Here is a 68,025-nt window from a genome sequence, read left to right as displayed (position 1 = left end):
GAGAGAGAGAGAGAGAGAGAGAGACGCAGACTATTACACACCCCACAGAGCCCTCCCCGCCTTGGGGATTTGGGACCCTTCCCACAAGGACAAAGGCCCTGCCTAGAAGATGGAGATCTCTGTTCCCAACTGGATTAACCCACTCCTGCCGTGAGGGTTAAAGGAGAACCCCCTTCCCCACGCCCCTACCACTCCCAAGGACCTAGGTGTCCAGTCTGCCTAGAACCAAACAACTTTTCCCTTCTTTTGGTGCCACCAGATCTTTGCCAAATCCTGACAACATTTGCCCTTTTATATTTTTAAATTTTATTTTCATTCCATTTACCCTCCTCCCCCCCATTGTCTTTCCCCTCATCCCATCTCTTATTATTCGGTGGGTAGTTCCTGGAGGGCTGGGTCCAGGTTTGACTCATCTTTGTGTCCCCAGGATGTTCAGGGCTGGGCTCATGGGAGGCATCAAGAGATGTTAATTGAATGAGTGAATGTCTTTCTCCATATCCTTCTTTTCCTGTTAAGCTCTTACTCATCCTTCAAGACCCGACCAAAATGTCTCCTCCTCCAGGAAGCCTTCTCTGATTTCTCCAGGCAAAGTCAATCTCTTCCTCCCCTGGACACTCACAGCCCCTTACACCTTCCTTTGCTACAGCCCTGATTATCAAGCTGGGTCTGAGTGCACCTTGAATGGTCTCTCACTACGGTATGGTAGTTTGGAGCACAGATTCTGGAATTGGACCATCTGGGTCCAAATCTCAACATTGGCAATTATTAGATATATGACCTTGGGCAAGCCACTGGACTTCTCTCAGTTACTTCATCTGTTAAGTGGCAATAATAACCAGAATTTTTAGGGGTTTAGTGAGTTAACACACATGAAGCACATTCAGCAGTGCCCAGCATATAGAAAGTACTCAATAAATGAGGAGGGAGAAATTGAAGTAGCTAGAGTGTTCAAGTAATTCACCCGAGGTCACACAGTAAGTAATAAAAATGCATTTCTTTCTCTACTTGGTTGAACTCCTACTTATCCTTTAAAACCCCATGAAAATGCCCCCTTCAGGCAAAGTCCTTGCCCCATTCTTTTTTTTTTTTATTAAATTCAGTTTTATTGAAATACATTCACACACCATACAATCATCCATGGTATACAATCCACTGTCCACAGTATGATAACATAGTTATGTGTTCATCACCACAATCTATCTCTGAACATTTTCCTTACATCAGAAAGAACCAGAACAAGAATAAAAAATCAAAGTGAAAAAAGAACACCACCCCATTTGTCCTTTAGTTTTTATCCCCATTTTTCTACTCATCCATACACTAGATAAAGGGGGTGTGATCCACAAGGTCTTCACAATCACACTGTCACCCCTTGTAATCTACATTATTATATAATTGTCTTCAGGAGTCCAGACTGCTGGATTAGAGTTTGGTAGTTTCAGGTATTTACTTCAAGCTATTCCAATACATTAAAGCCTAAGAGGTGTTATCTATATAGTGCATAAGAATGTCCACCAGAGTGACCTCTCGACTCCATTTGAAATCTCTCAGCCACTGAAACTATTTCGTCTCATTTTGCATCCCCCTTTAGGTCAAGAAGATACTCTCAGTCCCACGATGCCGGGTCCACATTCATCCCCGGGAGTCATATTCTGCATTGCCGGGGAGATTTACACCCCTGGGAGTCGGGTCCCACGTAGAGGGGAGGGCAGCGAGTTCACCTGTCGAGATGGCTCAGTTAGAGAGAGAGAGGGCCACATCTGAGCAGCAAAGAGGTACTCAGGGGGAGACTCTTAGGCACCATTACATACAACTTTAGACTCTCCTTTGTGGTAATGAGCTTCATAAGGGCAAGTCCCATGCTCAAGCCTTGCCCCATTCTTGATGCACCCTGTACCTCCTTCTATCACAGCACTGATCAATTTGTATTATTCATTAATTCATCAATGTGTTGAGAGACTTTTGTTTGTCAGACACTTTACCGTGTGCTTAGAAAATTGCAGCAATCAAACGAAAGCACTCACGGACTGGGAGATGGAGGTAGAAAGGTCATCATCAAATAAACAAATAAATGAGATAATCTCAGGTATAACAAGTCCTGCAAAAAAAAAAAAAAATGAACAGAGCAGTAGAATTAGTGAGAGAGGAGATCTCTTCCGCCAGGGCAATCTGGGAAGGCCTCCTTGAGGAGCTGACCTTTGAGTGGAGACCTGAATGACAAGAATGCGAGGCTTCCTGCTCTCCTTGACCCGACTTGCAGCTCCTTGAGGGTAGGGCCTGATCTGATTCATCTCCAGGGCCTGACATAGGACAGGGCTCAATAAACATTAGTGGAGTGACTAAACAAATGATGAACTGCCTTTAAAACTGAATCACATTTTTGGGTTCCTACCCACTGCTTTTCTAACCCTTGGATGACAAACTCAACTGATATGGCTGATTGACATTTCCTGGGTGTGCAGACGGCAGAACAGGAAAAGAGTCAGTGGAAGGGAGTTGATAGTCGTGAATCGAGCACCTCTTGTGTATTAGACTCTGTACTCAGACATTGTCTACCAGTCTTCTGTAGGCTTTGCAAGGGCTTGTTGGGGTCACCAATATGTCCCCAGCACCTGCCGCTAGGTTTGGCAAATGAGAAATGCTCAATAAATTGGTGTTTGAAAGAAGAAACAAAAAACAACCTGTACTTTATGGAGAATTTCTGTTGTTCATGTGTTCAGCTTATTTTACCTGCTCCAAAGTCCATGCTAAGCCAAGACCCCCAAACATCTTTCAGCTTTGGATGGATTCTCAGCACAGAAATATTTACATAGGGACAGTATTAGGGAGAGGAAAACAATCCACCCCCCTCTCTGCAAATTTTCAGGACATAACCTCAAAAGCCCATTAATAAAGACTAAACAATCCCCACCTCACTAAATTTTGGAGGGTTTATGAACTTGGCTATTGGAGTGGGGAGATTCCCCAGCCTTCACTCTCTTGCTCAGCCCTCTGGTCTTGGAGGCTGAAATGGATGAAGGGTGAGGTCCTTGAGTTCCAGTGACCCCACAAAGGTAGAGAAGATACCAAGTGACTTAAAGCCAACCCAGCTCCTGCTGAGACAAGAGGAACTGGTGTTGGGTGGATCCAGAAGTAGAAAAAGGTGGGAGGGAAGAAGGAATTGGTTGAGAGCTGCTTCAAGAGAACTTGGGAGGAGAGTGGGAATATGATTCTCCCATCAGCCCTGGAGCTTAGGTGGTGGGGAATAGGCTCCCTTGTCCACTTCTACCCAGAACACAGAGTCACACATGCTCTCACTAGGACTTGTTCATGTCATGTAAATAGGTAACCTTTATTCAGGGCTCATCACCCACTGTGTTAAATTCTTTATGTAATTACCATAACAATTTACATGTACACTCTATCATGGGTTCCTCAACACGTCTATGAGATAGGCACTTCATTGTCCTCATTTTCCAGGTGAGAAAACCAAGGATCAGAGAGGGCTCTTGGCTTGCCCAACATCACACAGCAGGGAGTGGTACAGGAAGCCAGGTCAGGTGCCTCCACATAACTGTGATACTCTGGTAACTTCTGTTAGAGATTGGTCGACCTGCTTGCTTGCCTTTCTTGAATAAAACTTCCTCATCACTTTCTGCACTTCTGCTTTGATGCAGGCAGAGAATGGGGGAAGGCAGGGTCATGAGGGGAGAGGAGAGATGTGAGTAGGTGTGGATGGGTGGCAGAGGTTTGAGCAGGGGAGGAAGAGAGTTCAGTCACTGGGGGTGGAGGGGAGTGGGAGGAAGTGCAGGGATCCGAGGAAGTGAACAGATGGTGAAGAGTGTGCTGGTGGCATCCTCATCAGTTGGTGCGAATGGTTTTCTCTATCCAGTTGATGTATTTGCAGATCTGGGTGTAGACAGCTGGATGCTGGGAAGAGCCACAGGGGTAGACACCCCAGGAAAGGATACCCTGCAGGGTCTCATCACAGAGCAGGGGACCACCTGAGTCACTCTGGTGGAGCGAGGAAGGAGAGATCAATGAATACGCCCATGTGACAGCTGCCACTTTGGTGGCTGGGGTTAGTGATGGGAAGGGGTGCAGGTGGGGGCAGGATTGGAGTTGGGTTGGGATCAAGTTGAGGTTGGAATTCGTTATGAGGTTGGGGTGGAACTTGGGGAGTGGATTTCAACTTTGAGCTATGGAGGTTGGTTTGGGAGGTGAGAATGGAAATGTGGTGGAGTTGGGTAGATTAGGGGATGGAGATGGGTCTGGAGACAGGGATGGACTTGGAGATGGGGTTAAGGTGGGAGGTGGGGTTGGGGTTGAGGATGGAGTTGGGGGCAGGGTTGGAGATAAGGAAATGGAACACAAGGAGGTGGAGCTGGGGATGGGGTTGGGGTTGGAGTAGGGAATGGGGTAGCATTGGGATGGGGTTGAGATTGGGGCTGGGGTTGGCAATGGGGTTGGGGGCATCTTGTTTTCCCATAACCTTCCTTTCCTCCCTCCCTTGAGTCAGAGAACCTCCCTGGCCAGCCACTACCTGGCAAGGGTCCCGGCCCTGGTCCAGTCCAGCACACAGCATGTTGTTGGTGACCACACCAGGGTAGAAGACTTCACACTGCTTAGGGCTCAGGATAGTAACCCGGGAGCAGCTCAGACCCCTGTTGTACTTCACTGATGGGAGAGGAAGTCAGGTCATCCCTGGGACCAGCCCCTATCCTCCAGGACTTGGGAGTCCACACAGCTAGACTCTTTCTATCCAAGGACTCAGAAGTCCAGGCCCTCAGCCCCCTCCTCCCTCAGACCCTGGAATCCAGGCTTCCAGCCCCCTCCTCCCTCAGACCCAGGAATCCGGGCCCCTAGCCCTCTCCTCCCTCAGACCCTGGAGTCCAGGCCCCCAGCCTCCTCCTCCCTTGGACCCAGAAGCCCAAGCCCCCTGCCCCACCTCTTCCCTCTGGCCCCTTTTCCCTGAGATACAGTCTCAAGGCCAGCTCCTACCCCGTCGGGTGGCTGTGGTGCCCCAGCCAGCGATTTGACACTGGTCTCCAGGCTGCGCACATCTGTAGGGCAGGCGCACAACCTGCACACGAGTCCCCAGCATGGCAGGCCTGGCCAGTTTCAGCAGCATGAGGTCATGCTCATCAGTGCGTCTTGGCAGGAGTGGGCCTGATCCCAGCCGGTACTTGGGGTGGGGGACAGGGTGAATGGTCCGACGGAGCTGCTCGCCCTGGAGGAGCAGCAGATGGTCGTCCCCAACTCGAGCCCACAGTGGCCTGGGGGAGAGAAGAGCCCCATGGAGCCGACCTTGGTAGGGACTGGGACCCTGGCACCCTGGCACCCTGGGAAGGAGGGTCTGGTGGTAGGGTGGGGGCAGACATCTGGGTGGAAGGGAGGAAGGAGTTGGGGGAGAAGGGAATTGGGGGTCTGGACTCCTAGGTAAACCCAGCCCTTTCTCCGTAATATCATGCAATCTTTCCTGCGTCAGTGGCCCCAGGCATAGGGTGGACATTTCTGAACTCCTAACCACAGTAGACCTTGTCTTCTCTTTGTTGCTTACAACCACGGACACCTCAAGGGAACCCAAGGAGCATCAGTTGGACAGGGGCAATGGATGGGCCCACAAATGCAGAGAAGGACCACACTCACCCCTGTTGGCTGCAGCACGACCCAACTCCTCTCTTGCAGGAAGCCCTCCCTGATTGACCCCACATCTTGCCCGGAGAGTTCCACACCCTCAAGTGTCCCAGCCCTTCCCGACCCGTCCTCATGGCTTGCCTCCACAGCCCCGCCTAAGCGTTCACCAGTGGTCCCCCTACTTGTTGTTCCAGCAGTGCGCGGCCGTGAGCACCCAACTCTTGTCCACCAGGACGCCCGCGCAGTGGAAGGAGAGACCATTGAAGAGGGAGACCTGCCAGGGCTGCGAGCCGCGCGCGCACTGGGCGCCGGAGAGCGCAGTGTCCAAGTCGGTGTCATTTCCGGGGAGCAGCGCCGCCACTGAGGCTGGAGAACGAAGTGGGGGGGGGAGGTCAGCGCAGGCAGGGCAAGGCAAGGGCTGGGTTTGGGGTAGAGGCAGGGCCATGGGGAAGTGCTGCGAGAGGGGCGGCCCGAATGGGGCGAGGCATTAGGAAGAGGCGGAAATTGGGGGTCGCGGCTATTAAGAGCGGGAATGGGGGTTCACGCAGAATCCAAATGAAGTGGGAGGAGAAGAACTGTGTGAAAGAGGAAGGGGTTGGGGACCATGGCGGAGCGGAGTGAGAGGGGCAGGAACAGTACGCGGCGGGACACTAAGGGGGCGGAGACAGAACGCGGCGGGACACTAAGGGGGCGGGGACAGAACGCGGCGGGACACTAAGGGGGCGGGGACAGAACGCGGCGGGACACTAAGGGGGCAGAGACAGAACGCGGCGGGACACTAAGGGGGCGGAGACAGAACGCGGCGGGACACTAAGGGGGCGGGGACAGAACGCGGCGGGACTAAGGGGGCGGAGACAGAACGCGGCGGGACACTAAGGGGGCGGAGACAGAACGCGGCGGGACACTTAGGGGGCGGGGACAGAACGCGGCGGGACACTAAGGGGGCGGAGACAGAACGCGGCGGGACACAAGGGGGCGGGGACAGAACGCGGCGGGACACTAAGGGGGCGGGGACAGAACGCGGCGGGACACTAAGGGGGGAGACAACGCGGCGGGACACTAAGGGGGCGGGGACAGAACGCGGCGGGACACTAAGGGGGCGGGGACAGAACGCGGCGAGCAGAAAAGAGGGTTAAAAATCCTGGCGGAGCAAAAGGGGCGGGGCGGAGGCGGGGCCGGAGTGGGGGTTGGGGCACCCAGGGGCGGAGCCAGACGAGGCAGCCCTGAAGGCTTGGGGGTGGGACCCGCTCCGGGTCGCTGGGTGGGCGCTGGGGTCCCAAGCGAGGGTTGTTAGTGATGAGGACACATCCTCCATCCCTCCTCCCCCGCCCCCAGCGCCTCCCGCTGCCCTCTGCCCTTCGTCTCACCCCAGAGTTGCGCCATCAGCAGCGGTAGCAGCAGCTTCTTCGGGATCCAGGGGCCAGAGGCGGCGGAGAGGCGGAGGTACGGGGGTCTCATGTCCGGGCCTGGGCGGTGGAGGAGGGTGGGTTAAGACAGGCGCCTTGTCAGAGTCTCCCACCCCGCCCATCCGGACTTGCCCTGCCCAGGGGGCCCGTTTAACCAGCGGTCACGGGTCCCGTAGGGGCAGTTGGACGGGCGATTAGGGCTGGAACAGCCTAATGGGTGCAATTGCCCTTTAGACGCTGCTCGTGGCGTCCTCCCGCCCTCTCTGCGCCCGAGGGGAGCGCTTCCCCGGCCCGGTAACCCAGGCTGGCGGCCACGCAGCGCGCGGGGGTTCATCCTCCTTGGCAGGTGGAGCGGAGTCGGAGGCTCCGAGAGGTTGGGTTCGCTTCCTAAGCCTCCCGGCTCGGGGGACTTCCCCGCGGCCGCAGATGGTGAAACTAGGCTCCAACAGGGCCCTGGCCGTGGCCACAGGGCCCCCACCCATCCTTTCGCTATCCACCCGGATTGGGGTGGGGCGCATCCCGCCTTACCTGGGATTCGCTGCTGGGAAGGAGGGAGGAGACTCGGAAAGCACCCTTGCCTTACCTGTGGTCGCCAGCTCCTCTGCCCGGGGACCCCTGGCCAGGCCTTCCCTTTTAACCTCCAAGAGCCCAGAAAAGCCCCGCCCATTCCCCAGGGATTCACCCCCTCCTTTTTTCTCTCCCTAATTATACCTAGGTGGGGCTGGCACCCAGCCTGGGCCCAGATTCCTGCTCTGGGAGGGGCCCAGGAATACAGGCTTCTCCAGTGCCCCAAACACCCTGCTTGGAGCCCGATCCCATGGGGATTCCCCCAGTCCCCTGTTCCAAGAAGTTTTCCCAGGCAGGGGAGAGAGAGTAGGAGGTCCCCAGGGGGTCTGGGGGTGGCAGGGATGGTGTTGGAGATGGTGATGGAGAGAGAGAGGAAGGCAGATAAACAGAGAGCTGCATGCCTGAAATGCCAAAGTGAGAAAAGCCAGAAGGCTGAGGCGTAGAGGGGGAGGCAGAGAGATGAAAATAGATGGAAGGAAAGAGGAGGGACAGAGACCAGCTCCCGGGACAGGGATACAGGACAGAGGGAGATTGTGGCAGACAGAGGCCAAAATGGCATGTCTAAGACACACACAGAAACAGGAAAAGAGAAAAACGGTGGCAGAGGCCAAGACCCTGCTTGGAGGGATGCTTTCTGTGGCACGAGCCCACCCCCACAGCTGGAACGCGTCCATTCCTCCCTGCCACCTGCGTGTCTCCAGGTGCCACGCAGGCCCGTGAGTCACAGGAGGTCACGGCTGGAAGGGGCCTCCACGGCGCTTCGGTCAACACCCTCATTTCAGGTGAGCCACAAGAGGCCCAGAGAGGGCAGCACTTCACAGGAGATCACACAGCAAGTTGACCTAACCCCTGGGGAGGTCTTACGCCTCATGTCAGCTACCTCTCCTGCAAAGTGAGCAGAGCCTTGGAAAAGATCCCGAGTGCTGGACTATATAGCTGGGGCACATTCCCCAAGAAGAGTAACTCTGGACGTTGTCTAGCTCAGAGCTGTCTGATAAAACTTTCTGCAAGGATGGAAATGTTTGATGTGTTTCCCTGAATAGTTACCAGAGGCTGCGAAGCCCTTAAAATGTGGCAAGTGCAATAGAGGAATTGCATTTCTGATTTTATTTAATTTTAATTTTAATCTAAACAGCCATATGTGGCTAGTGGCTGCTGTCTTGGTCTAGATTAGTTAAACTACCTGTCATGGAGGTTAATTTAAAAATGATAGCCCCCTTTCATTAGGTCTTAGTATGTGCAGGCCTTGTGCTATCATACTTTTGCATTACCTTAAACCCTCACAGTTTTATAGATAAGGAAAGCAAAGTTAGTCGAGGCCATATCACTTGTAATTAAGAGGCTCTTTAGCTTCAGATCCTTGCATTTTCTTATTGCCTCTGTGATCATGAGCAAGTGACTGTCACTCCGGGACTCAGATTCCTTATCTGTAAAATGGGTATAACCACATCACCAGCCTCATGAGGCTTTGTCTGAATTAAATTAGCTGATACATTTAAAAGCCCTCAAACCAGGGTCTGGCATAGGAAATTTTATTGAGTCCTTGGTGTGGGCCAGGAACTGTTTTGGGGTCCAAGGACACAACAGCCATGGAACAAAACAGTTATTATCAGTCCCCGAGTCACAAATTAGGAAGAGCCAAGGTTTGAACCCAGGTCTTGCTGCTTCCAAACCCCCAGTCCTTGTCAAGTGATAGCATCTCCTGCAGTCAAGGAGGCCCAAAGAAAGTACCTTAAGGGTCCTGATCATAGTTTATTTATTTCAGAATGAACAGGGCCAAATCACCCATAGGATTGGGCCGTTGGGTGTTGGTGAGCTGGTCCTTCTAACTGTTCTTCCTCATAGTCTCCTTGACCCAGTCCACATATTTGCAGACTTTCGTGTAGACACCGGGCTTTTTGGTGACTGCGCATGGGTCCTGGCCCCAGGAGATGATGCCTTGCAGAGTTCTGTTACAGACCAGAGGGCCCCCAGAGTCACCCTGAGATGTGGAGAGAGGGGACTGGTCAGAGAAGAGAGGAGGCCAGGGAGGAGGGGAAGGGCTTGGGCTTGGTGTTAGGGAGGAGACAGGGATGGTGTTGGGGTTGGGATTTAGATTGAAGCTGGGGTTGGTATTGGGGTTTTTGTGATAGGATTGGGGATGTGGTTGGGATAAGGGTTAGAGATGGGCACAGGGGTGGGGTTACAGCTGAAAATGGATTTGGGGTGATTGGGTTGGAAATGGAGGTGGGAACAGGGATAGAACCATGGAAGGGGATAAAGATTGTGTTGAGGTTGGAAATGGGAGCTGGGGGTGGAGTTGGATGTGGGGCTGCAGGAAGAGGCGGGGTTGGGGTTAGGATGAGATTGCGGATGCAGGTGAAGACTTAGTTCAGGGAGGAGGTGGCGATAGGGATGTGGTTGGAGACCCAGGCCCTGCCCTCTGACCTGGCAGGAGTCCTTGCCTGCTTCCCGAACGCTGGCACAGACCATGGTGTCTGTGATGTTGCCAGGGTAGGCGTCCGCACATTCTTCGTAGCCAATGATGGTGATGGCGGCACATCGCAAAGTATGGGGCAGATGCACTGTGGAAACAGCATGAGGGGTTGTGGGAAGTGGGACCCCCACCCTACCAAAGCGGTTACTCTGAACAGAGTATCTGGGGAGAGTCCCCTTCCTTCTTGCTTGCAGCTGGTGCATCTCTCTGCTTATAGCAATAGCAATGATAATGCTATTGAGTAAATTCTTTATGCCAGTTGCTCTATAAACATTATCTGTAATCCAGCCTTGGGAGGTGGGTATGATTAGTCTCACTTGACAGAGAAGAAAATTGAGTTTCAACATGGTGAAGCCACTTGCCTGAGGTCCTACAGCTAGAAATTGTGGAACTGGGATGGCACATCAGGTCTGGAGAGCTGCCCCAGCCCTTGCTTTCCCACTCTTCCCTGCAACTTATCCTACCAATGACACCCCCAGGTTGCCTCCTCATTGTTGACGTTTCCTCTGCATCCTCCCACTAACACCACCTCCCTCACGTTCCCCTCTGGAGCCCCTACACTTGGGGCTGGTTGTGGTGCCCCAGCCGGAAATGAGGCAGCGGGTGCCGGCGGTGACACACTGCGATGGCAGGGAGAGGGGCTGCACGGCCCGGGTGATGACAGCTGGCACCCCCATCTTCACCAGCATGATGTCGTTGCGGTGGTCTTTGTTGGGGAGGCTGTTGTTGAACCCTGGGTGGGGGAAGGACTCAGTGGCTGTCCGGGTCTGCTCACAGCCGTCCTGCTGCTGGAGGCTGTGCTCCCCCAGGTGCACTATGTAGTGGCTGAGGTGCGAGAGATGGCGGTCAGAGATGGAAGGGTGGGGAGAGACAGGAGGCGGGGGAGAGACGGTGCGGGGGAAACACATGAGTGACACCTGCGAGCAAGTAGGAACGTAGCTCCACTGCCAACGTTAACGCCCGTCTCCCGCCCAAGCCCACCCCCAAGACGCAACCCCAACTCCAACGCCATCCAACCCTCCATCTTCAATCTCAGCGTGATCCCCGTCATCAAGGCGAGCGCTCGCCCACCCCACCGCCCCCAAACACCTCTCCCCAAGCCCAACGCCATCTCCATCCATCTCTCCACGCCCAGCCCCCCTCCCAGCCCCGCCCCGGCCCCCGCACCCACGGCTTGCGGCAGTGCGCTGCTGTGAGGAGCCATCCCGGCGCGATGAGGGTTGCCCCGCAGAGCAGACGCGTCTTCTGGAACAGCGCCACCTGCCAGGGCTGGGAATGAGGGGGGCACTCATACCCCTTGATGATCCTGGTCTCACCCCCTACATGCCCTGGAGGGGGTGGGGGCAAAAGAGGGGCTCAGGCATGAGAGAAGGCAGGCTGGGAGGATGTCCCCAGCTGGAACGCAGAGTCCAGACCGGTCAGGTGTAAACCCCTGGACGTGGTCAGTCGCTGTCACTGTCCTGAGTGCCCCTCACTCCGCGCCAGCGGCCGCGGCCCTTCCCCTGGGACCCTGCCCCACCTCTCCTCATTCTAGCATTGGAAAGGATCAGTCCTGGCTCAGTAGGGGGCACTGGGGACACCTGTGTGGCTGTCTCATTCAGATGCTCTATGGGCTGTTCTGGAATTTGAATACCAAGCCTGTCGGTGGCCAGGCCAGGGGGGCTGGGGGAGCCTAGAGAGTCGAGAGGGGGGCCCTGCCCTTCCCCACCCCCCACCGTACCTGTCACCAGAGCAAGCATGATTAATGACAGACTCGTCATGGCCTGGAGCGGGGAAGGCAGGCCCCAGGTTCTCCTGGGAACAAGGAGGGACACAGGCAAAATCACTTTACAGGGAGACGGGGGCTATCCCTGTTCCCCACATCTCCCTCACCTGTCCCACCCCCCCTTCTTTCCACCCTGGCCGCTTCCCTTGGGGAGAAACAACTGGGTTTGGGACACCCCCCTGGTTCTCACTGCACTCCAGCCTCCAAACCCTTAAAATAAAGCTTCGGTACTCGGGGTGGCCCTGGAGGGGGCTAGAAGCTCCCCGTATGCCGAGGAGGATGTGGAATTTTCGGGGAGTAGCTTTGTCTGGGGCCGATGATGGGCTGTCCTCGTTTAAATCAGCTGTGGGACGTCCCAGCTACATCTGGGAGAAGGATTTCTTTCTGGTCCACCCGAGACCCGGTCGGGGCCCAGCAGCTTGTGACGGGAGGAGAGGAGAGGGGTCTGGGCCCCACTTGGGGCTGGGGATGGAAGAGGGGCTCAGGCTGGGGCCAGGTTCTGGCCCTCGTCCTGCTGAACCCCCGGCCCTTTGAGGGACGGCCAGACAGAGCCGGGGGGGGGCGGCCAGGGGAGGGCCGGTGGCCTCAGCTGCCCTGGTCAGTGGGAGCAGGGGAGGAGGGCTGAGCTCAGCCCCAGAAGCGGGGTGGGGATCAGAGGTCGTTGAAGTTGGGGGCAGCCAGATGAGGATGAAAGGTGCAGAGAGAGACGCGGAGAGCCCCCACCCCAGCTGAGAAGGAGACACGGTGAGGAGGGGGCAGAGGCCAGGCAGACGCGCAGAGGGAGGCCATCGCCCCCCTCCTGACTCACGGGCTCTGGGGGCCTGGCAGCGGTGGCAGCAGTGGCAGGCTGGGTCGGAGCACCAGGCACCGGGCGGGCGGGCAGGCCTGGGGTGGCCCTGGGCGGGCCCAGGATGACTGGCCCTCCTGGCCCTGCCTTATCGCCCTGGAGGCGGGGTGTGGGTGGGGGGCCTCCTCGGTCGTCTGCCTGCCTCTGCCACTCTCCTCGCCCCCTGGCTCTCTACTTCTCTCGGAGTCCGTCTGCCCGTCTGCCCTCACCCTCCTCTTTCCTTCCCTGTCTCTGAGCCTGCACGAATCTGAGTCTCTTTAGCTCTGCCATTCTCAGCCTCTGTCTCCATGGACATCTGTCATTTCCCTCTGTCTGGTTCCGTCTCTGAGTCCCTGGGCCTTTCTGTCTGTCCCTTTCTTACCTCTGTTCTCTCTGCATGCCTCTTTCTCTAATTCTTTGCAGCTCCCTTGCTTGGTCTGTTTCTTGGTGTCTTTCTACGCTACCCCTGCCCCCATCTCTATGCCTCCCACCCCCTCCACCTCTGTCTCCAGTCTCTCTCTTGTCCTCTCCCTGCCCCTCCCTCCCCACAACTGGAGCCCAAATGCCCCCCCTGGGCCCCTCCCCTTCTCCATTCCAAGGAGGGGGAAACCTGGGGCATCACAGAAGTGGGGCAGCTGCCAGGAGAAGGGGCAGGACAGAAGGCTGGGGAGGCAGGTTGGGGCCTGTGCATGTTGTCGCCGAGGCCCAGGAAAGGGAACTTAATCCTCTGCAGGTGCTCCGAACTCCAGGGCCTGCAACCGTTCCCTCCACTCCCCTCCCCCAGCTTCCCCAGGGTCTCTGGATTTGAATCCAGCTGTTGCACTTACTCGCTGTGTGACCTCAACCAGGTGACTTCCCGTCTCTGAGCCAACTCAATTTCCTCAACTGCAAACCTTGAGCGTGCGTGCTGACCCCTACTTCTCCCAGCAGGTTTGCTATCACACCTCCTCCCTCTGGCTTCCTCTCCTGTCTCTCCCACCAGATGTGGAGGAAGGCGGGGTAGACCTAGCTTCTGATCACAGACGGCCCCGGCTTCAAATCCCGGCTCTGCCTCTTCCTACCACTGACGTGGGGCAAGGGACTCCACCCCTGGGAGGCTCAGTTTCTTTATCGGAGGGCGGGAAATGGGTTTGACAACGCTGTCTCCCTGGTTGGGGATGTGGACACCAGAAAAGCTGGGTGGAAAAAAATGAACACACAAAGTGCTCAGAAAATGTTCCTATGGCCACCATTCTCATCCTTTGCTCTCTCCCGTCTCTAATTCCATTCTGACGGAGTTGGGGAGAAGCTTTTCTCTTTGCACTCCCCCCCCCCCCCCCCCCCCCCCCCGCCAATAGCCCTTGTCCCTGGGGACCACTTTAAGAACTTCCAGGCTGGGGCCTCTTGCTTTCCAAGGCCACACACTACCTTCCCTCATCGTAGACATATTAAAACAAACCTGCATCCCATATTAAACATAATGCATGTTCAACTACAGAAGAGTCAAACTGGAATTGGCTCATTGAAAGAATGTTATGTTTTATAGACATTTAATTAAATGGCCATGAATTTTGATTGTGCAGTTCTCATTTTGTATTTTGGAGCCAAATTTTTTTTCTTCCTTCCTTTTCAGGTCCTTTATGGGCCCCCGGAAAGCTTATAAACTCTGGGCACTATTTGTATTGTGCCAGATGGAGAAAAAAATGGCTCATATTTTCATTGTTACAAGAAACTTTTTCTATTCTGTTTCTGTGTGATCCTGAGAGAAAACCTTTCCCTCTCTGAGATCTGTTTCTATACCTGTAGGTAGGAGAAACTTTAGGCCCTCCCTGCAGTCTCCATTAGCATGGAGGCATCGGATAGATAGTCAAAACCCCTCTTCCAGTTTTATTATATTTATTCCAGATAGACACCCCCCAACTATGGGTCAAAGAAGGGCTGGTTGGAGTTAGAGTTCCAGGGAGGAAGTCATCAGACCAAGAGCAGTGGGAGTGGGAGCTGGGGGTGATGATGGACAACATGTTCCTGCTTGGAGGGTCTGAGTGGCCCCCAAGCTGAGGGCTGGACGTGAAGGGTGCAGGTCAGTTGTTTCTCATGGTCGTCCGGATCCAGTCCACATATTTGCAAATCTTGGTGTAGACTCCGGGGATGCCTTTTTGCCCACAAGGCCCCACTGACCCCCAGGACACCAGGCCCTGAAGGACTCCCCCACACACCAGGGGGCCCCCAGAGTCGCCCTGGAGGGGAGAAGGAGAAGGTACACTGCCTGAATCAGAGAGAAAGAACTGTTCCTGTTTTCCACCCCCTAATCCCCAATTCAGGCCTTGCCCTTGAGGACAGGGGCTCCAAGAAAACCCGGAACTGGTCCTGACCAATGGAGAAGAACCCAGGTCCCTAGGGACCAATCCCAGGGAAGGAGGGCGGGATTCAGAGGCCATGGCCAATGAGGGAGGAGAACACCGTGTCCAATGACCAATCCCCGGGAAGGAGGGCGGGACTCCATAAAGGGTGGAGGACTTCTTAAGGACCATGGTCAGGGGCAAGCGCCCCTGGAGGATCCCCGGAGTAAGGGTGCAGAGTTAGAGGACGAGAGGGTCCATCGGCCCCTTTGCTGCCTCCATCATCGAATCTCTCCCCCTCACCTGGAACTGCACCCCGGAGGTTGGTATGTGGGGGACACAGAGCCAGAGAGACAGGGGTTGCAGCCCGAGCTCCAAGTCTGTCTAGCTCTTCGCAGCCCTTCTTCTCTGTCTCTTCTTCTCTCTTTGTGCACCCCCATCTTTCCTTCTCTGCCCCTCCCTCCTCCGTTCCCTGGCTCTTCCCCCCTTACTCTGTGCCCCCCCTTCTCTCCGACCCCCTCTCCTGACTCACCCCCACCCCCGTGGTCGTGGGCTCACCTGACAGGCGTCCCGCCCCGCGATGCCGCCGGCACACACCATGTTGTCTGTGATTCTCCCCGGGAACGCGGCGCGGCAGTCCGCGTCTGAGATGACGGAGATGTTGAGGCACTGGAGCCGGTCCGGAAATTGGCCTGGGGGTGGGAGAAGGGTGCTGTAGGGCCCTCCAAAGCCCCCCCCCCCCACTTTGGGATCACATCCTTCCTCTCAAGGACAGGTGCCCGAAGCCCAACTCCTGACCTCCTGACCTCCGACCCCACGCCTATGGTCCCCCCCCCTCCTCGGTGACCTCGAGTCCATGAACCTGAAACCTCTAAACCTCAGATGTGTGACCATGTCCTGACAACTCTGATCCCAGCTCATTGGCCTATCCCCTTGACTGTTGACTCAAGTGTCAAAACTCAAGACCCTCCTTGTCCAACTCCAGACCTGACCTTCTCCTCCAAGCCCAGATGCTATGACCTTTGACCTTCAGTCTTGTTGCCCTCTGCTGACCAATTTGACCTTATGTCCTTTCTCTGTCTCCTGCCTCCATATTTCTTGCCTTGACCTTATCCTCTAATCTCAACTTCATCCTCTAAACCTTTCCTTCATTGGCCCCCAACTTCATGGTAGCCTCTGATCTTTGTTTATTTGATCCAGACTCCATGAGCCCTAACCTCTGACTCTGCACCCCAAACCCCATTACTTTCAACCCCGGACATGTGATTCCCTGATCGAATCCCAGTTTCCATCCTCAGACTAACTGCATCGCGTGACCTTAATTCTACAGTGACCTCTAACAACAGAACCCATGACCCCTCCTTTTTGACCTCCCAGATCCTATTTCACTTTGACCTCTAACCACATCCCTCACCCCTGACTTCTGACTCCACACCTGATCCCTTAATCTCTTGCACTCTCTAGACTCCTGATCCACCATCATCTCTGATGTTTGACCCCACATGCTGACCCTTTGCTTATCCTTCCTCTAAGATGTCATGACTCCTGACCTCTCACCCTGCTCCCCAATGTTTACCCATCCTGACCTCTGGCCCCGGACCCCCTTACTCCATGATCCGTTGGTGGTGCCCCAGCCTGAGATGAGGCACTCGGTGCCAGCGGCCACACAGGCCCTGGGCAGGGGCAGGGGTTGGACGCTGCGGGTGAAGACGACGGGCAAGTCCAGCCGCAGAAGCCGGAGGTCATGGTCATGGTTCCGCAGGGCTCTCCGGTAGCCAGGGTGGGTCACAGAGAAGCGGCTGTGTCGGATCTGTTCTGTCCAGTCCAGTTGACTGAGGCTGTGCTCCCCCAGGCGCACCCAGTAGCTGCTGGGGGGGGGATGTCATGGGGGCTCAGCAGGTAGCAGGTGGGTAGCCCCCCAGCCCCTGGGCACCCTCACTGCTGGCCGCACTCCCAGGGCCCCCACCTCCCTCTGCTGCTCTGCACCTCCACTGTGCTCTCTTACGTGCCCTCAGTCTACATCTTTCTCTTTCAGTCTCCCAGTCCCTAGCTCCATCGCTGTCTTTCCTTTTCAGTGTTCACCTATTTCTGCCTCACCTTGCTGTATCTGGATCCCCCAGCCATGCACCTGTATGTCTTCCTGGTTTTGTTAACTGTAGACCTACGAGGGCAGGGGCATCCATCTTCCCTGCTCCCTGCTGTATCCCCAGCACCAGAACACTGCCGGGCACTGAGAAGCACTCAATACATGAACCAGTGCACAATGAATGGATGCTCTTTTGTCCTGCCCGTGGCTCTCTCCATCCCTGAGTCTCTCTGGCTCTGTGTCTGAGCTTCCCTTCCACAAGAAATCCTGAGCATCATCTGGAAAGCTCCACCCCCTCCGAGGCCCAGGGAGGTTGCACAAAGGGTTTGGGTCAGATGTGGATCCTGGGCCCAGCCTGGGTCAGGAAACATCAGGGACTGGTCACAAATGCCATGCAGGAAAGAAGTTGGGCACACAGGAATGGGAGGGGGTGGGTGGGCAGGGTCTGAGACCCTCCCCTCAGCCCACCCCACCTCAGGCCACGAATGAGGAAGTTCTACTTGTTGTCTAACCTTACACTCCTCTGTTGCAGGGCCAGCTCCTTAGCCCTGGGCACCACCCTCCCCTGAGACCCTACCCCGAAACCTCCCCTCCCCATTACCTCCCTTTCACCCACCCCAGAAAGGGACCCAGACCGGGGCTTACCTGCCGCTGCAGTGAGCTGCTGTGAGGACCCACCTGCGGTCAATGAGGACACCCCCACAGTGCAGGTTGATGCCCTTGAACAGCCCCACCTGCCATGGCTGTGAGTTGGGGAGACACTCTGTGCCATTGTAGATCTTCTCTGTGGCCACCTGGCTGAGCCCTGGGGCCAGAGACATGAAGATTGTAGATCCAAGAAGCGAAAGAGCGATTCAGAGGCGAAAGATGCAGGGACAGATGTAGGCAAGAGAAAGACACTGAGCGACGCACGGAGACCCAGGGACACCAAGAAAGAGACACAAAAAGGAAGAGAAAGAAACAGAGAGGAATACTTGAAAATGGGAGAGAAACAGGCTCAGAGACAGAGGTTTGGAGGGAGAGGACAGAGGTACAGGGACAGAGGGGCAGAAAGTGATGGGGAGGCAGATACCCCTCCCTGAGGGCTGGAGGAGAATGGAGGCACAGAGTGAGCCCCTCCCCTCCTCAGTGCCAGGCTGGGATGGGCAGAGGTCCCCAGCCCCACCTTGCCCTCTCCCTGCCCCAGGAACTCACCAATAAGACACAAGAGCAAAAAGATGCTGGAGCCCATGGTGGGCCACCTCCGTGGTCTGGGAGAAAAGGTGGGGGACCTCAGAGACAGCCCCTTCCCCCTCCACCCGGCCCACATCCTTCCCTGCCCCGACCACCTCTGCCCTTTCTTTTTCCCTTGGGGTCTGCTCACCCCTCTCCCTGCCTCTCCTTCCCTGCTCTCGGCCCCTTCTCACCTGGCCTCTTTGTCTGTGGGACTCTCTACGTGTCTCAGTGTCTGCCTGTCCTCCTGTCTGCCTGTCTGCTACCTCTCCATCCACGTACTTTTCTGCCCTTTCATCTCCCGGCCCCCCTGCCTGTCACCTCCCCCAGCGTCACCTGCCTCCTGCCTCCTCAGCTGCACCTGTCCCCTTCCTTCTGTCTGTCTGTCTGTTTCAGGCGGAACACTGACAAAGCTTTTAACTCTCTTTGTCCCAGCCCTTCCAATATCCGGGTGGAGGGAAGGGGAAAAGGAAGACAAGGGAGGGGCCTCTTCTAATCCTGCAGAAGAGGGTAATGACATTTAATTGGGCTTTATGCCTAAATGGGGGGGGGAGGGGGAAGGAGCTCGGGAGACTGCCGGAACCCCCTTTCCCTTCCTCTCTCTCTCACTTCCTCTCCAAACAAGTCAGCACCCCAGGACGGATGACTCAAGGTCTCAGGTTATGGTGGAGCCAGGTTCTAATCCTGACTCCAGTGACGAAGGCTCAGGGGAGGTGGGGAGCGTGGACGCCTGGGGCCTGCCCCACAGAGTGCTCAGAGGTTTAGGAGGCCTCGGAAAGCAAGAGATGGCAACGGGGGGTGGGCAGTGAGAGGTAGAAAGTACTGGAAGGCTGGAGAGAGGCTGCTGGGAAACAGAAGAAGAGGGGGGTGGAAGAGACTTCCAAACAGGACATCCTGGGATAGACAGGAGAGGGTTGTGAATGGTTCTGGGAAGTCTGATGCTAACTGAGTTTTTAGGATGCACAGTTAACCCCTGATCACCTTGGAGGATCTCCTGTCTTTCAAGGAGCACAGGCCTTCTATGGTTGAGCTTGATTCACCAAATTCCATAAAGATTCCTCTTTGCAGAATGGAGTTCTGATACGGCTACAACGTGATGAACCTTGAAAACAAGAGGCTGAGTTCAGGAAGCCGGTCACAAAATGCCACATGCTATATAACTCCGTCAATATGAAAAGTCCAGAAGAAGCAAATACATGGAGACAAGAAGCACATCAGTGGTTTCCGGAGCTGTGGGGAGCGGAGCATGGGGGTAACTGCTTAGTGATTCTTCTTGAATCCACAGATGGCTAGTGTGTGCCTTCTGGACAAAGCCAGCCCCCCCCCCCCTTTTTTTTCTTTTTTCTTTTTTTTTTCATTAAATTCAGTTTTATTGAAATACATTCACACACCATACAATCATCCATGGTATACAATCCACTGTCCACAGTATGATAACATAGTTATGCATACATCACCACAATCTATCTCTGAACATTTTCCTTACATCAGAAAGAACCAGAACAAGAATAAAAAATAAAAGTGAAAAAAGAACACCCCAATCATCTCCCCATCCCACCCCATTTGTCCTTTAGTTTTTATCCCCATTTTTCTACTCATCCATACACTAGATAAAGGGGGTGTGATCCACAAGTTCTTCACAATCACACCGTCATCCCTTGTAATCTACATTATTATATAATTGTCTTCAAGAGTCCAGACTGCTGGGTTGGAATTTGGTAGTTTCAGGTATTTACTTCTAGCTATTCCAATACATTAAAGCCTAAGAAGTGTTATCTATATAGTGCATAAGAATGTCCACCAGAGTGACCTGTCGACTCCATTTGAAATCTCTCAGCCACTGAAACTATTTCGTCTTATTTTGCATCCCCCTTTAGGTCAAGAAGATACCCTCAGTCCCACGATGCCGGGTCCACATTCATCCCCGGGAGTCATGTTCTTCATTGCCAGGGAGGTTTACACCCCTGGGAGTCGGGTCCCACATAGGGGGGAGGGCAGTGAGTTCACCTGTTGAGGTGGCTCAGTTGGGGGGGGGGCACATCTGAGCAACAAAGAGGTACTCAGGGGGAGACTCTTAAGCACAGTTATATGCAAGTTTAGCCTCTCCTTTGTAGTAACAAGCTTCATAAGCAGCCCCTTCTTTTGCAGCTGGAGCGAGGCCCAAAGAGGACAAGGCCCAGCTTGCAGCCACACAGCTCCTGCACTCAGAGAGGTCCTGGGGCTCTGGGCACCCCTTGCCACCTCCCCCAGACAGCCCTCCAGAACTCCCCAGTCCCCCTGCCCCAAGTCTTTACACTTGGGTATCCTTATAAATTCAACCTGAAGCCCATTCCCGAGAGAGCTCAGCCTCCCCAACACATGGAAGACAGCACAGGGCATGGAGGCCTTGAAGAGGGGGAACTGAGGCACAGTGAGATGAAGCGGCTTGCCCAAGCCACACAGCTTGAAAGTGGGAGAACCGGGGTTGGAACCCAGGCAGGCTGGCTCCAGAGCCAGGTGCACGAATGAATAGATGAGTGACTAAATGAATTAATGATGCATAAGTACTTATTAGTTGATTAATTAATACAAACGTGCTTATTGGTATGTACTAAGTGTCGAGCAGAGAGACGAACACAGGAGTGTCCCTGCAGGTTTTGGAGGAAGAGACAGCCTTGGGGACCCTGACTCTCAGGGGGCGGCATCTGGCCCGACTCTTTTTCCGACTAGTTTGCTCATCTGAAGAACGTGGTCGGGAGGCTCGAGCCCGCGCACTGGTCCCTCTGGGAACCTCGAGCAAAGCAACAGGAATGGGAGGGAATATCGGAGGTGTCAAGTATAGACACTGTCAAAATTGCCCTCATCAGTGTACTCCTTTATAAAAAAGGAATTTTCAGAGCTGACTGAGATGGCAAAATCTTTTTTCTTAGATGTGAAGAAATATCAGCTGCAACTTGTGGTTGTTCCTTGTCCTCTTTCTCTTTCATTTTTCTCCCTCCCTCCCTCTCTCCCTCTCTCTCCTTCCTTCTCTCTTCCCCCTTTCTCTTCTCTTTCCTTCCTCCTCCCTCTCTCCTCTTTCTCTCCCTCCTCCTTCCTCTCCTTTCTTCCTCCTTCCTTCTCTCCCTCTCCCTCCCTCCCTCTCCTCCCCTCTCTCCTCTCTTTCTCCCTTTCTCCCTTTCTGTCCGCCCCCCCACTCCCCGTCTCCCTTCTAGCTCCCACTGTTTCCCCTCTCTCTCCCTACCCGGTTTCCCCACTGTCTTTTCCAGTGAAATTTCTGCTCGCCTCCTCCGCTCCCTCTGCTCCTTTCTCTCTCCAGCCCACTGGCCTTGGGTTTCCCCTGCACCCCACGGCCAGGGCCTTGACTGGGTCTCTGGAGGCTTCCATGTCGCCCAGCCCAGGGGTCACCTCTGCCTCCACCTGGCTCCACCCCTTGGCCAGCCGCTCCCTGCTCCTCGAACGCGCCCCTTTCCTGGCCCGGCCCCTGCTTTTCGGGTTTGCCTGCTGCTCCTCTGGCCTTCCTCCTGAATAGGCGCTCTTTCTTCCTCCAGGCTCTTGAAAACAAGGGAGTTCCCAGGGCCTGTCCTACACCTTGGCTTCCTCACGCCATGAGTTTTCCACGAGTGACTTCCTGCACCTTGCTGCCCCACCTGTCCTCGCTGACAGGAGGCTCTTGGGTCCCTGTCTCCAGCTCCCCACACGTGCCTCTCCCAGGCTTCGGGGCTCTGCCTCCCACAGCCTCCCGGAGGACCCGAAACGGGCTCACCCCTTTCCCCCGACCCCATGTTCTCCAGCTTTGTGGCAGCGTGAGGTGCCAAACAGGGCCAAACTGGGCAGCAGGGGACATCACCCATACTCTAAATTATAATGGTTTTCAATCCTTGAAAGCCCTCTTTTGATTTCTATTGAGCCACATTAACTATTTTAACTGGAGAGGGAGTCCACGGGGACCTCATTTGTCAGGCCAAAGACTTAGTTTAATTTAATTTGTTGCTCATTGCATCAGAGCTCCCAGCCCACATGGGTTATTTGAGGGCAATGGACAATATGACTTTGGGGAATTTAGACAATAGTTCTTATGGGTAAGGTGAGACAAACCTGCTGATCCTCTATTTTACATTCTGTAACTCCCCCACGATTGTAAGGGACCCCTCGTCTATGTTTTGTGAGAGCCCTAGGTATAATTGTAATTTGAGCCTCAGTATCGATAAAGGCCACGATGGTGTGACAAATAGTGCAGGCCAGCAGATGTTACTGTTAAATCAGAACCTGTGTCGAGATGCATCTGCCAGTAAGGGCCTCTTCGTCTTTTTGTTGTAGAGATTCTTTGTGTGAGTTTTCAGTCTCTCCAATTAGGTCTAATTGTGGACCTCTGGTTCGGTTTTTGTTTCCTGCTCCATAACTAGGTGTGTGTGTCTGGGGGTCAGTGGATGTGCTTTGGGTGTGTGTGTGTGAGGTCCTCTCCACCTCTGCTCATATTTATAGGTTTCTCCCCCCAGAGACCCTCAAACCAGTGTCATCATGGTTGAAGACCGCCATAGCAACATTGGCTTTATTGGCCCCTGGGCTTTGGCCAAATTTAAATGAACCCCTTGGCTGTGCCACCTGGTGCCATGGGTGTTTTCCCCCATAGCGCTGAAGATGGAGAGCTTTGTTATGATAGAGATATAAGTGGTGGCAGCAGCAAAGGCTTCTTGTAGGGTCCCGGTGCTTTTGGGGAGTGTGACTTCAGCAGGCCACACCGTAAATATCCTTCCTCCGTGTGAGCAAACACCCACTGGGTCTGTATTCCATGGGGTAGGGGCTATCCCCTGGCATTATCTGTGTATCTGAGATATGCCCAGGCCAAGACACCCCAATCCTGTGCTCCCGTCCCTAAATGCCAATTATCGAAACTTTCACCTTAGGTCAGTTAAACCTGTAACAGTGGCTTGGAAGGACTCAGCAAAATGAAGCACAAGAACACGCAGCTCCAAGGGCGTGTCCGCCAGGCTGGTAAGCCAAAGCGAGAGAAGAACGGCCCTAGAATCTGGCTCACGTGACCAGTAGTTATGGTCTCCTTGCTGGAGCTGGATGGATGCCTTGTTACATCATCGGTCTTGATGTCAGAACCAGATTTTGGATGAGGAGTCAATCCTGTTCCTGAGGGATGATTACAGCATCTTCTGTCAAGCTCCAGTTCAAATCTCCACTCCTTTGAAAAGCTTGATCTGGATTTTCAGCCTCTTCAACCCTCCTGCAACCTGTCTGCTTCTCTCACCTTAACACTTAGCCTCTTCCCATGGAAACCTTGGCTCGTGTGCCTGTCGCCTGCTGAGTCCCGTGGGGCAGTGGTTGAGCTTGGCCTGCACCCTCCAGGCTAGAGGGATGAAGTCCAGGGGATGGGGGTGGGGAGTGCAGGGATGTGTCTCCATCAGCCTGGATGGGTCCAAATTATGGCTGAATTTCCCTTAGTCTAGGTCTATACTTCTGTGGCATGGAGAAGCTGGTCTTTCTGCAACCTGGCCTTGAGAGAATGAGATGCCCAAAGAATGCATTGTTATCCCTTACACAAGGGTCCTTCTTGACCCCTGACTCCTTTTCTCTCTCTTTCCCTGTCTCCGCCATCTCCTTCCTCCACCAGCTCTCCAGATTCTGTTCCTGGACAGACTTCCATTGTTAATTAAGGTTCCCCTGGGTGAAAACAGGAAGAGGAGGGCAGGTAGCCGTGTAATTCCTGGAGAGGGTGGAGGAAGGGCTGTGGTCTCACCACCTGGCTGGCTTTCCTGAATTAAGATGTTGTTGGTTGTCAGACTCCCGCTCAGGTGTGTCATTATTTTGTGCTCCGTGCGGAGGATTTGGGCAGCTGCCTCCCACTCTCGCAGAAGCCCAGCTGTCGCTCACAGCAGCTTGCTCTGGAGCTGAGACCTTGGGGATGTGGTATCATAGCAACTAAATTAAAAATAACAGTGGTAATAATAATGACAGCTACCACTTCTGACGCACTCACTCCGTGCCAGGCGTTGTCCTGAGAGTCTTCCACGGATTAGCTCAGTTAATCCTCTCCAAAGCCCTTTGAAGTGGGTGCTATTTTTTTTTTATTTTAAAAAGATTATTAATTTATTTAGTTGTTTCTTGATGGCACATATCATTAGTGATCTGTACAAGGTCCCTCTCTTTTGTTTTCATATTTTCTTTTATCCCCATTTGCATCTGCTCTTGTCTTAATTATTGTGTATCTTTTATGTTAGTCACTTTCTTACTGTGTATCTTTTATTAACTCACTGTTATCTTTATTACTGTTTATCCTTTGTTATTATCCTTCTTATTGTGTATCTTCCACTATTTTCTTTACTATTGTGTATCTTTTGTGTTATTTGCTTTCCAATTGTATATTTTTTACTATTGTATTTACTATTGTGTATCCCTTGCTATTCTTTCTTATTGTGTATCTTTTATTATCTCACTGTTATCTTTTTATTGTGTATCCTTTGCTATTATCTTTCTTATTGTGTATCTTTCACTATTTTCTTTACTATTGTGTATCTTTTGTGTTATTTGCTTTCCTATTGCATATCTTTTACTGTTATATTTACTATTGTGTATCCTTTGCTATTGCCTGTTTTATTGTGTATCTTCCACTGTTAACTTAAATATTCTGTATCTTTTTCTATTGAATTTATTATTATTTTATATCTTTTTTCAGGTGAAATTCACATAAGATAAAACTAACCATTTTAAAGTATACAATTCAGTGGCCTTTAATATATTCATAATGCTGAATCTCTTTTTATTCATTTATGCTTTTGCAAATTGTTTACTGTTTTGTGTGTATGTATTTTTAATTTATATCAATGGCATTGTGGTACATAGCTTACTCTATTCCTATTTTTTCACTCAGAACTATGGTTTTTCTTTTTTTTAAATAAAATATTATTTACATACAATAGGATTCACCCATTTTAAATATTCAGTTCAACGACCTTTGGAAATTGGATACAATCATGTAGCTACCACCATAATCAAGACATAAAACAGTCCACCCTTCCACCACGTTAAGTTGCCTTAAGCCTCTTTTGCCAAGATCCCCACCCTACTCAGCCCAAGGCAACCATCGGTCCACATTCTGCCACTATAGTTTTGCCTCTTTCAGGATGTCATATAAATGTTTGGCTTCTTTCACTGACATAATGCTTTTCAGATTCATTCAAGTTCTGGCATGTATCTATTAATAGTCCATTCCTTTTCGTTGCTAAGTAACATTTCATGGTGCGGGCATATACAACGACCATTCACTGGTTGTTGTATATTTGGGTTGCTTCCTGTTTCTGGCACATAATGCTGCTGTGAACTTTGATGTGCAAGTCTTTGTGTGGACATATGTTTTCATCCCTCTTGGGTAGATGATGCATGGAAGGAGAATGGCTGGATCACAAGATAAGTGTATGTTTAACTTTTATGAGAAATTGCCAAACTGTTTCTCAAAGTGGTTTCACCATTTTGCATTGCCATCAGCAGTGTATAAGAGCTCTGATTGCCCCACTTTGTTGTCAACGCTTAGTATTGTCAGGCTTTTAAACTTTCACCATTCTAGTGGGTAGCACTATGCCTTTTGGTTCCAGCCACGTTGCTCTGTGTACATCTGGGCTGATGCTTTCAGCTGCTGCACAGCCCTCATCAGTGGGCGGGTATAGCCCCGACATCCTTCCACCTGCTTTCCCACCAGTGGGCACCCAGCTGACCTGTCACTCCCGCCACAGGGAACAGGGAACAACATAGTGATGCACATCCTTGTATTGCCCCGTGGTGACCGGTATACTCACTGCCTTGGGATAAACAATACAGAAGTGGAACTGCTGGGTCCCAGGGTGTGCGTATACTTAATTCCACCAAATAGTGCTCAATTCCTTTCCAAAACCACCACACCAATCTACATTCACACCAGCTGTTTCTGAGTTCCTGCGTCCCTGACAATAGTGGGGGCTATTTGATTTTCAAAGTCGTTCTATCACATTTATATTTGCATTTCTTAGATAACTAATGAGCCTGAGCATCTTTTAATAAGTTTTGGGTTTCCTCCTCTACAAATCTCCCTTTCATGTTCTTTATTCATTTTCTTCATTTATTTGCGGGATTTCCTTGCATATTCTAGCTTGCAATCCTGGGTCAGCAGGAGAGACTGTAAGTATCTTTTCCCAGTCTATAGGCTGTGTCCACGGTGTCCTTTGTTGAACAAAAGATCCTTACCTTGGACAAAATCCAATGAAACAATTTTTGCCTTTAGATGAGTCCTTTTGATTACTTTCAGAAGCCCTTCCTCATCCATAGGTCACGAAAATTTTCTCCACTGTTGTCTGTTAACTTCACCTTTTGTTTTTAGGCCATCAATCAGTGGGATCTTACCTCTCCTTTTAGGTAGAGGAGTGAGTAATTCTGAAGTCATGTGGTCTATAAGTGGCAGAGCCAAGACTGGGGTCCGAGTCTGTGCACAGAGTAGCTGCTTTCCCCTGGATGAGGGTCCTTATTTTAAATAGTTGTGCAGAGGCTTTGCATGCCAACCCTCCTCTCAGTCCTATATTACCAGATGGGGAAACCTTTCGGAGGCAAGCATCTGCACTTTGAACCATCACCCTGTGGTCTCCCCTGTGGGAACCACGGAGGACAGAGTCACCCTTAACTCCCCTCACCTCCCCCAACATCCCTGGGCTCTTGGATGTTACTGCATAACTACCCCTGCAGCCATCATCATCTCCCATCTCTGCCATCACGCTGCCATCCCTCGCCCGGGCCCCCCCAGTCTCTGCGGTAGGCTCCGCTTGGACTCGCTGCTCCCACTCCCCTTTACCCTCAACCCAGCGGCCAGAGTGATGATGTGAAATAAAATGTCACCCTTCTAATAATCACTCCTCAAGAGCTCCCCATTGCACTGGAGCAAAGACCAAAACCCTAACCTGGAAAAGATCCTGCATGTCTGGCCCCAGCTGACACCTCCAATCTCATTCCTTGCTCAATTCCTACTCTCTGGTCACACTGGCCTTTCCTCAGGAATAGGCTAAATCCAGGGACTTTACCTTGGGCTCCCTCTCTCAAGGCCATTTCCTCCATTCTTTGCAGAACTCAGAGAGGCAAACGCTGCCTTCTCCAAGAAGTCCTCCCTGATCACCCTACTGAAAATAGCTTCCTCCCTTCCCAATTCTCTAACAGAAAACCCTGTTTATATCCTTCTTAGAAATGATCGGAATCTGTGATTTATTTCCTTTATTTGTTTATGTTTTGTAACTTCCCCGAGGACAGGGTTTATTGCCACTTGGCTGTCTAACCGGCAGTTCAAAGCAGGAACTCCTGATTGTTCTCTGCATACCTGTTCCTCCCACAGCTCTCCCTGTTTTAGTAAATGGCAGCTCTGTCCTTCTGGCTGCTCAGACCCAAGCCTTGGAGTCACGGGACTCTTCCCTTTTGCTCTCCCCCTCCGATGTCAGCAGTTACTGCCAGGCAATGACTTCAAACGTGGTCCAGGATTTGATCTCTTCTCAGTCTCTCCACAGCTGTCCCGTTGGTCCAGGCACCAGCTCGTGCCTGGGGCACTGCGGCTGCATCTCACTGGGCTCCCAGCTTCCCCTTTGCCTCAGTCTGTTATCCCCCTGGCAGCTGAGGGAGGCTATTGGAACCCAGGGCCCTCACTGACCTCACTCCTGCCCTCTCCTCGCTCACTCAGCTCCAGCCGCACCGAACTTTCATGTCACTGATCCTCAAGCACACCAGGCTGGACCTGTGCACGTGCTGTCCTCTCTGCTTGGGACGCTGTCCCCCAGAAATGCCCCTGGTTCTCTCCCTCCATCCTTTAGGCATTCATCAGACACCACCACCTCAGTCAGGCCTTCTTCCTTGACCACCCCAGTCAAAACAGCAAACCCCCATCATCTGAACATTCCCTGGACTCGCCCCTGCTCCTTGGTTTCCCACACCCACATCAATGTTTTCCAGGCTGTTTCTTTATTCATCTTTCTTAGATGATGTGTCTCCCCACAAAGAACATGAGCTCCTCAAGGGCAGAGGTTTTGTCTATTTAATTCCACTGTTTACCACCAGTGTCTACAACAGTGCCTGGCTTATGATAGGAATTTATAGTTGTGGAATAAATAAATAAAGTTGTATTTACCAACACCCAGGAGAGTGCCTGCACATGGTCAGCACTTAATGATTGTCTACTGGAGAAAAATAAATGAAGACAAAGCTTTTGGACACTCTGAAAATTTGAGGGGTTGTTAATAACATTCTGAGGTTATGTTTTATAGGGAATTAAGCAAAAAAAAATAATAGTGGTAAGCACTTGACTTCTATTTTCATAACGATGCCCTGAGGAAAAATTGTGAGCCCCACTTGACAGATGAGAAAACAGAGGGCATGAGTTTTATGACCAGTTGAAGGTCACAGAGCTGGCGGGCGCAGAGTAGGGACTCTGGTTGCTGAGTACTTAACCACAACATTTTGGGGCCACAGGCAAGGATGTAGCAGCCAGGGACATTGAACAAGGATGTTGGTGGAGAAGATCCAGGGACAGAAAACTTCGTGGACCAAAGGGTCTAGTCACAGAGCTCCTTTGGGAGGTTGATCATGAATTCAGAGTACAGGGTGACGGGCTCGTTAGTGGGGATGGGAATTCAGAGACAGGGAATGTTGGCAGAGGTGGGATGTAGGTAGGGAGGGGATATCTGGGAGTAAGGACGAGCCATTATGAGTGTTGGCTGTGATACATAATTCAGTGGGCATAGAATGCTTTTGCCATAGAAGATTCTGAGCACAAGAGAACATTTTGGGGATGAAATGTTCTGGGGATCTAGAACCTTCTTGAGTAAAGAACATAGAGGGATCTAGACTATTAGCAATGAATAAATATTTGTAGGGGAATAAGATGCTCTCAAGGAAGGTCCATTCCTAGGACCAGAATCTTGTTGAGATGGGTTGATATCTTATGACATGGACAGAACATCAGCTCCTCATGTGGGCCTATGTCAGGTGTGGGAAAACATTTGGGAGCCTTGAAACATTATCTGGGTTGGGATCTCAGGGGACTGGGATGTGTCAGTGATACAATGTTTGGGAGACCATGACTTTGGCAGTGACTGAACAGTTTTGAAACATGGAATGTCCACAGGGATTGAACATTTTGGAAACATGGATTGTTAGCTGGAATGGGACACTTTGGGAGAGGCAGAGAAGGGCTCGGGAGAATGAGTAAGGAGGGCACGGCGGGAGGAAGAAGGTGGGTAAATGAACCTGACTTTTATTAGGGGCTCTTGATCCGTTTCTGCTCCCGGGTTTTGTGATTTTGGATGGTTTCCTGGATCCATGGTACATATTGGGAGACTCGGGTGTAGACACCAGGCCGGTTGGGCTGCCCACATGGGAAGTCTCCCCAGGAGATGATGCCGTAGAGCGTTCTGTTACAGATCAGGGGACCCCCGGAGTCACCCTGAGTGGGGAGAAAGAGAGAGATGAGGTCCTTGCTGGGGATAAACAAAGGCAAAGCCAGGGAGGGGTGGAGTGAGTGAAAGATGGAAAGAGATGCACAGAGGCAGAGATAAAGAGAGACAGATTGGAGGAATGCAGAGAGAGGTGAGGGAGAGCAACAGACTCAGGAAAAATATGGGCAGACAAATGCAGAGGGACAGAAAGAAAGAGACAAAAAAAAAAAAAAAGAGAGGCACAGAAATAGAGACAGAGACAGGAAGAGAGACAGAGATACTTCTATCTGTCCCTGTTTCTCTGTTCCTCTGTCTTATGAGTAGAGACAGCTTATCTCATCTCCCTGACACCAAATCCCACCTTGGCCCCACCCACCCAATGACTCTGCTCCTGCTTTAAGCACCATTGTGCCATCCTACTACTGAGGTACCCATCCACATCTGGGTGGGGTATGGAACACACCGTACTTCTACTCCTCCAGACAGCACTAATTAATCAAGGCACACATCACTAATTCATATCCACACTTTTTCCCACTGAAAAAAACTCGATCTCAGAAGCCTCCTCGATTTTATATCAGTTGTTTCTGCCCATGTATTATCCATGGACCCTTATTTTGGTAACAGCTCCTTGGTCTTTCCTTTGGGGAACTATCCCTCGCCCATTCTCAGTCCATGTGGATTGACCCAGTTAGTCATGTGACTCATATTTGGTCCTTCAGAGTAATGGTTCATGGGTGGACATATGACTCGAGTCAGCCTAGTAAGAACCATGCTCAAGATATTTGTGCAATTTACTGGAAAAGAGATGTTCTTTCTTTCTAGTAGGGTTGCCTACAGGGTAGGATGTTAAGTCCTACTGGGGCCATCTTGTTCTTGCATTGGCAGAGCCTAACTGGGGATGGAGCCAAAACAGAAGAGAGAAGAGCCGATGGTTAAAGAGAGACAGAGTCCTGAAAACATTATTTGAGCACCAGGATCCATCTGCGCCCAAAGTCAGACACACCCCTGAACTTTTCAGCTACAAAAACCAGTAATTTTCCTTTCTACTTAAACCAGTTTGAGTTGAATTTCTGTCATTTGCAACCAAAAGAATCCCAACCTTTATGCATCTCAACACTGGGCAGTGACTATTAGTCAAAGCTAATGCTTAAGATGAATTATATTCAGCATCCATGGGCACCCTCTTTTGGTCTTGATCCCTATATGAGAGACAGAATCTCATCTCACAAAGATGGGTTCACTTAAGGCTGGAAGCAGATTCTTTTCCCCAGCATCTGTCCCCACCTCTATTCTGGCTTCCCATCCTGGCTCGTGGCAATCCGCCAATCCCTCACCTCACAGGTGTCTTTGCCACCTTCTGTTGTGCCGGCACACAGCATGTTGGGAGTGATCTTCCCTGGGTAGACTTTATGACATTCCTCATCTGAACGTAGTTGGATATTGGCACATTGAAGGGTTTGGGGGTATCTCACTAGAAGGGAGAGAAGAGAAGGTCTAAAGACGTCTGTTCTGAAAAGCCTATGGAGTCAGGGTTTAATAGAAAATTTGGATGGGCAGAGAGTTGGGAAGAGAAAGATGGAAGAAAAGATGGGCCAGGTAGTTGCAGAAAGAGATAGAAGAGATGGAAAAATGGAGAGAAATGAGGGGAAGAGGTGGATAGGAAGATGGGGAGGAAAGTGGAGGGTAAGTTGGGAGAGGAATAGTGCAGGTAACTGGGAGGGAGGTGATATCAATGGAGAGACAGATGAGAAGAGGGATGTAGCAAGCAATTGAGAAAGAGAGTAGGACAGAGAGAATCGGGAAGAAATAAGAGGACAGAGATAGGGAGAGAAGGAGAGGTGAGATATTCCCCAGGAAAATGCAAGGAGGAGAGGTGGAAAGAGCGGTGGGAATAGAGAAGGGGACATGCTGGGGAGAAAGATGGAAATGAGCCTGGGAGAGGGCTAATGATGGCTACAGACAGGCCAAGGGCTCCTGTTGATGTAAAAGACTCCCCTCCACCTTCCCTCCTGTCTCTGCCCCTGTATCCCCAGCCAGTTCTGTAAGACTTCACACCACCCTGTGTGGGAGCATACCCTGGGGGCTGGTGGTAGTGCCCCAGCCAGACACTCGACAGCAGGTGCCAGGGGGAAGGTAGTCTTTGTGAGACAGAGGTAGGACCTGGATGCTGTGGGTGAGCAGGACCGGGGACTGCAGCTCCAGTAGCATGATGTCGTGGTCATGGTTCAGGTGGGTGGGGCTGCTCCGGTACTCAGGGTGGGGGATAGAGTGTATTACCTCTCTTACCTGCTCCCCATTCTCCACGTGCCCTAGTCTGTGCTTGCCCAGGTAAACTTTGTACCCGCTGTGGGTGTAAGAAGGGATTGGTGAAGGGAGAGGAAGAGCCCACTTCCATCCCCATCTGAGCCCCACCCTCTTCCCCATGCCCAAACCCCTTCCCTATCTCACCTTCCCCATTCCCGAACACCAAACATAGCTCTTCTGCACCGCAACTCCAACTGCATCACAAATCCAGCTCCATCCCCTCCCACCATTCCACTCCCATTCTCAACCCCACCCTATGTTCCCCTGGCCCCCACATACCTCTTCAGACAATGTGCTGCAGTGATGACCCATCGAGGGTGGACCAGGACTCCCCCACAGAGCAGGCGCCCTTGTACTAGTAGGGCCACCTGCCAGGGCTGAGAGTGGGGGAGGCAAGTGTATCCACCTGGGAGAAACCCACTGGTCCCATTGGTGCCATTCAGAATCTTGGGATATTGCTGGGAGATGCCTGGTGGAGAAGAAAAGTTGTTAGAGAACTGGGTCCAGGGGGAGTAGGAAGTCTGGAGTTGTGATTCTTGGGCTTGAGGAATTTGAAAGAAAAGGACTGATGATTCATTTATTTGGCCTCTGGGAGGTGGCATTTTCCAATGAGTCAGGGCAAAGAGGCAATGCCCTTTTCTGTAGACATGCCAAACCCTTCAGTGAGGGTTCAGAGAAGAGTCTGGGGAATGAGGATGCTTCTGATAGAAACTAGAAGGCTAGATTTCTCCCCACCTGCATTTCCTCTATCATTCCACCATGGGGATGGGTTTCAGGAGGCAGAAGTGGGACTAGACCACATATCTACCTAGGCAATATCCACCCATCCATCCATTTGCCCATCTGTCCATCCTCCATCCATCCATCCATTCCTCCATCCATCCACCCATCCATCTGTCTACCCATCCACCCACCCATCCATCTGTCCACTCACCCCTCCATCCATCCACCCACCCATCCATCTGTCCACCCGTCCACCCATGCATCCATGCATCCAACCTATCCTGGAACATGTATGGCTTTAAATATCATCTATACACTCACTACTCCTAAATTCACATCTCTACCTCTGAGTTCTTCCTTTAGGTTCCGAACTCAAATACTGTCAACTTGAACATTTCATGTGAATCTTAGACTTTATATCCCCAAAGCTTGATTTTCTCAACCAAAGCTATTCCTTCCACATCTTGGTGCTCAGACCCAAACTAGAAGTCATCCTCGCTTCTTTTTCTCATCGCTCACAGCCCACAAATCCTGTCGGTTTTACCTCCTATTTATCCATCATCTCTCCAGTTCTCTCTAGCTCCCCTGCCATGATCCTGATCCATGTCCCCATCTTCTCTAACCTGAATGACTACAATAGCTTCCTAAATGCTGCCACTTTATCACCCCTTCAATCCACTCTTCTCAAAGCAGTAAGAGGAAACTCTGAACAAGGAAAGTCAGGCCACGTCCCTTCCAGGTTTAACATCCTGCACTGGCTTCCCCTAAAACAAAACCCGAAGGCCTTTCCAAGGTTTGCAGAACTGTGCATCATTTGGCCCCTGCCAGCTTCTCCAACCTTATCTCCTACCTCTCTCCCCCTTCATTCACACTGCTCCAGCCTCAGGATCCAGTTCTACCAACACACCAAGCCTCAGAGCCTTTGTACTCAATGTTTCCGCTTCCTGACAATTCTTTCTCTGGATCAGTGCTTTTCAATATGGCAGTCAATACTCACATGTGGCTATTTTAGCTAAAATTAACAAAAATAAATAAGTAAAAAATTCACTTATTCAGTTGTATCAGCCTCATTTCAAATGCTGAACAGCCCAATGGCTGCCATATTGGACAGTGTGCAGATAATGGACATTTCCTTCACTGCAGAAAGTTCTACTGGACAGTGCTAGAAGTGACATGTCTAGGCCCTTCTGGATTCTGAGAGCACTGCTCAAATGTCCCCTCTTCTGAGAGGCTTTCTTTTCTACTTGGTCTAATGCTGCCCTGCCCAACCCTCAGCCATTCCCTATTAAACACCCCTCATTCATTTTCTTCTGAGCAATGATTGCTATTCATTTCTCTTTTTACTTGCTTACGTTTATGTTTTCTTTTCTTTTCTTTTTTAATCTCTCCACCTTAACTGTTCTATTCAGTGCTGTAGTCTCAGGACTCAGTGCAGTGCCGGACACACATTAGGTGCTCAATAAGTAAAGCTTGGGTGTGCCTGCCGTTGGAGGCAGAGAGCCCAGTCCCGTCTGTGCCACTTTCCAGCCCTGTGGTCGCTAACATCACTTTTCTCAGCTGTGAAGCAGGAGCAGGGATTGTCTGTCTCGCATTGGGCAGTTGTAGGATTCAACGCGGTCCTGCACTGGCTCCAGGACGTGGTGGGGAGGATCCACGAGACTTAAAAAGACGGAGGGGGTCTATGGCTGGGGGGCCCCAGGAAGGGGTCTGGGGTCAGCGGAGGAAGAGCTGGGGTCAGCGAGGTGGATGCGCTGACCTCAGTCGGGAAACCGGGTCACGCCGGGACAAGCAGGAAACTCTCAGGGCTGTCCCGCAGGGACCCGGCTCAGCGTGGGCGGGGGGCGGAGCTCGCGACTCCCACGCCCCCCACCCCCCGGACCGACTCCTCCCACCATTGTACGGAGCGGCCGCCCCGCCTCCGCCCCCGCGCATTCTTACCGCCTGACAAGGCCAGAGTCAGGGTGGCGATGGCTGCGGCCAGGGGCCACATGGCAGCTCCGGAGGGGGGGGCGGGGCGGGGCCTGAGGAATTGAAGGGGGGAGTTAGGGCTGCCCCATAACACCCATTTCTGAAACCTATCTGTTCCTGCGCTTGCCAGTTCTGAGTCTCTGCTTCCCTCTTTTGACTCTGAAAACCCTGACAGTGGAATCCCCCCTCCCCAATTCCGTCCTCCAGTGAGGGGTCAAGCAGTGGAGTGGGAGGGCAGCCCCTCGCTCCAAGCGCCCTCTGCAGAGCTCGGTCCGCGGCGCACTCTCTATTCCCCCCCACCCCCCACCCCTCGCCTCCGGTGCCAGTTTAGCCTTTGTTGCTTTCTCCCCCCCTCTGGGTCTCCTTTCCTTCTGAGTTTCTTGTCTCTCCGCGGCCTCGTCCCTCTCCATCTCTGCATGTTTCTGTCTCTAGTCCATCTCCCTGACTCAGCTATTCTTCCCTTCCCCCTCCCTTTTCTCCCCCCTCCAACGCGTCCTGCCCCCTCCCCAGGCCAACCCTACCAGTGAGGGGCCCGGATGAACAGCATCTCCTGCCAGCTGCTTCCAACTTCAGCCCAGATCCATGGCTTTTAACCCCTGAACTCCCTCCCCCAGTGCCCTCAGCATTTCCCTGTCCCTGGCCTCCCCTCTCCACCCCTCTGGCTCAGTAGGCTGTCGCAGCGCACCCCCCCAGCCAGGGTTTGGTCCTGTGCTTGGGGAGGAGCTTCCGGGACAAGCTGGGACCCAGATTTGGCCCCACCCAAGCCACAATTGAACTCATTATGAACTTTCCAAGCATCAGGACCCAACAAGGGAGAAGAAAGCCCATTGCCTTCCCTAAATCCACCTCAACCCCCACCCCATGCCCACCCCTGACTTCAACCCATTTTCCATTCTTAACTCCATTCCTACTTCTAACTCCCTCTTCAACTCCATGCATATTCTTCATAGATCTCAGCTTCCAGATGACCATTTTCTACCCCATCCCATCTCTCTACTAAACCGTAACCTACCCTTTAGCTCGAGCTTAATCCTCAACCCAATCCCACCTTTAGCCCCAAGCTTCTCACTCAACATCAAACTCAATACATCCAAATTCCAATTCCCAGCCTCATCTCCAGCTCCAACTCCATCTCCAGTACCCCCCCTTTTTTGAAAGACACAGGGATCCCCAAATTTATCTCTACATCATAGATGACCCTTTCTCTCCAATGCATACACAACCATCAGGCCAAAAAAGGGAATCTTTAGATGGTAGGTAGAACAGTCAACTGCTCCTGGATTTGCATGAGAGTGGGAATTGGGCCTGGGAAAGCAATATTTTGGACCAATGTCCTTGCAGGAGCAGGGCCAGATGAGTAAAGGAGTCCAGGGGGATGTAGGTGGACAGGTAGAAGTGGGCACCAGAAGGCTCTAGGGGTTGGGGTTGGGAAAAGAGGAAGGAGGAAAGGGTGGTGTTTTGGGAATGAGCAGGTGTCTTCTGGAACTGGCTGGGTGAGGCTGTGTGTTAATCCCAGGGGGGTGGAGGGGGCAGGATTAAGGATTAGGGAGGACAGAGGTGGAGTCAGGATTTGGAAGAAGGCCAGAGATGGGGACCAGATGAAGAGAGAGCTGTGGTGTCAGGCTGAGGATAAAGAGTAGAGCTGAATGGGGTGAAGGTATCTACCAAAACTGATGTGGTCCATGAGGGAGAGTTAAGGTTTGGATGTAGGCATCACATCTAGTGTTAAAGAATAATTTTTTTTTAAAAAAGACGTCTAACCATGACTCTTGTATTTATGTAAAATGGACAAATGTTAAAGATTTTATTTTAATTCATTAATAATTGAGAGAGCCAGTAAAATGTTACAGCTGGTTCAAAGAGATTTCAAAGAATTACACGTGTATAAGCAATGTGGAATGCCAAAATGCATATTCAAGTAGTTGCGAAACTGGCTTACTCTACTTGCAGAGAGGGAAATTAATTATACTTCCACCTGACAAAATTCACTTGCACGATCAGGGACAAGGCTTATTTACATTGTTATCAATTACAATTTACAGTGTTATAAAATAGCTCAAAAACAATGAACTGTGTAGTGACACCACAGATCAGATATCCCACCTAGTTTTCAACTGAAAACACCTACCAATCTGTTGGGTCCATTTCAAATCTTTCATAATTTTTCGCTATAGTAAGAAAGATATGGTTTAATATGGGGTTGGTGTTAAGTTCCTAGTGAGGTTTAAGGGGGTCTGATGACAACATTGGGAATGCAAGTGAGTTTTGGGAGGAGCATGGAAAAAGGATGAGGATGGGTGTGAGGTTGGGGATGGTACTGGAGTTGGTGTACGGGATAAGGGGTGCATTGTAGATGGGACCCTGTTGGGTTGGGGCTGGAGGTGGGGCTAGATGGCAGTTTTGGATGAGAAGGTATTGAGATATGGTTGAGTTGTCGTTGTGGGTTGATGTTGGTGATGAAGAGCTTCAGTGTCTGTGTTGGGGTAAGGTTTTGGTGGTGGTAGGCTAGGTCATAGCTGTGAACTCTTCTCAAGGTAAGAGAAAGGCTACTCTGTCCTTCCCCCCTACCCCTCACATGGCTGGGTCCAGAGTGCATGCTGAGTTCACTTTTTTTGAGTGAAATTGGGTTCAGGAGGGAGGGTGCTGGTTTAAGTGAGGTGACAGCTCTGTGTGGAAACTGGGGTACCTGTGCCCTCTCATGGCCTGGGTCCAAACTTCTGGAGACCCCGTTCTCTCTTGGGATGGCTGGCCTTGGTATTTGCTGAGGGATGAGTGCCAGGTCAATGCTGATATCAGGGGTTATGATTAGCCAGGACTCTGGTTGACTGACTCTCTCCTTGAAGTGAGGTCATGGGAGAGTTCTACCCCCTCATCTGATGTAGTCATCATCTGGAGCCCATGGAGGGACGTGGGCTACTAAAAGTTACACACAACCTGGACCAAATCCAGTTGTACCCTCCTCACAGATCAGAGTCTTTCCTCCAGAGAGCAGGGCTGGAGAAAGAAGCAAGAATGAGGAAAAGAAGAAGAGGCAATATTATCTCATGGGTAAAGCTCAGACTCTGGAACTAGACCACCTGGGTTCAAAAACACCAGCTCTGCCACTTAATAGCTGTGTGACCTGAGCCAATGACTTGGTTGCTCTGTGCCTCAGTTTCCCCATTTGTAAAGAGGTGCTGTTAGCACCTACTTCTTGGGGGAGATTAAATGAGTTAATACCTGAAGGTGCTTAGACCAGAGCCTGGCACACACCACAATGAAGGCCAGAAATGTGCTTGTTAAAAAAGTAAAGCTGGAAATGGAGGCAGCCTGAGGTTCCTGGAGGCCCCACCCTGGCTTGGCTTCAACATGGGCTTCTTTGTTAAGGAGGAACTGGAAGGTCTGGTTGGAAGCCCTGGCTGGGATGAGAAAGTCAGCCCCACACCCAGGCCCAAAGGAGGGGCCTTAATGTAAACCTGAAGGGAGAGGGAGAGATAGAAAGATGCAAAGGGATAAACACACAGAGATAGAAAGAGTGATGGTGGTGGGGGTGGGGGTGGGGGGAGAGGACAGAAACCAAGAAAGACCAAGGCACAGACTCAGGTACAAAGAGAGAGCAGTACCCAGGGAGAAACCAGACATTGCCTCTTGGAGAGAAAGATGCACAAGTCGTTGAGAGATATCAATTCTTCTTTGGAGCTGGGTGCATGATATTAAGGATGACCAGATGAACACCAGACATATCCCCTCTGTGTAGCAATGACATGCCACTGTTCACCCATCAGAATAGCAAAAATTAGAAAGGTCAGTCTCGCCACTTACTTGCATCTGTACCCATATCCTTTGCTTGTTTTCCCATTTCTATGGATGAACAGTCTGTGCCTCACCTAAGACAGAGTTCTCCACTTGTAACTGCTGTCCTGTCCCCTCTCATCTCCTCGAGGACATTGTTCCATCAGTTCTCTCTTCTCTTGCCTGCAACATCAATATTTCTTCTTCCCCAGTGAGCTATCCCATTAGCCTACAAACATGCTACAATTTCTCCCATCTTCCATTAAAAGAAGAAGCAAAACCCTTCTCTCAACTTTCCTGTTTCTGATCAGCTCCTGGCCCATTTTCTGCTCCCATTGACTGCATTCTTTAGCTAAACTGTTGGCTACACTCACTGTCTCCAGTCCCTCTCCTCCTGTTCTCCTTTGGACCAACTCCATGCACCTTCTCCACAACTGCTCCACAAAGAGTGCCCTGTTAAGGGAACTGGTGATCTCTGTGTTGCAGAGTCCGGAGGCCAGCTCTTCACGGTTTGTCTTACTTGAGTTATCAGTGGACTCTCCCTGTTCCTTCAGACAGTTTCTCTCCTTGGCTCTTGGCTTTCCTTCTAACTTGCTGGCTGCTCCCCATCAGTGACTACTGGTGGTTTCTCCACATCTCCCCAGACTCTACATGGTGGAGCACCCCAGGGCTCGGCCCTGGCCCTTACCTCTCCTCTGTCTATATTCACTCCCGTGGTGATCTCATCTTGTCTCCTGGATTTAAATACCATCCACATGCGGATGACTCCCAAATTTATGTTTCCATCAAGACCTTGTTCTTGAACTCTTGACTTAATACCCAACTGCCTATTCAACATCTCCATGTTCAAAACCAAAGCCCTTCTCTCCACCCTGCTCACGTTCCAAACACTCTCCTCTTGCAGACTTGATCATCTCAGTAAATGGCCACTTCATCCTTCCATTACTTGGGCAAAACATTAGTCTCATCCTTGGATTCATTTCTTCACACCCCACATCCATTTGGTCAGAAAACACTTTCACCTCTGCCTTTGAAGTGTATCTAGAATCTGATCTTGTCTCATCACCTTCCATCCTAACAATCCTGGTCCAAGCCACCATCATCTCTCACTTGGATTATTGCAAGTTCCCATTCTGGTCTTCCCATCTCTGTCCTTGTCCAACTACACTCCATTTCAACACTGCAGCAAGAGTGACCTTTTAAAATGTAAGTTGGAGCAGATCACTCTTCTTTTCCAAACCCTCCAGTGGCTCTCACCTCACTCAGCATGAAAGTCAAGTTTCCTTATGGTGGCATACAAGGTCCTCTGCTGTCTTCCTCCTGATATCCCACTGATGATATCTTCTGCCCTCTCCTCTTCTCCAGCCCTTCTCATGCCAGGCACACTCCCTTCTCAGGGCTTTTGTACCTCCTGCTATTCCCACAACCTGGCACCCTCTTCTCCCAGACACCTGCATGGCTCCTTCAGTTCTCATTATCTTCTCCATGAAGACTTCCTTGACCACTATAGCTGGGTGTCCCCAAGATCACACTCTGTTTCCATGAAGGCTAGAGGGACTCACAGAAGTCAGAAAAGCTGTTACACTTATGGCTATGGTTTATTACTGAGAAAAGATACAGATTAAAATAAGCAAAAGAAAAAGGCACATACGGCAGGGTCAGGAAGGACCAGGGGAAAGCTTCTAGTTGTCCTCTCTTGGTGTAGTGTGGACAGTGCTAAATTCTCCCAGCAATGATGTGTGACAGTACATGTGGAGTACTGCCAACCAGGGAGCCTTGGTGTCCAGGGTTTTTATAGGGGCTGGGTTGAATAGACATGGCTGAGTGCCCCATAGCTGACCTCAGTCTTCAGCTTCTCGAGAAGTGGAGCTGATGCCATGTGGCCCAAGGATCCCACCATAAATTACATTGTCAGCCTAGACTATCTGGCTTGCCCCAAGGTAAACAAAGACACTAATCCAGTAGAATATTCCAGGAGCTCAGAGCTTATCTCCCAGGAGACATTTCTTTGGAATTTGTGCAGCTGGGACAGTACAGGCTTGCTGAGTTAACCCTTTACTGCACAACTATCCAACTTCAAATTGCAGTCCTCCTCTGGTGCTCTCTAGCCCCCTTATCCTGCCTTACTTTTCTCCATGACACATATTCCCATCTGTCATTCTTTATACTTTACTTATTCATTTGTTTCTAGTCTGCCATCCCTCTAGAATGTAAGCTCCTTGAGGAAAGAGGTGTTTATCTGTTATGGTCCTAGAAAACTACCTGGTACATAATAGGATTCAATGAATGCTTGTTGATTGAATGAGTGAATGAATGAATGAAACACAGGTATTGTTGAGGGTGCAGAGAAATAGGAACCCTCCTTTTCTGGACATAAACCTGACAGGTTTTGGTGAAACTGATTAACAGTAGGCCAGTTGGTCCAATGGTCTCCTCCTGTTTGAAGTTTCCAGAGAAATCTAGGTAGATGAGGGACATGTCCAAAAATAGTCACTGCCTCACTGATGCCATGCAGTAGAGAGAATTTGGGGACTGGATCATTAAATATGGTGGGTGGTAGCCATGGAGTGGTGCTTCTCAAACTTCAAGGTCCATTAGGTGCTCTGGGGATCTTGCTAAGAGGCAGATTCTGATTCAGTTGGTCTGGGGTGGGGTCCCAGACTCTGCGTTTCTAATAAGCTCCTGTTGTTGCATGGACCACGCCATGAGACGTGAGAGTATAGACCAGAGCAGGCCATCTGGTGGATGGTGGAAATAGTGTATGTCTGCCCCATCCAATGTGGTGACCACCAGCTACACGTGGTTATTGAGTCTGAAATGTGGTGACTACGGCTAAGGAATGGAATTTTAAATTTTCTTTAGTTTTAATTAGTGTTAACTTAAAATTAAACAGCCACCTGTGGCTGGTAGCTGCTGTATTGGTCCACACAGGTCTAGGGGACCCTCCAGCAGTTAGAAGCAATGAACTAGGCAAGAAAACAGCAACGTGGATAAAGATTGTTGAGACAATATTGGTGGAATAAGAGAACCCATCTGACACTGCAACCTGACCCTTCACCTACTCTCAACCCTGCTTCACCAAATCTGGAACGTCACTGATCATGTTTGCACTGTTATTTTGTATGCTACCAAAAAAGAAAGAAAAAAGCTTCCAATTGAATTGGATGCTAAGACACCATCAGTTACGTGTAAGATGCCTCCCAATTTCAGAGATTTAAAAACTTGGAAAATGTGTGTCTTGGAATTGATAAAATCTGGTACTCAACCACCATAGCTGAGACGATGGGATGGAAGTCAGCTTATTCGTCGTCTTTCATCTAAATTACCTTTACTTAACTTTGTAGAAGGATGTGGGGTGAGAATTTCAGCATGGGCTGTATCTTTATCTTATTAGAGGCCCAGAGCGTCTTTTGTCCATTTCCCACAGGTCTGGTACAGTGGATACGTGTGTGTGTGTCACCTGGACACAGAAGAGGTGGTTTCATTTCCCTGCAACCTCAGAGCATCACCCCTGCCCCCCGATCCTGGGCCTACTGCAAGGCCAGCACAGAATCCCACATTGGTCTGAACTCTCTAGTATCCAAGGTCAGAACTGTGAGAAGACAACCACCAAGGTCACTAGCTCATTCCCAAACAGATCTGCCCAGCAGGAGCTGGTAAAGGTTTAACGAGGACTCTCTGAGAAGAAACTCACCACCAAGATTTGTCATGCTTGCCATTTTCCAAGGTGTAAATACGCCCACTTTGGCAGATTTCAAGCTACTAATGCTACCTCACTGGAGTCAGAGTTGGGAGGATTTGCAATGAAGCTCATGGATATGGATGTAATATGAGAGATGTTAATAACCTCAAGAGCACAAATACTAGTGAAATGTAGTAAGATAATGAGAAATTGATGAGTTTTGAGTATTTATTAGCTTTGTTTTTAATATAACTTCTTTAATCATAAGTTTATGTAATTTAATTTTTAATAATGGCTCTGTTTAACAACTGGCTCTCAAAATTCCTGAAAATGTGCCAACCGGTTCTTGCAAGCTAGCACAAGCCTGCCCTCTAGCCTGTGATTATTGACTTTTTACTCATAGGGACTCTACACTTTACTTAAAAAAAATTATTTTTTAAGAAATATTTTTTTCTCTATATCTTACTTTGAAATTATTCTTATTGTTTCTTGTCTGTCTCCCAGTCTAGAATGTAAGCTCCATGAGGGCAGGGATTTGACCTGGCTCGTCCACAGCTCTCGCTCCTGTACCTAAAACACTGGCTGGTGCCTAATCGGTGCCCAACAAATAATCCTGGATGCGTGAAAGTAAGAAAAGAGAATAAGATTCCTAACCCAGAGGTTTCATGTACATTAGAAACAACACAATACGACAATGCATGTTTTCCAGGGATGTGCGATACTCGAGGCCATTCATGTCTGAGCCTGTGGGAGGAAGGGAACGGAGCCAGGGACAAAGGGTAGAAGCAAATAAAACAAGAGAAGGGCTTTGCCAGGACTTGAACTCCAGAGTGTGGTTAACATAACTCTCCTCACCTGAGACCCGATCTAGAAAATAGAGCATTTCCATTTGCGTAATGTTTTCCAGGAAACAGGGCAGGTCCTCCTCGCTGGGGACCTCAGGAGCCCCTGACCATGGGACACACGGGACATGGAGATGGGCAGTGCACGGCAAGGTGGAGCGTTTTCTTCTCCAGTGGGGGGAGCAGACCCCCAGGCCGCTTGTCCGAACACTGCTCCTGGCTGGACACCGCAGGGCCACCATGCACATGTTTGCAGAAGGAGTTAAATGAATGGATGCGGGACATTTGGGATTATTCCATTTTTATTTTTTTAGAGCCACAAGGAGTCGTGAGAGGCGTGTGCTCTGGGAGAGGGTTCCAGTTCAGACTTCACACCCCAGTGCTCTGTGCTTAAGGGATCTCGAATGAGGATGGTGAGGCTGTGTGGGTGGGGGCACAGCTGGGGAGGCAACGCCGGGAGAAACAGTGTGGGAGACGGCGTTCCAAGGCAGGGGTACCAGCCAGGAGGTGGGGCTGTGTCCCGGGGTTCCCAGGGCTTGAGTGGGGAGAGGAGGGTCCGGGAAAGCCCGCGAAGCCCGCTGAAGTCAAGGTGCAGGGTCACGCTGATGACCCTCTTCCCCGGATCATCTCCTGGATCCAGTTCCGGTATCTGCACAGGTTGGTGTAGACCCCGGGGTAACCAGGCAGAGCGCAGCGCTCCATCCCCCAGGACACGAGGCCCTGGAGCTGTCCGTGGCACACGAGGGGTCCTCCAGAGTCACCCTGAGGGGAAGGGACAGGGATGGAGACACAGATGGACGGACAGCCGGAGCCCAAGAGGCAGAGATGGGGAGGGAGCCGAGTTGGGGGACAAGGGGACGCTTCCTTCCCTCTCTGGGCCTCTGTCTTTGACCCTGCCTCTATTCCTGGGTTCCACCGGGCCCCACTCCATCTCAGCTCTGTCTCTAGAAGACTTTTTGTCTCTGTTTTTGCACATCTTGCTGACTCTGCCCCTCTCAGGGCTGGACAAGGATGTCTAGGGCCTCAGCAGTGTTCCAGCCACCATGTGTCCTAACAAGGATGACAGAAGCAACCAGAGCTAATTCTAACAGCTCCCCAAGGAGGTGTGTTCCCACTTGACAGACGAGGAAACTGAGGCAGGAGGGCGACAGGTTCATCAACCAGGCTCACACAGCTGGGAAAAAGTGTCGCCGGGCTCTCAACTGTCCCTCCATCCCTGGGGACTCCCACCCCATCGGGACCTCTGCAGATTTCCAGGCCCTCAAGACCCTGTGGTGCCCAAGCCCCAGCCTCGACAAGGCCCCCTTCTTCAGCTCCCATGGCCCACTGTGACGCGTACCTGACAGGAGTCCTTCCCGCCCTGGGGGACCCCTGCGCAGACCATGCCGGCAGTGATGGCTCTGGAGTAGGCTTGCCGGCACGCCTGGTCTGAGAAGATGTCGACATTCACGCACTGCAGACCATTGGGGTACCTGGCTGGAGGACACTGGGGGCTGAGGACCTGGGTCTGTCCTCCCACAGGACCAGGGAACCCTGGCTCTCACACCCCCTCCTCCCTCAGACCCAGGGGTCCAGGCCCCCAGCCCCTCCTCCCTCAGACCTGGGGGTCCAGGCCCCCAGCCCTCCTCCCCTAGCACACAGGAGTCCGGGCCTCACCAACGGGGCTGGATATGGTGCCCCAGCCTGATACACGGCAGGTGGTCCCAGCTCTGGCGCAAGAGTTGGCCACGCTGATGGGCTGCACAGCCTTCCCCAGACGGGCGGGTGGCTGTAGCTGCAGCAGCATCAGGTCGTTGTCGTGGGTCTGGGCGTTGTAGCTGGGATAAATCACCTGGCGAGCCACGTTCAGCACCTGCTCTGTGGCCTCCCATCTCCTCAGGTTGTGCTTGCCCAGAGCCACCCGAAGGATCCTGGCCCATGACCCCCAAGAGTAGCCTTGCTCAAGGGCTGACCCGAGACCTCCCACCCCACCCTCCAGCCAAGTTTCCTTCCTGGCGGTGAGTTTTCCCTCAAGTCTAACCTGCTTCTCTCTAACCACAGGCTGAGAAAAACCTGAACGCTTGTGTCCTTTCTCATGACCTGGGTATTCTCTCTTGGCTGAACCCTGTTTTCCTCCCTTCCTTCTTGAGTGGCTTCCTGGCTTCTGACTTGCATGTAAGGTGATGGTTGTGAGTTCCTGGTTTAGCTCCAGAGTCTGTGCAGAGTCTATGCTTTGAGCTCTAAATGGTACTCTAGGCTATGGCTCTAGGCTGTAAGCCAGAATTAATATTCTAGAGCAGGCTCCAGGGTAGCTCCATCTTGGATATTATCTAGGGGTCTGGATTCTAGGCAGTTTGAGTTTTGGGCTCTAGGCTATGGTTCTAGATTGAGTCTGGATTGTGGCATAAATTCTAGACACTGGTGTGAATTTTAGTTTTAGAGTAGGCTGAGGATTCTATATTGTACAATGGATTATGACCTGGACTCTAGACACTGACATGAGTTCCAGCTTCTGGGTTGAACTCTGGGTTCTAGATTAAGCTCTGGTTTGTGACTTGAGTTCTAGACACTGGTTTGAGCTGTGCTACAGTTGGGCTCAAGATTCTAAACACTGGTCTGAGCTCTTGATTCTAGGCTGAGCTCTGTTTCTGATTGAGTTATAGTCTATAGTCTGGGCTCTTTGTTCTAGACTGGTCTGAGCCTTCAACCTCAGGTTGGGTTCTGGGTTCTAGGCAGAGCTCTACATTATGGCCTGAACCAAGGTTCTAGATGCTGGTTTACATTCTGGATTTTGTCTCCCAGACACTGGGCTGAGCTCTAAGATCTAGCTTCTAGATTAAAGTTCAAATGGTGGCACTGGATCCAGGTTATAGGCACAAGGTGAGTTCTGGGCTCTAGTCTGGACAGTGGCTTCTAGGCTTGGGTCTAGGTTCTGGGTTCCTGCCTAGAATCTGGGATGAGCTCTGGGTTATATATGGGGCTTGAGATTATAGTCTGCATTCTGAGTTTTAGACACTGTGTTGAGGTCTGGGTTCTAGGCTGTAGACTAGGGTCTCAATTAAACTTTGGATCTGGAACTGGTTCCACATTCTGTTCTCCATTTTCAACTCTGAGATTTATGTTCCAGCTGCAAGCAGGGTTCTGGATTTACAGTTGGACTACAGGTTCTGAACCAGACTCTGGGTTCTAGGTGTTCTGATACTGTTCCCAGTATGGAACGGATTCCAAATCTTAGTCTGTATGCAAAGCTTGGCTCTGGATGGATCTCCAGGTTACATATCAGTTCTAGGTTCTGCATGAGACCTTAAGTTGGCTTAAGGGTTCTAAGCTGTCAACCTGCTTTCAGAATCTAAACTGAAAGTTCAAGATTTATGGTTGGCTTCCATGTTCTGAGCTGTGTTCTTGGTTCTAGGTTCTTATCTAGATCCTAAACCAGTACCTGAGTACCACATTGAATTCTAATCTGGAATCCATGTTCTAAGCTGAGCTCTGGGATTCTAGATCCTGGGATGCACTAGAATCGGGCAGAGGGGGTTGGTCACTCACGGGTAGGCACAGTGAGCAGCAGTGATGGCCCACTTTTCTGACAGCAGGACTGCTCCGCAGAGAAAGCGACGCCCGGGGCCTGCCAGGAGAGCAGCCTGCCACGGCTGGGAGTTCTGGGTGCAGGTGTAGCCACCAATGATCTTGTTCTCATCCATTTGGTTCTGTGCCATGCCTAGGAACAAGCAGATTGGGGAAAGCAGATGAACAAATGCTCCCCAGCCCTCAACTCTCCAGATCTCCAGGGCTCTCCCTCTTAACCCCTCTATAGCAGCTGTTATTGGACCATAGCCACCTCATCCAGGGTTGTGCTCCAGCTACCACCCTTGATTCCACTCTCCCAGGTCTACATTCATCATCACCTTTCACAACACGCTGCACTCCCCTCACTGGTCCTTCCCTAACATATTCAAGGCGCTCTCTGTCACTTCCATAGACCCTCCCAAGCCCACTCCCTTCACCACGTCACAGCCCTGCTGTGAGCCCCTCTCCCCATCATCACCCTCCACCATCACTTCTGATCATATCTGATGCATCCCTTTCAATAGACTCACTCAGGACCCAAAATCCCCCACAATAACTAATTTATTTCCTCCTATAGCACACCCCCTGTAATTTCCTGAAATCTCCACAATTCAGAGCTTACAGCTGCTCTCCCAGAGCTGGGATCCCCACACCTCCCACCTTCACTCTCTTTCTCTGGGCCACCCATGAGCGTCCTGGTTCTTACCTACAGCCAAGATTTGCAGTGCTGCCAGCAGGAGCAGCATCCTGGGGGTTGAGGGTCACGGGTTCTGGTAAATGGGGAGAGAAAGTGAGAGTGAAGGAGGCTGCAGGACACAGGGGCTGAGAGTCAGCACAGTGGGAGCCACTCCCTCCGAGACACAGAGACAGGCACACAGAGGCAGTGGCCAGAGTCCCAGAGACCCAGAGAGGGGCTGGGGGCTCCTTGGTGGTGTGGGGGGACAGTGCTGGGCAAGGCTGAGGCCCTGCCTTGCTGTGAGGAGGAAGCTGGGGTGGTGTCTGCTCCCTGGCCACAGGACACTGGGCCTTATATCCCTGGTCTGGGCAGCTGGCCCTGCCCCCCGCCCTTCTTATGACATTTTTTTTAATTGCCTGGTTCCCGTTCCAGGACTCCCTGGTCCTGCAGCCTCCCTCCCCTCCCCAGCTGAGAAGTAGCCACAGCTGTTACTGAGGGCCTGCCCACATGGAGAAGGTGCTGCAAGCTGGGAGGGAGACCCCAGGGCAGGGTGGGCAGGGAGGGCCCCCATTCCGTCGTGGTAGGTTCATGACACCAGGGGGGTCTCGGAGGAAGATGCTGGAAGGGGCTGGGAGGCAGAGAGAGGCAGCCGAGGGAGGTGAGAGGCTGCAGTAAAATATGGAGGTGGAGAGACAAGGAGAGAGAGAGTAACAGAAATCAGAAATACAGGCACAGCAAGGCAGTGGGGAGAAAGCAGAGGAAGATGATGAAAGTAGACGGGGAACAGAGAAGGAAAAAAAAAACAGGACAGGGGGAGAAGGTGGCACAGAGACAAATTCACAGAGAGATGAGTGTAGAAAGGTGGCGAGAAGGGAGGGGGCAGCAGAAAAATAGAGGGAAAGAGGTGAAGACGGGAAACAAACAGAGGAAGAGAAAAGGTGATGAGAGAAGAAAGGCCGAGCAACCATCTCTTCCACCATCCCCAACAGCAGCAGCAAAGAAGCCAGGGGGGACGTGAGACGGAGAAAGAGGCAGTGAAATAATGGAAGAAAGAGAGGAGGAGGAAGGTACAGATGCAGAACAAGGGCTGGAGAAGAGGGAGACGGGGAGGGAGGGAGAGAGGGATGGAAGAGAGTGGGACCCAGATGGAGGAGAGCTGGACCCAGAGAAAGGAACAGGGAGGCAGGGATGGAGAAGGGAGGGTCAGGGGCCGGAGGTTCCCACCCTGGGGCAGTTCCTGTCTCTTCTGCTTTCTTATTGTGGGGTCCTCATAGTCCTGAGAAGTGGGGGAGCAGAGACTCCCACAAGAGAAGAGAAGGTCAGTGCCAGAACTGGTGTGTCCAACTCAGGCTCTGCAGATGGGTGGGGGGAGAGACCCAGAGAGGGGGATGGAGACCCAGAGGGGGGGGGGACAGGGACCTGGAGAGAGAGGGGGACAGAGACCCAGGGAGCGGGGGGCGGAGACCCAGAGAGAGGGGGGACAGGGACCTGGAGAGAGAGGGAGACAGAGACCCAGGGAGAGGGGGACGGGGACCCAGAGAGAGAGGGGGACAGGGACCTGGAGAGAGAGGGAGACAGAGACCCAGGGAGAGGGGGACGGAGACCCAGAGAGAGAGGGGGACAGGGACCTGGAGAGAGGGGGAATGAAGACCCAGGGAGAGGGGGACGGAGACCCAGAGAGTCGAGGACGGAGACCCGTGGCTGCTGCACAGACCCAGAGAGTGTGTCAGATACCCCAGGGTTGTGCAAAGATTGGGGTGGGGGGCAGATTCAGAGAGGATGGAGGGCACAGGAGAGACAGAGTGGGCAAGGTTGGGATGGGTGCCAGGCAACCTGAGGGGCGGCCCTGGGGCCGGGGACCCTCCTAACTCAGCCCCTTCCTCGCCTGATGTCCTAAGCCCCTCCCCCAGCCTCTTAAACCCCCTAATGATTGTAATTTGTCTCGGGGCCTTGGCAGCTCCACCCAGACCGCACCGCGCGGTGACTCAGGAGGCCCGCCTGGCTCGCCGCCCCTCGCTCACCCCGGAGCTGGCTCCCAAACCACTTTCCTGCCAGGCTGTGCCTGCCCAGCCTTTCTCTGCTCGGGTGCCTGCCTTGGCTTCTGCTGGGAGCTGGTCCTTAGCCCAGCTCTGTCTGTCCATTGGGGACCTCGCTGTCCGAGCAGCGGCGTCTGCATCCACACACCTGCGTCTCCGGGTGTGATTCTGCTCCCTGCAAACTGGTTCTGCTAACGGGCCCTTCTGCTTGAGCTGGACATCTCAGCGAGCTTCCCTAGGAGTGTTCGTCTCCTAGACCAGAAGGCCTTGGTGGACGCAAAGAAACTCTCTTTAAATAATTAAATCTCTGGTAGCACAGGGGAGCTCCTCTGTGTGATGGCACGGTGCTGCATCTTGATTGGGGTGGTGGCCGGACAAATCTACACGTGGGAATAACTGCACGGAAACTTGCGCACACGCACAAGTTAAACGCACAAATAAAAATGCAATTAAAGGGGGTGAACTGGGGTAGGAGCTGCAGCCTCCTTAACAGGGTGGAGACAACATCCATTCCCTGGTTTTGATGCGGGACTTGAGTTATACAGGATACAAAAATAAAAAGTTAAAACAATACATAAAAAAGACTTTCACGGTAAACACAACTGCCTGCCCCACTCTGAGCAGAAGGCTTTGATTTGACGGACTCGAGGGGCTCCCCGCCTGAGTGGAAGGCTCGGGAAATACTGTGCGGGTGAGCCCAAGGCGGGTGCTGTGGTGAATAGGCTCAGGCAACCACCGTAGAGCTCCTGGTGACACGCAGACCCCATCACGGCCATCCAGACCCCACGCAGTGACTGCTGGTCACCCTCCCACCAGATGCTAACTCCTGGGGTGTCTCGCCTCCTCTTTCACCCACATCGCCCAGCCCAGTGCTGCCTGCCATGTCAGGGGTGCCCCATAAATATCTGTTGTATGAAAGAATGACCAGAGTCCCTGCTCTTAAGGAACTCACAGTCTGGTGGGAAAAGGCCAACAGGGCAATGGAAAGCTCAATCTGTGTGATGCGTGCCCTGATGGGGGACTGATGGGGCCCCAAGAGGGGTGAAAGAGCTCCCGGAGGGTGTGCTAGCTAAGCTGAAGCCTGTGGGTGTGTAGGAGCTCGTCGGGGGCATGGTGGGGGTGGGAAGGAGGTGAGCAGTTATGAGTGGAGGTACCAGCCCCACCGAGCAGGGGCCCCATGACCCAGGGGCTTGGAATTTACCCTGAAGGTGATGGGAAAAGAGGAGGAGAGCCCCTCAGGGTCTCGCTGGGGCCCAGGGCTGGAGCTCAGGAGAGCCGCCTGGTTAGACGGTGATCAGGAGTCACCAGCAGAGAAGGCACTGGAAACCAGGGTGTGTGTCGAGCCCACCCAGAGAGAAAACGTGCAGAAAGCAGTCAAAAGAGGGGCATCTGCCCAGGGACCCCAAGCCACAGTTAGGGGATGGTAAGAGGCAGTTGGGGGGCTGAGAAAAGAAGTGATTGGAGAGAAAGAAGGAAAACCAAGAGTGTGGTGCCAGTGAAGCCAAGAGCTTTTTAACGAAGGGTGGCACCAGGTCTAACAACCGGGAGGCTTGTGGGGAGCCCACTGGAGTCAGAGAGGTGACTGTGACCTCAGACAGAAAGGATTTGGTGGCGCCGGTGGGGTGGGTGCCGGGGCAGTGGGTGGAGAAGCCAGTGGAGTGGAGACCGCTGGTGAAGACAACTGTTAGATGCGAGGGGAGGAGGAGGAGAAGGGGTGTTTGACCAGTGAAGGCTGTTTATGAGAAAGAAAAGAGTTGATGATAATTAGAACAAAAACAAACGCTCACGTTTATGGAGGGCTTCACACAAGTCAGACACCCTGTTAAATTCTTTAGGTGAATTAGCTGGCGTCCCTCCCTCCCTCCCTCCCTCCTTCTCTCCCTCCCGCTCTCTCCCTCCCTTTTTCCTGCCGGCCTTTTCTCTCTTTCCCTCCATTCAACAACCATTTATTTAGCCCCTAACGTATCAGCCACAGTTCTAGGCACTGGGGATAGAGCAGTGAACAATATCAACCATGTCCTTGCCCAACTGATGCCTATATTCTGGAAGGGGAGGCAGTTGACAAAGTAAAGAAATACAGTCCATGACATCACAAGTTGCCAGTGGTATGAAAAAAGTAAAGCAAGAAAGCAGGTAGGGTCAGGGGAGGCCTCACCCAGGTGACCTTTGATCAAAGACCTAAAGGAAATTGGGGAGGGGGCTATGGGGATATCTGGGGAGAGACTGTCCCAGACAAAAGGAGCAGCACGTGCAAAGGCCCTGAGGTGGGAGGGGGTCTGGAGTATCTGAGGACCAGAGAGGAGGCCAGTGTGACTGCGGCGGAGTGAGGCGGAGAAAGGAGGAGATGAGGGCAGAGGGGTCATGCAGAGTCCAGACTCCACTGGGTAAGTACCATCTTGTCCCCATTTGCAGACTATGAAACTGAGGCCAATAGAGGGGTCATGGCCGGCCTGAGGTCTGCAGCTGGTAAGTACAGGAGGCAGGACGCAAACCCAGGACTGCCTGAATCTACAGTCCAGGCTCCTACATCTTCTGTCTGTCATCTCCCAAGACAACTGCCAATTTTATTGGAGCACTGATTTCTGTGTCTGTCTACCACTGTTTCGAAGCACTTCACAAGCATTCACTCACTGAATCCTTCACAGAGTCGAGTGAGAAGGTAATCTTGTTATCCTCATCTCACAGATGAGGAAGCCACCACGGAGACATTAGGTTACTCGCTCAAGGTTGCAAGGTTACACAATGCCAAGCCATGGCGCCATGATTCCATGGCAGGGAGCTCTTGACAACCACAGGGGGGCGAAATGCCCGGGAACAAAGGAGTGGATGGTGCAAGAAACCTTCGGAAGGTGGGACAAGCCACAGACAAGAGGAAAGACGCCTCTTCCATTGTTCCAGGAAGGAAGCAGGAAAGGGTGGGGGAGAGGCAGGTGCGGTGTGGCCCAGTGGCAGGAAGGCACGAGAGGGTGCGTCGGATGGCTTCTGCTTTCTCAGGGGAGACAGAGTCCAGGTCATGTTGAGGGGCACCTACCTAGGTGGGTGGTGTTGGGGTGTTGAGGGTAGAAGACCAGGAGCCCAGGGGAAATTGGTGATCATGGCTTTGAAGAGGCACCATCTCTGCCGTTGGGTGATTTCTTCTTTCTTCTCCAGCAGCCTGGGTGCTGGCAAAGCAAAGGCACGGGTGGGACTGGGCAATGGCAGGTTTGCCATTGATGCTGAGATGGGGGAGCAGAGGATCGCTGGGGGTAAATGGGTGGACTGTGGGGGTGTGAGGACAGCAAGGGCTTGATGGAGAGGCTTCGTGAGGAGGGTCAAGGTGTCTTTTAGGTGGAAAAACAGGTACGGCAGAGCCACCCACAGTGCTGGGAGCATGGGAGGCTCTGGTCAGGGAGTGAGATGTGGGATTTTGTGGTTTCAGAGTTGGAGCCCTTCCAGAAGGAGATAGGGGCCGGGGCCTGACGTGGGAATGGGTGGCGGAGGAAGTGGTCTCTGGCTATTTGGAAGTCGTAGGACTCTGAAGCGGGGTGGGGGGAGGTCCTCTCTCCCCAGGACTCCCAACTCCTTGTGTCTGCTTTTGTCTCCACTTAGAATAAAAATCAGTTCTGCAAGTGTCCAGGCAGGTTGCCAAGGGCTTCACACACAGCACCACACTGAATCCTCACGGCGGCTTTATGAGGTTTGGGACTCCCATGGAATGTGTCACACGGAGGAAACCAGGCCCTGCAAAGAGGCAACTTGTACAAGTGGTGGAGCTGGGATTTGAATCCCAGTCACCAGCTCTTAAACACTGTGCCACTCTGTCTCCGTGTCAACGAGTGCAGAGAGTTCTGTCTGTCTTGTTTCCCACTGGGTATCTGCAGAAGGAGCACACAGACCCTCTCCTCTGACTTTCGTGGGACCCCTGCCTGGCTCCTGGTTGGCAATTTTTCCAGTGCGTACTGGGTGCCACGTCTTATTTGATTCCCTCATTGTCCCTGAGAGGAACCCACGATTACCTCCCATTTTACAGATGAGGAAATGGAGAGAAATGACGTCAGTTGTCCAAGGTTGCACGGTGAGCAGGTGGTAGAGGTGGGATTTGAACTCCGGTGTGCCAGCCTGACTCAGTGCCCCTCCACTGTTGACTTCATGGGTCTCTTCGATTACTCAAGCTCTCTCTGGGTAATCTCTCAGATGTCTCTGAGTCAGCACCTGTCTCTGCTCACGTGCCAGTTGGTTTCTGTCACCTGCGTGCCAGGTAGCTTGTGTGTGCTCACCTGGGTGCCCCTGATGCTGGCTCCACAGCTCAACGGCTCTGCCCCTCCCTCCTGCCCCTTCTTGATTGTGTCCCACCCACATCTTTCTGTTTATGCTTCATGGCTTCCCCCACCTTCCCTCCTAGTCCTTCCCCGTCTTGGTAAATGACACCATCATCTACCCACTTGCTTGGGTCAAAAAGCTGGGAGTGGTCCCGGACTCTTCTCTCACTCTCACCTCCCTCTGCCAATTCCTGTGTCACCTCAGCTCCCCTCATCCCCTCTCCCCCACCCTCGTCCAAGGCACCCTGATCTCGCACTTGGACAGCTGAACAAGTACTTGAACTGGTCTCGCTGCTTCCTGGCTCGCCCCTCGCCCCCACCTCCGCCCCACGCCACCTCGGCAGCCAGCGTGTTCTTAAAATATAAACAGTGTCGTGTTCAAACCTGCTGAAAGCCAACGTGTGATGATAAGGCCTAAATGCCTCCCAGACATTCCACGACGGGCCCTGTCCCAGGCTCCGGCCTCATACCCCCGACATGCTGTGCACCCCAGCCTGGCTGGACGCCTTTGTTTCCTTACGATGATGCACACAGTGGAATATTAAAGGAACGTAAAAAGTTCCGAGATGTGCTGCAACATGGATGAACCTTGAGGACTTTGTGTGGAGTGAAATAAGCCAGGCACAGAAGGACAGATACTGCATGATGTCACTCAGATGAGATATCTAGAAATAACAAGTCCCAGAGACAGAAAGTAGCTTGGGGGTTACCAGAAATGGGGGGACTGGGAAAGGGGAGGTTGTTGCTTGGTGGGTAAGGAGTGCCTGTAAATTTGGGAAATGTTTAACCAAAAAATAAGATTACAGGAAAAAAAAAAAAAAAGGAGAGGCCTCTCTCACTAGAGCCCGTGTTTCCCACGAGCAGGGACCTCCTACCACGTTCACTGCGGAACCCCGCTGTGTGGTCTCGGCCCTGGTGCGTGGCAGGGGCTTTGTGGAAACTGGCTGAGTGGGATAATCTCAGAGCCCGTTCCTCCCGGAATCCTCTGCTCCTCAGACCTGATGGCTGCCTCCAATTACCCAGTCGTGGGAGCAACACCCTCACGGAGAAGCCAGTCTTCCTGAGTGGGCTCCAACCCCTTCTGGGGAGATGGCATCGGGCCCGCAGGCAGGGGCCCTGGGATTTCAGCCTCATCAGCCTGGTCCTGCCACGGAGGCAATGCTGCATGCAATATGAATAAAGGGTGCCCCGCGTTTATGTAGGGGCTGTGTTCAGCGAGGCCACCTGCCTCAGCTACAGGGCCCCCGTTCTGCTGAGGATGCCCTTCACCGCCTACCAGTCTCCATTCTAAGACTCCTGCGACCACTAAGCCTCCACTTCGAAGCCCGTGTCTGCTAGGGCCTTTTTTTTTTTTTTTTTCCAATCCCACCCTCATGTCTCCTGCGGTTTCTCCATCAATGAAAAATCTTGGGTTCACGCTGGCCTTCTGCCTACGCGGACATCTCACTATTAAGTCTGCTCAGGAGTGACCTCACGCAGGAGCCCCGAGCTTACAAAACCCCTAGTGCTCCGCGGGATTTCTAACTCTTGCTGGGTGCGTCTTAAATACCCTCCTTACATCTGATCCTACTATTGCAACCTCATTGCCACGGCCTCAGCTTCTGGCCACGGAATCTGTTCCCCGATACGACCCCGGAGGGAGCTTCCCGACGCCCAGAGCGGGTCCACTCGGCTCGAGGCCTCTCCGGGCGCCGCCTTCTGGCCGCTCTCCCCAGCTGCGCTGCGCCCTTAGCGCGCCGGGAGCAGCGACCCCGCCCGGGCCCTGCCGCACCCCCTGCCGGGTTAACATTCTCAGTTTAAACACTGGCTCCTTGAGGAAGCGTCACGCTGAGCCAGGCGCCCCGCCTCCGGGCTTCCAGGTGCTCCGACCCCCACTCCGGCATGCAGCCCTCGGGGTTCTGACCCGCCTGTGCTCGGGCCTCCCTCGCCCCCCAGACGGGGAGCCCATGGAGGACAGCAGGAACGGGACCCGACTCAGCTGTCTCCCCACTGCCTGTGCAGGGCCGGGCCCTGGGACGGGTCCGGAAATGTTTGCTGAATGAATAAAGGATGATCCCATCCGTTCTGGGCCCCCCAACCTTCTCGGCTCCCGTCTCCGTCAAGTCAAAGCCGGGCCCCCGTGATCTGGCTCCCCGCACCGATCACCTCCATCCCCCCACTCCGAGAGTTTGCACTGGCTGTTCCCTCTGCCTGGAACCCCTTCCTGCAGCCCTGGAACTCACCTCGCGTCCGATAGGCCTTCCCTAACCACCCTATTTAAACACGCTCCCCGCCTCCCTCCCCGCTGGATTTTCCTGCACAGCACTGACCACCATCTGACGAACCATGTGCTTTATTTTTCTCGTTTCTTTCATGTCTTCACAAGGACAGCTTTTCGTCTCTTTCATTCTCTGCTGTCACAAACATTAGGTGCTCATTAAATATTTGTAGAACGCATGAGTGAGTGCATTGGGTCTTCAGGTCATGGAGGCTGTCCCAGGGTTTACACGGGGCCAACCTGCGCCTCCCGCCCTTAGGGACTGGCCTGGAGACCAGGGCGAGGTGGGGGGACCGCGGAGTGCCCCCCCGGGTGAGGCCTGGAGGGGCGGGAGCGACCCCGCCGGGCAAGCGTAGCCGCGCGTGAATGGCGTGGCCACAGCGCCCCCTCGCGGCCAGGCCCGAGAACAGCACGAGCACTCGCGAAAAGCCGAGGCTGCGGGTAACAGTTGCAAACTCTGAGGCCGGGACCTCACGCCCCCAGCACCGTGGCGCATCTGCTCACAAAAGCCACGGGGTGTGACGAAGCTCCCAGGGTCACTCAGCTCAAGGGGCAGCGCTTAGCTTTGAGCTTCGGGTGGCTGTTAGGCACTTGCACTAGGGCATCGGTGAACTGAGACGGGCAGTAACTGTAGCACACGCACCGGATTTAAAAAAAACGTAGCACGAAACAACAAAGTTAAATATCTTGTTGGCAACTCTTTATGTTGTTACATGTCAAGATCATATTTTAGATACATTGGGTAAATAAAATATAATAAAATTAATTTTTTTTTCTTTTAAAAATACGGCTATTAAAATTTTTAAAATTACACATGCGGCTTGCAGGATATTTTTATTGGATGGTGCTGCTATAACCCACAATGGAAATACAGCCATCTCCTAATGGGGGGGGGGGGACTGTTAAAAAGAAAGAAAGAGATTCTTTGTCCAAAGTCACAGGTAAATCGGCATCAGGCCTGCAACAGGAACCCAGGTTTCCCAGCTCCTAGCAGGTGGTATGGCAGAAGGGCTAAAAGCCCCAGCTCCTTTGGTGATTTGCTGCTCTGACCTTGGGCAAGTTGCTTCACCTCTCTGGGCCACATGTTGATCCTTTGTAAAACTGGGGATAAAAGTCAACTCCCCATGTCCCTGAGCTAACGAGGGAGGAGTGCTCAGCACGGCCTCGTGCACACAGCCAGCACCACCCCAAACCATCAACCTTGCTCATCTTGTGTCCCCTAGTTTGTTCTCAGGGCAGCTGGGGTGGTTTTTAGAAAACGGAAATTGGTTCTTTACCCACTCCAGCTCAGAGCCCTCCAATGCCTCACTCACACTTAGAACAAAATCCGAGCCCTTCCCACCCCAAGGCTGGGCATAAGCTGCTCCTGGCTCCTGCCTCCATCTCCTCTCTTGCACTCCTCTTCCACTCTGCTCTGGCCACACGGGACCCCCAGCTGTCCCAACTCGCTGAGCTTCTTCCTGCCTCAGGTGTTCTGCACAGGCGTCCCCTCTGCCCTGGAAGCCCTTCCCTGAGAGAGCTTCACGATTCCACCCTTTGCTTTATTTGGGTCTCCTCTTAAATGCCATCTGCTCAAACAGGAGCTTCCCTGACCTTGCACGGACACTGCTCCCATCTCCCTCTCTCCCTTGCACGCTTTAGTTTTACTTGTGGTCTTCACTTGATGTTACGTGTTTACTGGCTTGTTGTCTGTTTCTCCCTGACTGTGAGGCCCACATGCATAGGGGCCTTTGCCCTTTGTTCACTGCCATGGCCCTAGCAACCCGGGGCTGAGGAGGTACTCGTGAGCATTTGCTGGGTGAAGAATTAACCCTACTGGAGAGACAGGGCACCTGGTACCCACCCTCCAGCCCAATCTAATTAGGAACATGAGACCCAGTGAGCCAGGAGAAGGGGCTGGCATTTGGGACTGGGTGGGGTGGGAGGAAGATAGCAGGGAAGGTAGACCCTGGAGAATTTGAGCAGGGAGATGGGAAAGGGAGGGCATTCCTGACAAGGGAGCCAGCTGAGCAAAAGTGTGGAGGAGGGACTCGAAGCCCAAGTCTCTCCAGGGGTCAGGGAGGAAGCTTCTGGGCATCACACTCCTTGCAGCAATCCTGAAACCCAGGGATCCCTGGCGGCCAACAACCACCAAACGAACAACCAAGGAAGCCACCATTTATTGAGCCGTTTTCAGCAGGGCTTTGACGGAGGGGGGATGGGGTGGAGTGGGGGTAAACCCATTTTCAGGGGAGGAAAGGGAAGACCAGAGGGGGTGAGTCACTGACCCAGGCGCACCCAGCCCTGCCTCCAGAGCCCACCCCTCCGCTCCTCACCCACTGCCTGGGGGCATGAGGAGAGTCAGTGGAGGTGGGGGAGTGACAGTTCCACAGTCTCGGAGAGCTCTGGAGCCAGGCCCGCCTGGGTGGGCACCCCTGGTTCGTCCCCTCTCAAGCTGGGCGACCTCGGGCCAGTGACTGCACCTGTCTGAGTCTCTGTTTACTCAGCAACTGCTACAGCCAGTACAGGCGGTTGTGGTGAAATGAGATGATGCACGGAAAGGGCTCACAGGAAGCACGGAGGACGTGCCACGACTAACGCTGCAAATGACTGAGGTCATCACCACAAGTGCTTATCCCATGAGAGGCCAACAGCAGGCACACAGTAGGTGCTCAAGAAGGGTCAGGGATTGAGCACCCCCAGAATGCTCTGGGGAAGCAGCCTCTTCACCCCCACCGCTCAGGAATTGAGAGCTGTTAGTGCCTCCCGCTCAGCTCCAGATGTCTGGAACCGGATCCCTCCTCCTTTGGAGCCAGGTGGTGGCCTGACTTCTCCGGGGCCGCAGGCACCCGGGCCGCCTCCTCCCCACCTCACAGCGCAGCTGGGCGAGGGAACGCGGGTCTCTGGGGCAGTGGGCGGCCCTAGAAGGCGGGGACGGCCCCGCGCGCGCCCGGCGGCCCCTCCTCAGCCAGCCCGCGGCTGGCCCTTGCCGATGGCCCAGGCGCGGGCGGGCCGCGGTCCAGGCCGTTCCAGGAGGGCGCAGGCCTGGCAGAGCGCGCGGCTGGCCAGCGCCCCGCAGGCGGGAGCAGGCGCCGGGGGGGCGGGGGCCGCGCGGCCGGGGCCAGCGCCAGGCGCTCGGCCGAGTGCACGAGGTCCAGCACCACCGAGGGCCGCGCCGCCTCCAGGCGCTTGAGCAGGTCGCGCGCGTGGCCGCGGAAGGCCTCGGGCGCGTAGACGCACTCCTCGGAGAAGTAGTCGAGGCGGCGGAAGTGCGCGTACAGCACCACCTCCTTCTGCGAGGCCAGCTGCAGCGGGCGGCAGCGCGGCAGAGCGCCCCCCTCGCCCGCAGAGCCCAGGTCCCCGCCGCGGGCCAGGCGCCCGGCGTCGCCCCGCAGGAAGTTCATGAGCACCGTCTCCGCCATGTCGTCGGCGTTGTGGCCTGGCGGGGAGAGCAGATGGGGAGCAGGTGAGGGGCGCGCGGGGGTGCCGGGCACAGGGGGAGACGTGGACAGGGGACCTGGGCTATGGAGACCCCCGGGGTGGAGGCTGGAGGTGGGCACTGTGACAGAAGACATGGGGACATGCACACAGATGCCCTGGCATCAACTTGGGGTGCCCTCATTTGCACCCCACCTATTGCTACCGGGCCCTAGGTGAGCTGCCCTTTCAGGTAGGCAGTAAAAGGTGGCTTAGGCTACAAAAAATAACTGTAATTCAAACTATACACAGAAGTCAGAAAGGTATTTAACAGAGATTCTCCAGAGGGCTGTCATGGTAGGCAGAATAAAACTACTCCCTCATTCCCCCAAGAAAAAAAGATCTCCACTCCAAATCCCTGGAGCCTATGAATATGTTAGGTCAAGGGACAAAGGGGAATAAAGGTTGCTAATCAGTTGATTTTAGACAGGGAGAATGTTCTGTATTATCCAGGGGCCGGTATCATCACAGGGTCTGTAGAGTAGGAGAGTCAGGCTTGGAGATGTGACCAGGAAAGCAAGGCCAGAGCGTTGCAATGTGAGGAGGGCTCCACCCACCCTTGCTGGCTCTGAAAATGAAGAAGGGGACATGAGCCAGGGAAGGAGGTGACTTCTAGAAGCTGGAAAAGCCCAGGAAGTAGGCCGTTCCCCAGAGCCTTCAGAAAGAAACAGCCCTGCCGACACCTCAGCTTCAGCCCAGCTAGAACGGAGAGCCCAGTGGGACTTCTCACCTACAGATCTGTAAGAAAAGTGTGTGTTGTTGATAAGCGTTTGTGGTAATTTGTTAGGGCAGCCACAGGAAACTACAATGGTTGTTGACACAAGCGTCTCTAAGCATGCAGGACAAGGTGTTTGCATTGTCTTTGTCTAGAAAGACCAGGGTGAAAGTTAGCGAATGCTTATATACCAGTTACTGTAAATCTAAAGCTAAGTCTATATCTTATCAACTTGTACTGGAATCTCAATCAGTGGTTCTCAACTGAGGGCAATTTTGTTCCCCAGTTGTTACAACTGGGGAGGATGCTACTGGCCTCTAGTTGGTAGAGGCCAGGGATGCTGCTAAACATCCTTTAATGCAAAGGACAGCCCCCCACAAGATGAAACATCTGATCCCAAATGCCAATAGTTCTGGAAAGAGAAACCTTGGTCTAGATGGTCGAACAGGTCTAGAACTCTGCTCTAATTTCATATAGTCTTAATAGTTCTCTGCCAAGCGACTGCTGCCCACGACCTTGTGACCAGGTATGTTTGCTACTGGAAACTGCATCTGTTTAAATGTTTAGATTTAAATGCTGTGTCTGTGGCCTTTAAGTTGGAAACCACATTAATAACAGGAGGTTGGGTTTGCTCCCCAATCTTGTGATCACAGACCCACTAAATCTGTAATAACTAATCATATGTCTTTGAACACTTAGGGCATAAAAGGAAAGAGTAAAACTTATCTCACAAGTTAGGGATTTATCTGTTGGAAGCCTCCATTACTTTTACAAAGACAATAAGTGAATTCTAACAAATTAATTTTAAAATCCAAGGCAACTTCTCTTCCATACAGACTTATCCTCCTGGTTGATGGATCTAACAGCCCTGTGACGGAAGGATTATTCTTCCCACTTTCACCTGAGGAAGATAAAGCTCAGAGCGATCAAGGAATTTGTCCCAAGTCCTGAGGTTATGCAGGAAGTGTGCAAATCAGTGTATGACCCTCAGTCTGCCCTCCGCCAGAGTCCAAGTCTACCTAGGGGAGTGGGGGTGGGAGAAGAGACAGACCCAGAGGTACCTTTAACCTACTGCCCCTCATATGTGTTGATTCTCTTTCCTACAGCCATCATGTCAACTAGACAATAGCAGCTGCCTCCCTCTTAACTTGGTCTCCTTGGACTGCCGTTGTCCCCTCCAATCCATTCTCTCACTATGGCCAGAATGATCTTTTCAAAGCAAAACTGTCTTCATGTCACAGACCTAACTGAGCCCATCACTGATTTCTCTACTGCCCAAAAGATGAGGTCTGAACTCACCAGAGCTGTTTCCTCTGTCCCCAATCCCTATCCCCCTCATTGTTCACCTCGAGCCTTCAGATCTCAAAAGACTTCCCTGACCGCCCCTTCCACCCCATGTCATAAGGTCCTCTTTTTACAGGTACATATAGTCTGTGTAATCCTCTGCAATAACACTTGCAATGGTTTATATTTGAAAACTGTGCAAAGGTAGGGACTAGATCTGTACTTGTGCAGAGTTGTATTCTCAGTCTCAGCTCCATGATGATGATGATAGTGTATGGGTATCTTCTATTGTTTACTCCTAACTCATCTAATTGTCCTAGGTCCATGAGCTAGGTTCCATTAATATCCCATTATAAAGAGTAAGCAGAAGTACAGAGGTCAAGGAATTTACTGTGGCCACACGATTTGGATCTGGCACACAGTAGAAGCTCAGTAACTGATGAAGGAATGGATGGGAGAGAGAATGAGAGCTATCAAAGACCAGAAAGGCCTGGGTTAACAGGCAGAGTTGCTTTTTAGAGATAGAGATGGATTCTGAAAGGAGACAGCTGGAGATTGTGAGACCAAGGATGTTAGAGACAATTAAAAAAAGATAAAGAACTAGGGACTCTCCCCACTTACCCCCTCTACTTACCAATCTGTGTAGACCAAGATGGTGGCCAAGACCCAAGAGCCTTGGTGATGCCCGACCCAGCCCCAACCCGGGCATGCGCAATCCCGTCTGGTGTTAAGAACACTGTGGAGCCAACTTCAAACCAGAGCATGCGCAGATGCCCAGCTCCTTTTTAGCCTCCACCCCTTAAGACTTGCCCAGGGTTTCCCTTTCCACTTTTTGGGCATGCGCTCAACTCCCTCCAAGCAGCATCGCACGCTTGCGCCCCAACCTCCTTCCGGTTCCACCTCCGCACCGTTCCTCCCACTACACCCTCCTTCGCGCGCATGCGCTCACCCGTTACGATGTGCGTGGCGCCCACGAGGCGTGCCCCTTCTTCCAGCGCGCGGCGCCGCAGCACCCCGCAGAAGGTGCAGCAAGCACGGCTGCGGCCGGAGCCGGCTGTGCTGCGGGCTATAGCGTCCATCGTCCAGCCCCCGAAGAGGTCCGCGTAGGCCACGACGGTGAGCGGCAGGTCCCAGCGCGCCGCCTGCCGCCGCACGGCCGCCAGCGCCGCGTCCCGGTAGCCGCCGATGCCCTCGTCGACGGCCACGAGTTGCAGCGAGATGCGCAGGCGCGGCGCCAGCTCGCGTAGCACGTGCGCAAGCACCGTGGAGTCCTTTCCGCCCGAGGCGCCCACGGCCACGACGGCGCCGGGCGGCAGCAGGCGGCCCGCGAGCACCGTGTGCAGCACCTCGGCCTCGAAGGCGGCGCAGAAGCAGGCGCCGCACAGCGCGCGTCCGGAGCGGGGCCTGCGGAGGGCGGCGCGGGCCGCGTGGCAGGAGGCGCAGGGCGGGGCCGGCATCGCGGGGGTCCCGGGCGGCAGGGGTCGGCTTCGGGGCAGGAGAAGAGAGAGAGAAAGCGGTGAGGATTAGGCCAGCTTCACCATTTCCGGGGAGGCCACCCCTATTTGCAGCCCCGATTAGAGGGACTGGGGTGCACACTGTCTTCTGGCGGGAGGCTGGCTGGATCCCCAATGAAAGAAGGTCTTGGACACGAGGTCTACAGGGCTGCTCACAGAGCTTGGGATGGCACAGCAACTCTGAAGGAAAGAGGGAGGCCACTCAGAGAAGGAGGATAAACTGGGAAAGACAATCGGATTTCATTCTGCTAGCGGGGGGAGGAGAGGCACTGTCTCCAGGAAGGGGTCAGAACTGCATCCTCGGAAAGGCAGGGCGATGGCCTCTTCCAGGCGAGCCGGGGTTGACAACTGTTTTGGGGGTGGGGGAACTGAACTCAACCCTGCTCTGGTATCAGAGCTTCCCACCCTGGGTTCTGTGGCTTCATGACCTGCCTCTGTCCTCCTTCATGTCTCCTCATTCCCCCTCCAACCTCTCCCTCCTCAAGTCCTGCCTGCCTGGCCAACTCATAAAGCCTCCAGGCTCCACACCCCCCTCCCCCCCAATCCCTTCCCAGGCCGAGCCACCATCATCACCAGAACGAACTGCTCTGCTAGTCTCCTCGCCAGTCAGAGCAGGTCACACTCTTCCAGAATTTACAGTAGGCTGAATTCTTTTATGACTGTATGTGACTTTACGAGGGCAAGGACCACTGCGACTTAGATGTCTAACAGGCATTTTGAAACCCCAATTCCTGCTTTCTTCCCCTAAACAGCTTCTCCTGCAGTAAAGGGCAGCTCCATCCTTCCAGTTGCTCAGGCCAGAAGCCCTGGAGTCAGGAGCCTCACTCCCCCTGTGGGTCACTAAATCACAATGTCCAGCCCTGAGCCTGCCTCCAAATGCCCACTGAAGATCCCCCTGGGGCATCCTCAGACCCTCCAACCCCAAGTGCCCAAATAGAAGGTAGCAAATTCCTTTGACTTGAGCTTCAAGAGATTCAGAATCACCGTCTCCGTATCTGCCACCCTAGCCTGAGCACCATCTTCCTCCTGGGCTATTGCAGTGCCTGCTGGTCTCCCTACCTCTCCCCTCATTCTCTCCCCCCAATACACGCACATTATTCTCCACATAACAACCAGGGAGACCCTGCCAAGTCAGTATCTTTTCAAAATCCTCACGTGGATTTCATCTTGTTACAGTGGCTCTGTAATGGATTTCATCTTGTTTTAATGGGTCTCTTCTTGCTATAGTGGACCATTTCTCATTATAATGGAGACTATCTCCTAATGGATTTCATCTTATAGTGGATCTCATCTTGTAATAATGGATCATTTGTTATCATAACAGATCTCATCTTGCTATAATGAATGGCCTCAGAGACCCCATGTGCTCTGGTTCCTGTTTCCTCTGACTTCAACTCCCCACCTCTACTCTCAAACACCCAGGGAGCACTCCTGCCTTGAGGGGTTTGCACTGGCTGTTCCCTCTGCCCAGAATGCTCTTCCCTATCACTGAGCAAGCAGCCCCCAGGACGCGTCTGCCTTGACCCTGAGGTGCGTCTGCACAGCTGAGCAGTGCCCCTGTGAAACCTTTTGTCCCCTTGGCTTTGACTCTGTCCTCCCTCTGCTCTCCTGGTTTTGCTTCTCCTGCACAGTCTCTTGGGGGAGCCTCTTCCTCTGCCTGCCTCTACATAGCCAGCACCCCTCTTCTCATTCTCCTTGAGGATGACTCTAAATCATGATGTCACCCAAGCTGGTCCCTGCTGGGGCACCTCGTAGACCTTAAGTGCCCAAAACGAACCTAACCCCCATTCTCCCAGGCAGAAACCTATTCTTGCCAGGCTGTTCCTGGTCCCATGAGAGAACCACTACCAACCACCCAGCTACTCTGCAGGACAGGACATAAAGTCACCCTGGACTCACCTCTCCTCTCGCTCTAAATTTATAGTCACCCAGTCCTGGGGGTCCAGGTTGGCAGACTTGGGTCATGATGAGGAGTTTTGATTTTATTCACAGGGAAACAGGAACCATGGTGGTGGTGGGGTTTGATCAGAGATGGGATCTGAGCTGTTGTAAGATTTAAAAGGATCCTAAGTAGGGAGCAAAGGTAGGGGCAGGTAAGGTCAGTGAGGAGGCTGTGGCAAGAGTCAGTGAGAGATGAGAGTGGCCTGGACTGGGACTGCAGGCAGTGGGGGTGGGAAGAAATGGAGGCCTTTTGGATGTGTTTTGAAAGTAGAGTCCAGAGAACTTGCACAAGAGTTGGATTGGGGTTGGGCTGAGAAAAGAGGAATGACGGATGACTTTGAAGTTTTGGCCTGAGTACCCGGAGGATAGTGGGGACACTTAGTGAGGGGAAGACATCCTACTGCAGGTGTGGAGAGAAAACCAGGAGTTCCATTTGGGCATGGCAGACTGAAGTGCCTCGGAGACTGGATCAGCTGCCTCCTCTGGGATCCACAATTGCTCTATGCCTCCATCCCAGCCCTGACCTCCACTGTATAACTGTCACAGACAGACATCTCCCCAACTGTACGTTGAGGTCCTTGAAGGCAGGGACCCGGTCTGCCTCGTCCACTTTAGTCTAACCCCCTCACTCCCTCCGGCCCTGCACAGGGCCTGGAACAGAGCCTGCGCTCAGTGAATATCTGTAGGATGACGGGATCATAAACGCGTCCAGAACACAGGCCAGAGACTCCAGGGAGGCCTCTGAATTGCAGCCTTGCCAGAGAATGGATTGTGTGTGAGATCCATCAGGATAGAGGTTCTAGTACAGGAGGGATCTCTCAGACATGCCCAATGTGGGGCGAGGGCAGGGGGCAGGCCGGGCAGCCTCTGGCCACGAGACTGCCGGGATACAGGCATTGGCGGGGGGGCTGGCTAACAGAGGGGCGGGTCACAACCCCCAAAGGGATCTTCAACTCTCACACAGCGCCCTAGCAAACAGCAAGGACCCAAGGACCTACCCTCCGCTGGAGAAGATACTCACCTGAGCAGACGCGGTGCTGCAACGTCCAAACTGCCTAACACGCGGAAGCTTGGCGCGGAAGTGGCTCGGTAGACTACAACTTCCACAAGGCCTCGGGGCTAGGCTAGCTCGCCTACGACTCCCAGAAGCCCATGCCGTGGCTTGGCCTGAAGCGCAGGGAGTTTTTGGATCCGCTTGGACTACAACTCCCATCAGGCTCTGCGGCTCGGTTTACCGTCTGCCTACCGCTCCCAAAATGCACTGCTCTGTTTCCTTTTTGCGCCTGCGCACCGAGATGTGAGGCTGTGGCGCTGTACTGGCGATGGTAGTGCTGTTGGTGCGGCAGCGTACTGTCTCCGAACACGGTGCTTGAAAGACGAAGTGTTTCGGGGGCGGGGTGTGTTTCCGCTCCTGCGCACTGAAAACAGTGAAACAGGTTCACACGCCGCTCTGGTGGAGCTGGAGTTGGGGCCTGAGGATGGAGGGCAGATGAGAGAGGTCTTGACGACACCAGGAAACCCCGAGATCCCGACTTCCCAGACTGAGGGATTCAAAAGCTCAGACTCCTGAGATTCAGCAGCTCCTAGGCCTAGGATCACGGAGACCCACAGTTTCAGTGACTTAGGAACCTAGAGACCCCAGAGACCCGGACCCTCCAGCTGGAAGGGCCCCAAGACTCAAGACTCCCATCACCCCCAACCCCAGAGGCCCAGAGACTTACCCCTGAAACCAAGGGGTCTGAAGTCTCAGATCCTGAGACCTAAACAGCTGAGCAAACCAGGGCTCCAGGGATCTGGAGATCCCCCAAAGATCAAGGGCCTTGGAGACCCCGGATATGCAAACCTCAGGGACCGAGGGGTGTCCAAGGGCTCAGATATCTTAGACCCAGGAGTCTGGAGATCCCAGGGCTAAGAAATCGATATCCCTGGGGCTCAGAGGCCCCAAACTCAGATCCCCACAAAACTGGGGCTCAATGTTCCTCAAGATAAGGGGACCAGAGCCTCAGAGATTGCAAGGTCAAGAGGTGTAGAGCCCCAGGATGTGTGTGTCAGTGGTGGCTGGTGATGCAACAGGGAACCCACTGCACTGTGGTCCATCTTTATCCCATGGCAGAGGAAACATGGCGCCTTAGTTTCAGGTTAGATGACCTCACCTGTGAAATCCACGAGGTCACAGTTAAGGGTCCTGATGGGCCAGTTCTCATCATGGGTTCATTGGTTCATTTGTAGAATAGTCATTTCCTGAGGCTTCTTTTTGCCAGGTTAGCCCTGTTATAGGCTCTGGTGACACAAATGAATCAGACCTGGCCACTGTCCTCTAGGAGCTTGGGGAGCTCAGAGGGTTCAGTCACTGCTAGCCAGGGCATTAGGAAAAACGAAAAACAAAAAAGATTCATCCATGGGTTACTATGTCCCATCCTCTGTGCTTAGCACTTTACATCCACTGTCTTAATTTTGCTCATCCCAAAAATGGGGATGATGATAATTCCAGCCTAATAGGGTTTATGTGAGGTCAAATGGAATTAACAACACCTATAAAGAGTTTAGAACACTGCCTGCCACTTAGTTAAGTACTCAATAAACATTTATTGTACTCATCTCATTTGATTCTCACAATTTCATGAGGTAGATGCCACTATAATACTCGCTTAATAGATGGAGAACCTGGGACTCAGAGATAAGTCACCTCCCTAGGCTGCCTGACTCTAAAGCAGGGGTTGGAAAACTTTTTCTGTGAAGGCCAAGATAGTAAATATTTTAGGCTTTGTGGGCCACATGGTCTCTGTCGCAACTCTGGTCTTGGAGAGAAAGAGGTATTTGAAGATGCTACACTGCTGGCCTTGAAGATGGAGGAAGGGGCCACAGCCAAGGAATGCAGATGGTCTTTAGAAGCTGGAAAAGGCAAGGAAATGGATTCTCACTCCTCTGGAGGGAGTGAGTCCCTGCTGACACCTTGATTTTATCACCATGAATTCTGTGTGGGACTTACGACCTCCACATTTGTGAGAGGATAAATTTACATTGTTTTAAGCCCCTAATTTTGTGGTAATTTGCTACAGTAGCAATAGAAAGCTAATAAATGTATCATGAATTTTGGTACATTCTCTATCATTATTGTTTAAAATGTTGCTTTGCCTCATTTGCTCTCCCTTTTCCTTCTGAGAATGAATTATTTGTATATTACATGTTTTGAGTGTGTTTCGTGTATCTCTAATGCTCTGTTCTTGATTTTTTTCCTTCTGTTTTTGCTCACTGTGTTTCAGTTTGGTATTTTTATTGAGTATTTTCATGCCTAATCATCTTTTGTTCTGTTGAAT

General features: G+C 52.5%; 4 protein-coding genes and 1 pseudogene across 8 annotated transcripts; all 5 read right to left on the bottom strand.

Annotated features, from left to right (window-relative positions):
* Positions 1-3,306: 3,306 nt before the first annotated feature.
* KLK10 (kallikrein related peptidase 10) lies at positions 3,307-7,896 on the bottom strand. 5 transcript variants are annotated; one of them, XM_037819340.1, is made up of 6 exons: positions 7,734-7,896; positions 6,984-7,082; positions 5,799-5,982; positions 4,981-5,255; positions 4,523-4,656; positions 3,307-3,993 (listed from the first exon to the last, which is right to left on the bottom strand). In XM_037819340.1, the coding sequence occupies exons 2-6, from the start codon at positions 7,072-7,074 to the stop codon at positions 3,841-3,843; spliced, it is 837 nt and encodes a 278-aa protein (XP_037675268.1). In that variant the 5' UTR covers positions 7,075-7,082; positions 7,734-7,896; the 3' UTR covers positions 3,307-3,840. The 5 variants fall into 5 exon arrangements, with proteins under 5 accessions (XP_037675268.1, XP_037675269.1, XP_037675266.1 ...); XM_037819341.1 differs by lacking the exon at positions 7,734-7,896 and adding an exon at positions 7,551-7,684; XM_037819338.1 differs by lacking the exon at positions 7,734-7,896 and adding an exon at positions 7,606-7,630.
* Positions 7,897-9,209: 1,313 nt separating this feature from the next.
* KLK11 (kallikrein related peptidase 11) lies at positions 9,210-11,851 on the bottom strand. Its single transcript, XM_037819355.1, has 5 exons — positions 11,786-11,851; positions 11,237-11,393; positions 10,625-10,890; positions 10,017-10,153; positions 9,210-9,570 (listed from the first exon to the last, which is right to left on the bottom strand). Exons 1-5 carry the CDS (start codon positions 11,823-11,825, stop codon positions 9,415-9,417), a joined length of 756 nt encoding a protein of 251 aa, XP_037675283.1. The 5' UTR covers positions 11,826-11,851; the 3' UTR covers positions 9,210-9,414.
* A 17,648-nt stretch (positions 11,852-29,499) lies between these two features.
* LOC119521258 (kallikrein-13-like) lies at positions 29,500-34,712 on the bottom strand. Its single transcript, XM_037819342.1, has 5 exons — positions 34,661-34,712; positions 32,279-32,468; positions 31,771-32,039; positions 31,030-31,166; positions 29,500-29,700 (listed from the first exon to the last, which is right to left on the bottom strand). The coding sequence occupies exons 1-5, from the start codon at positions 34,710-34,712 to the stop codon at positions 29,515-29,517; spliced, it is 834 nt and encodes a 277-aa protein (XP_037675270.1). The 3' UTR covers positions 29,500-29,514.
* Positions 34,713-43,470: 8,758 nt separating this feature from the next.
* Positions 43,471-47,286, bottom strand: LOC119521267 (kallikrein-14-like). Its single transcript, XM_037819356.1, has 5 exons — positions 47,238-47,286; positions 46,511-46,682; positions 44,642-44,895; positions 44,325-44,461; positions 43,471-43,747 (listed from the first exon to the last, which is right to left on the bottom strand). Exons 1-5 carry the CDS (start codon positions 47,275-47,277, stop codon positions 43,583-43,585), a joined length of 768 nt encoding a protein of 255 aa, XP_037675284.1. The 5' UTR covers positions 47,278-47,286; the 3' UTR covers positions 43,471-43,582.
* A 9,190-nt stretch (positions 47,287-56,476) lies between these two features.
* LOC119521256 lies at positions 56,477-63,198 on the bottom strand (annotated as a pseudogene).
* Between the last annotated feature and the right edge of the window lie 4,827 nt (positions 63,199-68,025).

The sequence above is a fragment of the Choloepus didactylus genome, chromosome 27, assembly GCF_015220235.1.
Source record: "Choloepus didactylus isolate mChoDid1 chromosome 27, mChoDid1.pri, whole genome shotgun sequence".
In the NCBI taxonomy this organism is placed as follows: domain Eukaryota; kingdom Metazoa; phylum Chordata; class Mammalia; order Pilosa; family Megalonychidae; genus Choloepus; species Choloepus didactylus.
This window is presented reverse-complemented; position numbering and strand designations above follow the sequence as displayed.

What these genes read in the sequence shown, in the direction of transcription:
- KLK10 (XM_037819340.1), bottom strand. Translation starts at nt 7,074, where the DNA reads ATGAGACCCCCGTACCTCCGCCTCTCCGCCGCCTCTGGCCCCTGGATC. An exon ending in GCTGATGGCGCAACTCTGGG is followed by an intron (nt 5,983 to 6,983) that starts GTGAGACGAAGG and finishes TTCGTTCTCCAG; the next exon opens with CCTCAGTGGCGGCGCTGCTC. An exon ending in AGGGCCGGGACCCTTGCCAG is followed by an intron (nt 3,994 to 4,522) that starts GTAGTGGCTGGC and finishes TCGCTCCACCAG; the next exon opens with AGTGACTCAGGTGGTCCCCT.
- KLK11 (XM_037819355.1), bottom strand. Translation starts at nt 11,825, where the DNA reads ATGACGAGTCTGTCATTAATCATGCTTGCTCTGGTGACAG. An exon ending in GCAGCGCACTGCCGCAAGCC is followed by an intron (nt 10,891 to 11,236) that starts GTGGGTGCGGGG and finishes CTCGCACCTCAG; the next exon opens with CCACTACATAGTGCACCTGG. An exon ending in CAGGCAAGGACTCCTGCCAG is followed by an intron (nt 9,571 to 10,016) that starts GTCAGAGGGCAG and finishes TCCACATCTCAG; the next exon opens with GGTGACTCTGGGGGCCCTCT.
- LOC119521258 (XM_037819342.1), bottom strand. Translation starts at nt 34,712, where the DNA reads ATGTGGCCCCTGGCCGCAGCCATCGCCACCCTGACTCTGGCCTTGTCA. An exon ending in GCAGCACATTGTCTGAAGAG is followed by an intron (nt 32,040 to 32,278) that starts GTATGTGGGGGC and finishes TTACACCCACAG; the next exon opens with CGGGTACAAAGTTTACCTGG. An exon ending in CACTACCACCAGCCCCCAGG is followed by an intron (nt 31,167 to 31,770) that starts GTATGCTCCCAC and finishes TCTCCCTTCTAG; the next exon opens with TGAGATACCCCCAAACCCTT.
- LOC119521267 (XM_037819356.1), bottom strand. Translation starts at nt 47,277, where the DNA reads ATGCTGCTCCTGCTGGCAGCACTGCAAATCTTGGCTGTAG. An exon ending in GCTGCTCACTGTGCCTACCC is followed by an intron (nt 44,896 to 46,510) that starts GTGAGTGACCAA and finishes GTCATGGGCCAG; the next exon opens with GATCCTTCGGGTGGCTCTGG. An exon ending in GCGGGAAGGACTCCTGTCAG is followed by an intron (nt 43,748 to 44,324) that starts GTACGCGTCACA and finishes CCTTCCCCTCAG; the next exon opens with GGTGACTCTGGAGGACCCCT.